The 72,089-nt window shown below is 40.4% G+C and overlaps 1 protein-coding gene across 1 annotated transcript; it reads right to left on the minus strand.

Moving 5' to 3' along the window:
* Positions 1 to 34,387: 34,387 nt before the first annotated feature.
* LOC140453912 (uncharacterized) lies at positions 34,388 to 41,109 on the minus strand. The gene is made up of 3 exons (XM_072548767.1): positions 40,920 to 41,109; positions 34,792 to 35,130; positions 34,388 to 34,701 (listed from the first exon to the last, which is right to left on the minus strand). Exons 1-3 carry the CDS (start codon positions 41,107 to 41,109, stop codon positions 34,388 to 34,390), a joined length of 843 nt encoding a protein of 280 aa, XP_072404868.1.
* Positions 41,110 to 72,089: the final 30,980 nt, after the last annotated feature.

Consider the following 72,089-nt stretch of genomic DNA (forward strand, 5'->3'; position numbering starts at 1 on the left):
GTTGACCTGAATATGGAGAGTGGTTCATTGATAAAGCAGCTGAAGATGGTTTGACATTACCCAGAGGAACAATTGCAATGGGGCCCGTGGAGCTTACATTACTGATCTCCAAGAAACACAGCCATCTTCTTGTGTGTCATGAATGACTCCAAACGCCCGTCAATGTTCTCCATAATTCCCATACATTCCAGTTTTCTTTGGTCGTCTAGAAGTGACATTTTACCAAATGCGATCTTGCTGTCAATGGTCGTCAGTCTCACGTCACCTGTGCAAAATTAATCATTTTTGTCCATGTTTTAATCAAGGCTGTAATGAGATCAGGAGCTGAGGCTTCCTGTCCAAAAGCAAACGGGCGTCAGACGGCAGGTTACTTAAAAGTAGATGCTACTTGATAGCAGGACTAATCACACATTCCATTACTTCACTGAAGATCGACAGCAGACTGATGGGGCCGTAATATATACACGAGTAAAGTTTCCCACAATGTCATATCCTTGTAAGTGTTCTTGAGCAACTTGTCTTGAGAATCTGAAAGTTCTGGTGCATAAGTCGTTGCCACTATTGCAGGACCGATAGCCTTACACCAGTTTATAGATAGATAAGATTATTTTTATAGATTTCCTATCTGTGTGGAAACAGACCCTTCGGCCCAACCAGTCCACACGACCCTTCGAAGAGTAGCCCATTTTCCGCTGACTAATCCATCTAGGATAATGGGCAATTTAGCATGGCCAATTCACCTGGCTTGCACATATTTACACTGTGGGAGGAAAGCCATGTAGACACAGGGCGAATATACAAACGCCACATAGATAGTCTGTCTAAGGTTGGACTCGAACCTGGGACGCTGGCACTGTAAGGCAGCAGCTCTAACCACTGAGCCACCGTGCCACTTCATAAGAGTGAGCACATCTGTTAATTAAACCGAACACCCATACAAGCTCACCATGCCTCGTAATCTGTTAAAATACAAGTGACAGAGAACTTGCAAATATTAATATTTAAAGAAAATGATATCAAATTATTCATTAACTTTAAAAGTGAACATTAAATGACAAATATTTACAACTGTAAGCACTCTTTACTGATTATTATCTGCCTCCAATTCTATATCAATAAAATAAAACACTGGTAGTCGTCTCTGGTATCATTTTTCTTTCAGCTTCACGCCTACCCGGGTCATCTTTTTTCTTTTTTTTACTGTGAAGATCTTTCATATGAAAAGGTACTTTTTATCGAGAGTGCTTTGCTGGCAGTTACTCTGTTGATGGCAGTTACTCTGTCTGATTTTCGAAGTACCTCTTTTTTATACCCCCAACATTGGATCGTCTCATTGTTTCGAGGTTGGAAAACAATAAATTGAAGTCCAATTAAATTTTATTATCCTGGACATAACTTCAACTGATTGGATAATTTCAAATTGTTGTCGAAACAGCAACCAACTCTGTTATCTGTTTCATAGCCAAATGTTGCATACTTCAATTTTCCAGTACAATCTGGGACTGCTTGCTCATCATATGACAGGTGCTAGTAAGCTCTCAGTGCAAAACAGCATTCCTTCTCGCCTAAAGATACAGTACACGTTCTAAATTTCATAACCATATTGCGTGAGGTGAAACAAAATTGTTGAGGTTTGGCATTTGTGATGCTGGGGATCACTGGAAAGGTGTGAGTTGGATCATCCATTTGGCATTTCCTGCAGAACATTAAGAATGCTTCAACCTTATCTTTGGCATTGATTCACGATGCCCTTCCGTCATTCAGGATGTTTTTTTTTAATGGAGCGTCCTCTTCTGGTATTGTTGTAAAAACATCCACCTTCATTCATCGCCTTTTTAAAGCAGAACTGCAGAACCTACGTCCATTGGGTGTTGGGTGGCATAGCTTTTAAGTACCGAAGCACTTTCTCCTCAAAATGAACCACCCAGTCACTTTTTGTTCATCTGTAACATTACCACTGTCGTCTCACAACATTTGGATTGCACCATTTAGTAATATGACAAACAATAATGAATCCAGTACTTATGATCATCGTGGAAAGCCACTGGGCACAGAACCTGACTCATAAGAGGAACCTTCTGTCAGTACCCTCTGTATCGTGCAACTAAGTTAATTTCAATTGAATTAGCCAAGTTACCCTGGATCTCATGAGGTTTTGCCTTCTCTGTCAGATCCCATTTGGGACTTTGTCCAAAACTTGCGGAAGTACCTGCAACCTACATTGATTACCCTACAATCAATGACACAGTTGGTCAACTCATCTAAAAATTCAAACAATTCGTTCGGCATAACCTCCCTCTGACAAAACCATGCCGACTGTTCCAGATAAAACCTTGTCTCTTTAAATAGAGAATTGAATTGCCACTCTTGCTCCTTCTTGAACCTAGTCTCTGTTATGGCAACAACATAGCAATTCCACAATTTTATCTACTTTACTCCTAATAATCAGAGTATTTAATTAATGGCAATCCAGCCTCGCCTTTTTCCCTCGAGACAACACAGAGCTGAACGTGCTTTGCTTGGTTCGTTTTCAACATCATTCTGCGTTGCTACTGAACTAATGCACCGTGTCCCTTGCCCCTTCTGACCTAATTTAACCTCGTCGCAGTTGAACGAGAAAACCCTCTCCCAAGGATATTAGTCTGTTTCAGGTAAAAATACTTTCAATCCCCAGAAATTAGCGCAGTGATCCAGAAATCTGAAATTCTCTATCCTGTACCTAACTTGAATGATGACTTCAAGTGCTCTATATTTCTATTTCTGTTACAGTTTGTTCTTCTCTATCGACTCTGTCAAGTCCCTTCAGAAACCTAAGCAATTCAATGCAATCACTGCTCATTCTGCGCATCAGTAATCAATAAAAACCTAAACTGGCTAGATATATTTGTTAGGTTAACTCCATCATTGCATAAGTCAGCGTATTGAGTGTCTTTTAAACTGTTTCCAATGCCAGTATATACATTCATTACATTCACACTTTATATTGCACTCCAGGTGCGACTTCACAGACCACTGTACTGTTGTTCTTCCTTTCTTTGACAGACTCCAAGAGTCAGTGATGAATTTCTTCCATTCCAGGGCGTGGCTTTTGTTGTGACTGAATGGTCCATCCTTTGAACTGCAAGATCTACCATAAGTAGGGCCATTGTGTTTGATGATAGGGAGGGGGATGTCCTCGATACCGTGAACTCTATCTGTTGCTTGAGCTTAGCTTTCATCTAGTCGTCTTGGTGGTCAACCCTTTGTGGATGCTTCTTATGCAGTCTGTATAATACAGAGCAAGTGATTTCCATATATCAGTAAGGATGTTGAATTTGTTTAGGGTTGCGCTTGGGGCACTCATAGCTTTTTCTCTGCCCATACAGTGATCATTTACCCTTGTGAAACTCGGAGCAGAGCTTTTTGGACTTGCAGAAAATATGCTTCAGCTGGTCGTGCACTGACGAATGCCTTGATACTAGACCAGTGGCATAGGAAATGATGCTCATGCTGTTATATATATCCTGCCAATGGATTTGCAGGGATCTAAAAAGGTTTCTCTATGGATAATTCTCCAGGTTTTTGAGATTTCTGACCGACAAGACAAATGTTTTCATGCATACAGGATGTAGGAACAATGTGTGCTCTGTAAACCATGAGCCTGGTGCTGTGTTTGATTTCTCAGACTTTGAATATTCTTCTTCAGACGTCGAAAGACTGCACTGACGCTTTGAAGGCAATGTTGGATTTCATCGCAAATGTTTGTTCACACTGAGAGGAGCCTCCCGAGGTATGGGAAATAATTAACATTATCCCCGGGCTCGCCATGAATTTTGATGGTCAGGAACACAGTGCTGTTGGCAAAAAGCTGGCTGGTAGATGTTTTCCAGATGTTTAGTCTAAGGCCCATTAACTCATATGTCTTGATGAATGCTTTGTCAATAGTTTGTAGCGTTGAGTGTGTCCACGTCAATGCTGTCTGTGTTCTGCAGCTCAATACAGAATTCTTCATGGTTTTGTTCCTGACATCTCTACATCGAAGTTCGAACCGTTCTATCCTCGTGCTGTGGAATATTCACCCCCTCCCTCCTGGTGGGGGTCGTCATGGAGTTGTGATGGAGTGCTGCGGTGTGGAAGGTGGTGAAGAACGTTGGTGTGATGACAAATTCCTTAAACCGAGTTTGCAGAAGGATCACGTCTTTGTTTGATCTCTTTATGAAGATCATGGCTTTCATGTCATTGTGGACCAGGAAGAAAACACTGACACATTTCCGCCATAAGTTGAATTTTTGTAAGATATTTCACAATGGTTTGCAGTCAAAGGTATTTGTGAGATCAAATAAGGATGTGAAAGGAGTTTGGTATTGTTACCTGCACTCTGTTTTGATCTGGTGCGCTCTTAAATGATTATCCATTGAGTCTCTTGACAGATGGAAGCTGCGTCGAGAATCAGAAAGGAACTCTTCAATCACTGGAAGGTTGTTATTGAGGGAGGATTCTCGTGGCGACCGTTAGATTACTTACAGTGTGGAAACAGGCCCTTCGGCTCAACAAGTCCACACCACCCCGCTGAAGCGTAACCCACCCATACCCCTACATCTACGCCTTACCTAACACTACGGGCAATTTAGCATGGCTAATTCACCTGACCGGCACATCTTTGGACTGTGGGAGGAAACCCACACAGACACGGGGAGAGCGTGCAAACTCCACACAGTCAGTCAGGCAGGAATTGAACCCGGGTCTCTGGCCCTGTGAGGCAGCAGAGCTAACCACTGGGCCACCGTGCCGCCCATGTCTCGGTAATTTCCTCATTCTTATCTGTATCCGTTGTTGAATATGGGCAGAACTACCACATGCATGATAACTTCCAGCATTCTTTTTGTTCCTCTTCCAAGGCAAAAGTAAAGAAGTTCGTGGATTCATGTCAAAAGTGCCTCTCCGCTGTAGTTTGGTACGTCAGCGGGGATTCCATCTGCAGCAGCGACATTACTGTTTTTCACCTTTCAGATGGTTTTTTCAACCTCACGCTAGGTTGGAGTGTGCTGAAATAGTGATGGGTAGTGTGTTGTGGGATAGCATCGAGAGCAATTACTCCAAAGGCTGTGTCTTGGTTGGGGAGATCCTTGAAGTTCTCTCTCAAATGGCTTTGTCCTGTTCGTTTTTGATCAGCCAATCTTTGCGTATAGCTGTCTGTTTGTTAGATCCCTGAGTACTTGAACGATAGATGACTGTGATTTTGCTGATGAATCAATGCACGTCTTGGTTTTGGGTTGTTGCTGAGACTCCTTCGCTCTTTCCAGTCACCGCCTATTCTTTAGATCACGGATCCCTTCATTGCATCACGGCCTCCATTGCTCATAGGCTTGATCTCTCTGGCTCTCAGAAGTGCCCCGTACTTTTGAAAGACTCTCGAAAAAGAGATCAAATTTGAATGTGACTTCTGTATTACCTGATGCACCTTAGTGAAGACTTCATCTTTAGTCATTCAACTTTGTATTCCCTGATCTGAATCATGCTGTACTCACATTCTGCATTTTGCATTTATCTCTTCTAACAATCAAGCGGACATTTATCTTGACAGGGACTGTCTTCTACCCATTCCATAAAATGCTCAATAATGACGAAAGGACACGTTCCTCCTCGAATCAGTAGGAGAGGTATTGCGAAATCTATTTTTTTTTACTTGCTCATAGAACCTTTGCTCAGGGATAATGCGACATAGGGACATTGATTCTTCTTCCTGGGTTATTTTAAACACATGGTTGATACCATTTTGCTGTCTATCATCCTATTCTTTGTCACCACAAGCATCTTTCTATTCTCCGCCAACCTGGCTTCCCTTCCATTGCATCATTTTTGAGGGTACGTTGAGGTTATGTTGCTTTCCTCTCTTCACCAGATGCTCTCAGCACATTTTAACAGTACTTGATTTCCCGATTGAGTTTTCATCCAATTCTGCATACCTGTGCAAGAATACCATGTTTAATTTCTCAAAAGTAGTAGTCAATCCTGCTGCCTGTTCAAAGGGTCTCTGTTCTTACCTGTCTCATTCAACTATTAGTTAATTTGATGCTATTTGCTCACTTCTGATGTCCATGGAAACTTATCACATCTACTTGGATGATGGTGAAACATCTTCCTCTAATTTTGTTTAACTCTGTCTCAGACAATTTATATCCTTCTCCTAAGGTTATATGCTCCCTGCATTTCCGTTAGCATATAACACTGTGAAAACCTAAAGGTTTATTAATTTGCTGTAAAGATTAAGCTTGTTTTGGCCTATTGTACGATAACTGAAGATTCATTGACTTCCCTCCATCACATCTGCAATAGTGCTCGTGTTAAAATTTGAATGGTCACTGTCTATCTGTGCTGCGATTGATATCTACAAATTAATTCGTTAAATAACACGCTCTCAGAGAAATTGTTGGTAATTCTAAATAAAAAGTTTTGACATATATTTCTATAATCATCTGAACTTCAAGGTCCATACCTTTTTTTTACATCTGCACTGGACTTGTGATATTCATTATTATTCGCATCAACATTCCTCAACTCTTAATTGCTCCAAAACTGAGTTCTCAGAGAGAGCCCTAACAGACTAGAAACATTAAGTCTGTTTCTCCTTTAACAGATGCTACGAGGCTAGTTGACCCAACATTCTCTGCTTAGGTAGATTATAGCTTATCTTCTGATCGAGGCTTCATGCTATTATCATTCGAAATTATAGATAAGCTTCAGATAAGTTTCACCATTCAATGACAAATTATTGCACGTTTTAAAAGATAAATAAAATACTTTTTCCTGATTGCAGATCTTTGCTCAATCGTTCCCTTTTGGTTTTGGACATTTCACAGATCGCACCTGTGCCAGAAACAGATCATAGAAGGGTTTCAAATTACTTTGTTCCGTACACTTTTAGGAATGTTTTGTATCCATTGAAATTACTTTTGGACCATTTCTATGCGTTGCTTGGTTTTTCCTCCCTTCATTGCCTGTCAGGAATTCTGGGTGCCTTCCAAAACTCCTGGCGACTTTTTAAGATCGCCTGATACTGCTTCATGTATTATAGGCCTACCCAAGTGGCCTTTATTTTTCTCAACTACATGGCTCCAACCTCCATGTTTCAATAATGTTTCATTCATTGTATGACTTCATTGTACAACTTTCTCTGTTCCCGCACTCACCAGCATGTATACATACGCTTGCCCTGTGTCCTCCTTCAGCCTCTTATATCTCTTTCACACATTTGACACATGGCAGTCTGTTCTGTTTTGAGGTGGAAGACTAAAATGTACTCATTCAACTGCATTATTGTTTCAGGTATGTGATACAAAATCCTGCAATTATGCCAAATGCTATCACAAAATTTGACAAATTGGTAGAGGATTTCCAAGAAACAGTTCAATGTATACACAGCGCATCAGGCTCCACTGAGAGTAAAATTGATTCTGCTGGTTTGCATTACGGTCCAAACTTTATACAAATCGGTATGGCATAACTGTTATAATTTCCATACTTCTTTGTCCAGGAACTTACGTTGTCTGCCTTTTTCTAATCGTTTTATACATGTATTGTCTGTTTTTGAACAAAAAGCAGGACCATCACGCTGCATTCATGCTATTAGTCTCGATTGTACGTGTGTTTCAGTTGTTGCTCAGTTTTAAAATATCTGTGGATGTCTTGTGCTCCCCTATGTTTAGTAGTCCTGACAATATGACGAATGATACCAGCTTTAGCCATACAAGCACGTTAATATCCTTCCTGTGTTAGAGCTATTTGTGACTACTGGTGACTGGATGATATAACTTTAGTTTATAACGTGATAAAGATCATCCCGAAACAGGTTAATTAATTCTGAGTAAAGAGATAATGAAAATATTAAGGACATAATCGCTATTGTAGATGGGAAAATACGTCATATGTTTGTTATGGCAGAAATACATTTATCTAAATATTATTTTGCATGCATCAGGGATACTTTTTCTCTCACGCGCGAGAATGCAAAATGTTGTGTCGTTAAACCATGTTTAAGAAATTGGGATAAAATTTGCATTGGAATCAAACAAGTTGATTTATGATGTCGCGAGGAAGAAGTGGTAAGCCTGACAATTGCAATCATTTAGAAATCAGCGAAGAAAGATCTAATATTTGTTCATGAAAGGGAAATGTCAAACTGTCTGAAAACAAACGAGAAACATAAATGTTGAAGTTCCAAGCAATTGTTTTGGAATCATAAGAGGAAGCGATTAACATTGGTAAACATGGGCTGTTGTATGTGCAAGTGAGAGAATTTACAATGGAAGTGGTGCAGAACGAACAGCTCACAAAGTACATGTCTTCACAGCTGACGAGTGAGAATCCTTTCTCAAGTTTTGTTGGTCAAGAGTATTATTATGTCGAGGAACTAAACGGCATTAACATTGGTGAAGAGATCACTGCAATAATGTTAACTGAACTGACAGTTGGTAAATTTCCTATATGAGACAAGTTTCATCACAGTGCTCAAGTGAAATGCTGAATGCATTTGGTGTTTGTCATTTGTAACAAATCAAAAACTACAGATAATAAATCATAATCTTATAGGGTTAGAGAATTATCGTAGGAAATGCTTAATAATCTATATTAAAGTTCGCAGTAAATTAATGTTTCAGCATAGGGTTTGAATGTTTCTGAGAGGAACATATATTCTGTCGAGATTGAATGACTTTCTCGCATCAGAAACTGACAGAAATACAGCATCAAAGAGATACATTATGATCAAATTCCTGCAGTGTGGAAGTAGACCCTTTAGCCCATCGAGTGTACCCTGACCTTACAAAGATCCTCCCCCTCTCATATAATCACATATTTCACATGGCTAACCCATCTAAACTGACCATCCCTGGCCACCATGGCCAATCCAATTAATATACACATCTTTGCACTGTGAAAGGGAACTAGACCACCAGGAGGAAACTGATCGAATGTGCAAATTCCAAACAGTCACAGAAGAGTGGAATCGAAGTTAGGTTCTTTGCACAGAGATGCAGCAGCGCTAAGCACTGAACTACTGTGCCACTCTGATAGTTTAAGCAACATACATTGTTATTATGCAACGAAAATAAGGGTAGAACCTATCACTCATATAGAGTTGCCTTCAAGCTGAAAAGATGACCTATCTCTCACAGAACTGAAATAAATTATGTCACCAGTTCATAAAAAAAGTAATCTCGTGACCATGTTCGATAATCTGCATTTGCAAAACATACAAATGTGGTTTTAACATTCGGATCATAGAAAATATTTCCAGAATATACAATCTCAGAGTCAGATAATCTTCCGATCCATTATATCTATGCCAGTTCCAAAAATAACGATCCAACTCGTCGCATTCATCAACCCTACCTGTTTAAATCCTCTAGATTCATTACTTTCAAGTACATATTAAGCTTTGTTGTGAAGTCTCATTTTGTATCCAGCTCCACCATTCGCCCACCCAACGAATTTCTAATCCTAATAACTGTCTGAGTAAAACGTTTTCCCCTCATCCCATTTGATAGGTATCTTGCTGCGCAACTGCATGCTTAGTTAAAAACAATATAACTGAGTGCTGTTCTTCAGGTGTGAACTTACCAGTACAGTTATAGTAAGAATATATATACTGCTTCCTTTATTGAAGAAGGAAAGGTTGAACCAATACTGTTGTTGAAAGAAACCTATTTCCAATATACACAACATGTTCAATGAACGACAAATAGTTTATTATTACTTCCTTTTTGAACAATTTTCAGGAGAGCTGTCTCAATAATTGAAGCTACAGCAGATACTTTTTCAACCGATTCTCTGATTGACCATAATTTGGTTATCGTAATTTCACTTTTCACTTCTGTTCAGGCGACTTTGCACCATTGTTCTTCATAATGTGTGCCACATGCTTCCAGTATAATTTATATCCTCTGTTAATTGTCCACATTCTGTCCAGGCATTTATTTTAGTTTTTCTGGAACTAATGTTTTATTTCTGATAGTTGCAAATTTATCATTATATGTTGAATTATTATGTTATTAGTACGCCTCACTTCCTCTTCTGCTGTTTGATAGCCCACACTTCCTCCAGAAATCCGACTGAATCTAATCACATCTCTAGTCCTTTGTTGACCAGATGCAGTGCAAAGTCCGAAATAAATGTACGGAAACTCCTCCCCCGCCCGCAATCACCCAGGCCACCCAGAAATTAATACGACCTTCAGATCCCTAGAAACTCTTTGTGTTCACTTAATGGAAGTCTTTGATAAATTCTGCATTCAAAGTTTGGAAACGCAAAGATCTGCTTCTGCGGTGTATAACCAATAAATTAACTTAATGAACAATGTGACTGGATATTTGCCTGCACTCTTGATTTGCTCTCTGAACTCAGATATGTCTAAACAATAAATGAGTGTATTTGTAGAACAACAATTGTTTTGGAACATAGACGGACCTTCTGCAAATATGATAAAAGAATAATAATCGAAGTGATACACAAGATCAAATGATGAACATTGTCGAGGTGCCAGATAATTTGAAGAGTAACATCAGAGATTTCTGTCTGCTTTAAGCTGCATTTCATTTTGATTTTCTCCCTTGGTCTGGTACTTGAGAGTATTGCAGACCTGACTTTCAACTAAAATATGCCTGACTGTCCGAACATTGAAGATTAGAATGAAGCCAACTGGAACCATGGGGTTAAAAAGCATGTTAAACCAGTCAAATCAAATCCATCTTTGTCTCCGTGTAAAAACTTTGTTTATCCCTCCAGCCCCATGGAACATTATCGATTATCCATTCAGGTTCAAAAATGATATCTGTCGGGATGCTTTTAACACAGAACAGAATCCTCGTTGTTACTTGGATCAAAGTTGCAATTTTTTTTGTCAGTATTGATTTTTAATGCTCTAGCAAGATATGGCAACAAATCGATCAAAAGTGAACAAAACAGTGAACCAAACAGAACAATCTCTGAATGCCCAAATCAGTGCAGCATTAACACTGTACACAAGACGATACTTAAGAAAGAATGTGGAAAATAATAATTTAATTGACGTGGTATGATCTCAGTAATAATGACTAGTAGATCCATCAGAAACATGCACATCAGATATTGGGTGGTGCTGATGGAGACGCCACATTTTCCACTGGAAAGAATTAAAATCATCACTAAATTAACTGCAAGAAAGATAAGGGAGGGCAGATTTGAAATTAAAAATGCAAGCACCCTTCATGTCTATCAGGGCTACGTGGTATATTACCGTTTATCTGGGAATATTGTTTTCACTTACAACAATGTCATTTATTTGATGTTGAAGAAAAGGAAGTTAGTCAAGAAAAGACAAGGGTTTACTCAGTGAGATCAAGGAGTGGAGCAAAACAGAAGTTGATTAAATGTATCACATGCAATATGAGTGAAATGTAGAGTTGTAGCAGAAAGTCTGAGCAACTCTTTGGCAATGGGAAGTGCAAAACTGAACTAGCAATAAAGTGGATTCACTGTTTTGATGTTATGTGAGTGGGAACAATGCATAGAAAGTAGTTACATATTAAGAAGTGCTGTAAAAAAGATAAGATCACAACTTGAATTCAGAACAGAAATTGGCCAAGTGACTTACACAGAAATATAACTTGCAAGCTTTGGAGCTCTGCTCCTTCCTCATGCATTCTATGATAGGGAGATATAAAACACAGTATGCATAAGAAAACAGTGAACAACTTCAAAACTAATCATTTAAGCAGTTAGGAGATAGACTGTTAATTAAAATATAAGATTCTGATTCCTAACAAGTCTTTGTCCCGAGAAACCTAAAGGTTTAATAAATGTACAGAAGTCATATCTCAGGTTTGACAATGCACTTTAGCTGTGAGGATCCGCATTTGAATCTGTCTATATTTTGAGCTGAAGTCCGATTTCATTTTTTTTGGCAGAAGATAATCTTGAATGAAATAATTCTCCCCAGCGTTTGTGAGTGTGATGGTATTATGATTTAGATAGAAAAGAATCATAAATGGAATGCCAAACCCCCGGGTTTGTGTTTAAGTGTGCGTGCGTGTGAATACCTGTGAGAGCGAGCGAGAGTGTGTGGGCATGTGTGAGAGATAGTATGACTCTGTGTGCGTATGTGAGAGAGGGTTTGTGTGCATTTCAGAGAGCATGTGTGTGTGTGTGTGCGTGTGTGTGTATGTGTGTTTGCGTGTAGGACGCTGTCAACCATGATTTTGGGTTCATGTCATACTACAGGTAAAACGTATACTCCTGCACACAGACTCACCCACACTCTCATATATTACACAGACCTTCTCCCACACATAGAAATTCACACATGTGCATACCACTCGCATATATACACACACATACACAAACTCACACTCATTCAAATGGATACAATCACGCTCTCTCAAATGCAAAGACACACACCATCTCTCTCAGTCAAACACACCCTCACTCTCTCACACACAAACACACACACTCTCACGCATGCATGCACGCACTCTGTCTCTCGCACAACACTCTCCCACACACTTTCTCCCTCTGTCTCTCACTCACACACACAGAAACTAGGGGGACAATACAGGAAACTATTTGATTCAACGTTCTTCTCTGTCAACACACACACACACACATGCTGGTTAGAAGTCATTTCATATTGATGCATTTAAGTAGAAAGGCGTACTACGTTATCATATTTCACTTTTTATAAACGCATTCAAAACACAAGAGGCACCTAGTTTTATCCATAAAATAAGTTGATGAAATTCGAAGGCATCACAAATGATGTTCAAGGCGAACATTCAGAATTGTTCTGCTTTGACATATTTTTAATAGTACATGATCATTACGTTCAAATATTACATTATAGCTCATGATTTCACATTAAGTGCACTTCGACAAGGACAGAAAAAAACCATCTCATACTTGGCCACTAAAGCTAAGCTTATTCTTTCACTACTGATGCATTATCAGTGCAGTTCTGCACAGAGTAATATCCCTGAAATACAATCAATAGCAAGCCAGATTATAGCCAGATTCACGAAAAACATTCAAAGTAAAGCTTAGCATGTAGAAAGCATATGCAGAATTTGACGTAAACAATTGGCACAGGTATGCTTGAACGTTTGTAACGAATAAGAAGACAGCCAATCTCATTGTAACCGTGGCCATTGATGAAGATGCAGCGAACCAAATCTCAACTTCTTGTATTTTGACTTTCAACTCTGGAGGACATGGCTCTTCAACTAAAAAATGAGCAAGTTATTTCATAAAATGCAATGAAAGGAGTGTCTCTTTCAGGCCTTGATTTGTAGAATTCTTGTACCAATAATAAAACAAATCAGTTTATCCTTTCTTTGTTCTACTGGTTCTACTAAATCACAGTTAAGTTGCTTTTCAACGTTTGTTGATCAATACAGTAAATCCCCTAACCATCTATGGAATATCATTATAATTTTATCCGAATCAATTTAGTCACCAAGAAGTCTTATTCCTTTCAAACACAAACAGCACTTGTTCAATAATTATTCATAATGAGTATACTCCAGTCATACAAATCTATCATTAATGTTCCTTTATACCCTTCTCAGTGAAATCATATACTTTGTATAATGTGATCAGAATAGTGAGCAACATACTCACTTGTGGTAACTAGTGTTGTAGAACCATCCATCAAAATCTGAATGCGCTTGAGTTTCAATGCATTGTGTGAATTTTGAGAGCATTTCATATGCTTTCCTGGTAGTTAGGTAAGTTTAAGAGATACAAATTAAAATTTATTTTCAGCTAAGCCAAAGAGAAGTTGTAACATTTCAGCCAGGTAATGATATTTTGGAACCAGTGCCTACTTAAGTATAATCACTATATCAATATACAACATTGGCAACAATGCAATAAAATCGTAGACCAGCTCATGCAAAATATAAACAACAACAATAGTTCCTGCTCCTTACTAGGATCAATGACTGCGTTAAGCATTTTGTGGAATTTTTTGATTATTTCAAACATTTTCTGTGAGAACTAATCCTCTCTTCAGACTGCAAGTAATATCGTTGCATTCAAATCCGAGAATATACATTTCAAAAGCCACTATTTATATGCTGGAACAACTCCAGTGGCATCGTGAATTTGCAAAATTGACCAAATGGCGTTTTTCTTTTCGAAAACCGGGGGATTAATAAACAGATTGCTGAATTCTAGCTACATATCTGTTGTGATTAAACTTCGAAATTTAAGACGGAAATTCCTAAAGTGGAAAGTTCAATCTGTCTATGTAATACTATGTCTTAGTCTTCTGTCAGTAAGATCCCGTGGTTTTAATAAGGTATTCTTCCATTTTACAACACTGAAATAATTATAGAGTCATAGAGTTATAGCAATGTTCATCACAGAAACAGATCATTTGGTACAACTCATCCAGGCCGATCAGTTATCAATTTGATACCACTTGGCCTATATAATTCGAAACACTTCTTATTCATATACCCATCCTGATGCCTTTTAAATATTGTACCAGCTTCCTCTGGCAGCTCATTCCATACAAGCACCACCCTTTGCGTAAAAATGTTGCCCCTTAGATGCTTTTTAAGTATTGCCCTCTCACCCTAAATCTATACCCTCTAGTTCCTGTCACCCCCATCCCAGGGAAAAATTCTATGTCTGTTTACTCTATTCCTACCCCTCATGAGTTTATAAACCTCTCCAACCCTCGCAACATCCTTGGACATCTTTTCTGAATGCTTTCAAGTTTCACAACGTCCTTTGTACAGGAAGGAGACCAGAATTGCAAACATATTCCAAAAAGTAGCCTAACCAATGTCCTGTCCATCCACAACATGACCTCCCAAATCCTATAATTAATAATCTGACCAATAAAGGAAAACATAAGAGGGAACACATGGAATGTAGGGAGAACAGTCCATTGGATGCAGAACTCACTCGCAGATTGAAGACAGACTGTGGTGGTCAAGGGTTGCTTTTCTGCCTGGAGGCCTGTGACAAGTGATGCTGGGTCCACTGCTTGTCGTCATTTACACAAATGGTTTGGATATGAACATGGAGGTTCAGTTAGTAATTTTGCAGATGAGAACAAAATTGGAAGTGTAGTGGACAGCGAAGAAGGGTACCTCAGAACACGACGGGATCTTGATCAGATGGGCCAACGGGCCAAGGAGTGAGATAGAGTTAAATTTAAACTAATGTGAGGTCCCTAATTTTCAGTTCAAGTCAAGAGTCAAGAGTACCTTGATTAGTCATTTCTATCACATACAAATTGATACAGTAAAAATGAGACAGCATTCCTCCAGGACAAACGTGCGACATGGACAGCACAAATTACAGGATCATACACAGGGCAGCTTAAAGTGCATAAGAAGTGCAAAATGCGCAAGACAGCACAGTAATCCCTGACAAATCAAGACAAATTTGGAAGGACAAATCAGAGCGGAATTTATACGCTTAATGGTAAGGTCCTGGGGAGTCTAGCTGAACAAGCAGATCTTGGAATGTATGTTCATGCTTCGTTGAAAGTAGAGTCTCGGGTAGATAGATTGGCGAAGAAGTCATTTAGTGTGTTTGAATTGCTTGCGTCACTTCCCTTATCATCTAATTACTTAAATTGACAAAGTCTGAAAATCCCAGGTGGTCTCTTTCTTCAAAGACCGCAATTTTCCCTCCGACGTGGTCGACGATGTCCTCGAGCACATCTCCTCCACTTCCCAAACCTTCACCCTTGAACCCCACCTCTGCAATTGCAACAAGGGCAGACCCTCCTTGGTCCTCACCTTCCAGTCCAGCATACTCTGGATGCATCACTTCATCCTCCGCCACTTCTTCCACCTACAAACTTACCCCACCAAGAGGGATATATTTCCCTCCTCACCCCACCTCTGTTTCAGAGAGACCATGCTTTCTGCTACTCCCTTGTCAGATCCACACCACACTCCCAACCTTTTCCCTGCCAAAGCAATATATGCAAACATTGCACCTATACCTCCCCCCCTCACCTCCGTGCAAGGCTCCAAAACATCCTTCCTCATCTAACAGAAATTTACTTGTACTTCCACACACGTCACCTACTGTATCTGTTGTAACCCGTGTGGTCTCCTCTACATTGGGGAGGAAGGACACCAACTTGTGGATTATTTCAGAGAACATTTCTGGGACGCCTACACCAACCAAACTCCCCTCCCCCCCCCCGCCACTCCATCAAGGGCATCCAGGTCCTGTGTCTCCTCCATCGACAAACGCGAACCACCAGAAGCCTGGGAGAAGAATGCCTCAGTTTCCTCCTTCGGACCCTGCAACCACACGAGATCTATCTGGATGTCACCACTTTCCTCATTTCCCCTCTCCCCACCTTATCCCAGTCCCAAGCCTCCTCGACAACGCCCCCCTCACCTGTATCACTTCCAAATACTGTGTACCTCTGTCCAAACTGAATGATGAAATAGTCTTGTGGTAATGCACTTTAATAATACGACCACAAGCCATAGGGGAAGAGGTAGACCATTCAGCCCAACGAGTCGGCTCCACCATTCAACGAGATCATCCTGCCTTTACCTTGCCACCTTAAATTCCCTCGCTAACTTAAAATCTGTCTCTCTTAGTCATAATACATTTGTTGACCTTTCCTCGTCAGCCCTCTGCAGAAAAGTATTCCACATGCTGTCTTTCTTCCTGCGTATTCACTTCACCCTCTTCTCCAGCCTATCACATTCCCCCTCCTCCACTTTCATCTACTTATCCCATTCCCAGCTACCTTCTCCCCAGTCCCACCCTTCTCCCATTTGTATCTCAGCCTCCCGGCCCACAACCCTCCTTCTGGATGAAGAGCAAATTCCCAAAATGTTTATTATCCTTCTCCTTGGATGCTGCCTGTTTTGCTGTGTTTTTCAAACACCACAATCTCGACTCTGATCTCCAGCATCTGCAGTCTTCACTTTCTCCTACATTCTGAAAATAATGCAACCACATCCATAAGAATATAGACACTAAAATTAATGTAGTCTACGAAAAAATATTTGCTCAAAGCAACAGAGTCGAAATTAATTCAATGCATCTACTGAGTACAGCTATCTCAGATTATTGTAGATCAACAAACTCATCCATTTTTCAAAGCATGGTTATACATTTAAAATAGCATTATAACGCAATGTGGTAACTCCATTTGGTATATTTACATGAGATTCTAATAACATTGAAAACAAATGAAGTGCTTGAAACAACGAAAATCCTCAATGTAGTACAACCCTATCAAACAAATATATCAACTCAATGTAACAAGCATCCCGAAGTTGAGCTGTTGGAGACTCAGGTAGATCACAGGCATACTGGATTTTTCGTGCATTATGGAAGAAGATTAAGTTAAAACATTGAAATCTGCAATTTACAGAATATGAGTTGTTTAATTAAAAATAATGTTCAATTTGAACAATAACGTCTCATGGGAAAGCATATTGTAAAAAGAGAATTAAAAAGAGTACAAAGGTAATCTATCATAGAGCCGTGAAATTTTTTGAGTAAAGGGAATCTGTAAACAATGTAAAGGGAATCTGCAAAATATGTAGCCAATTGTTCTGAATATGAAAACAGAGAGTAAGTGCAATCGAGCAGATGGGCGAAGGGTGGCTTTTAGTAAGGGAGCATGGCGTAATCCACTGACATATTTAAAGGTCACATAAAAAGAGTATTAATAATTCTGCTAGAAAGCTTTCTTGGAGGCATATGATGCATTTCAAAATTTATTTACGCAGCATCACGACAGAACGTCAAATGAGCTTATAGATTTGTTGTAGAAGCAAGTTACGTTATGTCCATTAAAATAATTGGCGTTACTGTAAAAGACAAAGTCGAAGTATTTCTCGAATGTAAAACAATAGTTGAACATACTCAGCATGTAATACAAATGAGAAACAAAAATGAAACTTGCTATTGTTCAACAAGGTTGCAGTTTGTGAAGTGGTTGCTGAAACAGACAAAGATAATTCAGTGGATGTATTTTTGCCTGGTTTTTCAACACACCTTCTGTGAAATAATCGTTCATAGGACAATGAAACATTTCGAATAAAAGGAATCTGTAAACAATTGACATAATGTGTCGCTAGTTATTCTCAATACTAAAGCAGAGTGTAAGTGTAATACAGCATTGGGCAGAGAGTGGCTTTTAATAAAGGAGTGTGGTTTACCCATTGACTTTTAATAAAATTCATATTTTAGATTGGTAGTTTGAAATGTCATAAAGCGCAATACATAACCCATTAAGGATAGGATGTACTTTGTGAGTTAATGACGTGGATTACTGCACCATGTTGAGTGAACTGATCAAAAGAAACCGGATCCAGAATTGTTAAGTAAATTGCAAAGACAGAAAACGTGAGGAATAGCTTTTGTCAAGAATGGTAAGAAGTGGAATACTATTTAAACTAAAGGTAGTTCAGTGGTGAGAGATAACAGATGCATTCATGTGAACAAACCAAAAAAGCCTTACAAGCCAAATAAAGCATGAGTTTTACCTGTGGCGATAAAATCGAAAAGTAAAACTAAGTGTATCAAAATAAATCAGTTAACAATAATGTCATTGGGAGAACATTCCTTACTTTTCGTGTGTATAGAACCCGTTTCACTGTCATAGGGGAGGATGATATGAATAGTAGCGGTGCTCTTATGAGCAGGCTAAATTAACATACGCAACAGAATGAAATGCAGATTATGTTGACAAACGTAATGAGAAGTGCCGTGATTAGTTTTACTTGGGGCATGAAAGTCAACTTAGATTGTTCAATATAAGTTGTCATTCGATGCTGTATGTAGATATGATCGTAAATGTTATGGAAATCTTTCTTAAAATATAACATTGTCAATGAAATAGTTTCAAGCTAAATTCGTGGTGATTTCTATTTAAGCTTGTTTTTCCTTCTGTGATTTTGTATGTGAGAAAAGATCAGAAACGACAAACGTAGGTCACTTACAGTCAGAAGGTATGGAAACATGATGGGAACCACCAAATTACAAATGAACTAAACAAAATAACTTTGGTTCTCTCTTCACGATATTGAGTGCAATCCTCCAGGAATGTGAACAAACTAAGGGGCTGGTGATATGACGAAATTACAAGAAATTGGTATTTACATGAAAATTATGTTGGTGACGATAATGGCATAAAGATTATCCATTCACCACAACCGGATGTTCTGCATCCCAATGCACTGAAGGAAGACGACCTAGAAATATTGGAAACATTGGTGGCAATCTTCCAAAGTTTTTTATACTATGGTGAACACCCTATGGATCAGAGGGTGGCGAATGACATACAACGACTTAAAAGGGAGGAAGAGCAAATAAAATCCTCAAAATTGCAGACCAGTTAACTAAATGTAATTAGGAGAAAGATGTAAAACGAGTATTGGAAAAGATGTGACAATGGATCACTCAGGAAACATGAATGGGGTTTGGCATAGGCAAATCAAGTTGAATAGATTCACTGGAGGTATTTTGAGAATCCACCTAGTAAATTAAACAAGGGAGAGCAGATGTGCTGCTTTTGGATTTCCAGAATTCTGGTAATTTCTAACAGAAGTGATAAATGGACAAAACGAATGCACATGGGAGAATGGATAATATATTAGAGTTAGTCAGCAAACGCATGGCAGACACAGTACAACGTGACTAAATAAAACTCACTATGAAAAATGAACCACCGGGTGTTGTTTACATTGGGATACATAAAGAAATGGGAAGTGCAGACAGATCTCATTGTGCTTGAACACAATGAAAGTAGAGAGGCACATGCAACCAATAATTCAGAAAAACCGGGGTATTTTGGCACTCACTGCAAGATAATTGTGTTCAAATGTAACAACGTCTTAATGCAGTTATGAAAAACCTTGCTGAGACCAAAATTGGAGTCTTGTGTGCAGGTTTGGCCACTCCTTAAGGAACAATATTCCTGCATGGATGGTGCATAACATTGGCTCACTAGGCTTAAACCAGAGATGGCAAGATTATCCAATGAAGACGAGTATGCCAATATTCACTCGAATTTAGAAGGATGACGGGGGAATTTGATTTAAATGCTTAAAATTCTAAATAGGCTGCACAGCTTAGGCGCAGGTTATTTTTCCGATTTGGGGATGTTATAAAACCAAAAGGCAGCATCTCAGTTAACATGGTACAGCATTTAGGAATGAGATGAGGAAATAATTGTCCACTCACAGGGTAGTGAATTGATGAATTAGATTATGGCATTGAGATTGAGGATCAGTCAGAATTATATTGAATGAAGGAGCAAATTTGAGGGACAGAATGACCTACTCCTGTTCCGAGTTGCTGTGTTTCTATTTTGCATTAAGCAGTTGACGAAGTAAGAGTTAGAACGACATTAACTATCAATGTAATTTGAGCAAAATATATCAAATACTATTCAATATCTCCCAGTCACGTCTCTTGTCCATCCCACACTGAAAAAAGTAGCTCTAAATTATGGTGCCACAATTCTGGACCTACAGGAAATAAGATGCCCTCTGCCATAGGCAGTTTCTGTCAGCTGGCGTAGCTCTTTTTCGTCCCTTAACGTTTCTTCAGCCTAAGTGTTTCCTATTGTGTTTACAATTATATCAGTATCCTTGAAGCAAAGAATGCTTTGAAATACAAACCAAACATTTTTTCAACCTAACTGACAGATTGACTGTTGGAAAAACTCAGTAGTTTATGTGGAGAGAACAGCAGAGTTGATGTTTCATCTCTGGTATTACTATCCATCACGGCAATGTTTAACACACTTTGGCTTACCAATCAAGCTGTACACAAAAAAGCTTAAACATAAACAATAAAGCAAAACGTAAGAATGATTGATTGGAAAAAGAACTTGTACTTCAAAATTTTGCTACCTATGTAACCAGTTTTCAGCAGATGCAGACAGGCAACTCAACCTTTGAAATAATATCCTGGTGGTAACTTTAAACATAGATCTTTAAAAGTGCAGGAGAAGCCTATTTACCCCTTCAAGCCTGGCCTTCTGCTGAATGTAATCATTTCTTGTGATCCAACGCAGGTTTTACAGTCCCTGCGGTGGAAGGGGAAAGTGCCAGGATGGGAGGGTGGGTTGTAGGGGGGCGTGGACCTGACCAAGTAGTCACGGAGGGAACAGTCTTTGCGGAAGGCGGAAAGGGGTGGGGAGGGAAATATATCCCTGGTGGTGGGGTCTGTTTGGAGGTGGCAGAAATGTCGGCAGATGATTTGGTTTATGCGAAGGTTGGTAGGGAGGAAGGTGAGCACCAGGGGCGTTCTGTCCTTGTTATGGTTGGAGGGGTGGGGTCTGAGGGCGGAGCTGCAGGATGTAGACGAGATGCATTGGAGGGCATCTTTAACCACGTGGAAAGGGAAATTGCGGTCTCTAAAGAAGGAGGCCATCTGGTGTGTTTTGTGGTGGAACTGGTCCTCCTGGGAGCAGATCTGGCAGAGCCGGAGGAATTGGGAATACGGGATGGCATTTTTGCAAGAGGTAGGGTGGGAAGAGGTGTAATCCAGGTAGCTGTGGGAGTCGGTGGGTTTGTAAAAAATGTCAGTGTCAAGTCGGTCGTCATTAATGGAGATGGAGAGGTCTAGGAAGGGGAGAGAGGTGTCAGAGATGGTCCAGGTAAATTTAGGGTCAGGATGGAATGTGTTGGTGAAGTTGATGAATTGCTCAACCTTCTCGTGGGAGCACGAGGTGTCGGCAATGCAGCCATCAATGTAGCAGAGGAAGAAGTGGGGAGTGGTACCGGTGTAATTACGGAGGTTCAACTGCTCTACGTAGCCAACAAAGAGACAGGCATAGCTGGGGCCCATACGTGTGCACATGGCTACCCCTTTGGTCTGGAGGAAGTGGGAGGATTCAAAGTAGAAATTGTTAAGGGTGAGGACCAGTTTGGCCAAACGAATGAGAGTGTCGGTGGAAGGATACTGTTGGGGACGTCTGGAGAGGAAAAAACTAAGGGCTTGGAGAACTCCCCCTCCCACTCTGCCAAGGACATGGAGGTCCTGGGCCTCCTTCACCGCCGCTCCCTTTCTACCAGGCGCCTGGAGGAAGAACGCCTCCTCTTCCGCCTCGGAACACTTCAACCCCAGGGCATTAATGTGGATTTCAACAGTTTCCTCATTTCCCCTTCCCCCACCTCACCCTAGTTCTAAACTTCCAGCTCAGCACTCTCCCCATGACTTCTCCGGACTTGTCCTACCTGCCTATCTCCTTTTCCGCCTATCCACTCCACCCTCTCCTCCCTGACCTATCATCTTCATCCCTTCCCCACTCTATGCTACTTTCTCCCCACCCCACCCTCCTCTAGCTTATCTCTCCACGCTTCAGGCTCACTGCCTTTATTCTTGATGAAGGGCATTTGCCTGAAACGTCGATTTCAAAGCTCCTTGGATGCTGCCTGAACTGCTGTGCTCTTCGAGCACCACTAATCCAGAATATGATGTCTATGTGGATTACAATGGATGATTGAAAGCAATCTGCCAGATCGATAAAGTGATTAAATCACCAGATGGCACTTCAATATTAAGCAAGAATTAAAAAAACAAAAAGTCCTCTTACCTATGACAGTTATGCTGCAACTTGATGTTTATGCCGAGCATTCCTTGTCATATAAAGAACTTGAGTTTGGATCATTGAATATATATGTGGTTTTTTTAGAAGGCACATTGATTAGCAATAGGTTCAAATGTCATTGGTATTAAGAAAGGAAGTGGACTCAAGGTCAGATGAGCTTTTACAAGGAAATGAAGTCGATGGGCCTTGGTGTGGGGCAGAGGAACCTTCCGTATTTGCCGGTAGGAAGACGAAAATAGATATTGCATGAAGAAACATTTCATATGCTTGTCCGCCTTGAGAGAATCGAAGGTGAATAGCTAGTTAATTGGCATGCATGCAATTATAATGTGTTGTGATGTGGTCAGTTTTATCAAAGTATTTAAAGCGCCAGAAGGGTCAAGACAGTAAGCACAAACTTCAGAATAGATAGAATGATTTGGACGGTGCAAAACTAAAGTATATCATGTGATCGTGGTAAAGACCTGGAGCTCAATTCTTGACACGCTTATCGTGACAGAAAATAAAATCACACGTAAAAATTAATTGGACGAAATGTTGAATAAAAGTATGATACAGGGCAATGGAACAAAGACATGAATTTTGGCATGGGTTTAGTAAAAGTCTTTTTTCATTCAAATATGCATACAAATACTTCCTTCTTTTTTCCATTAGAATGTCGGATCCGCTGTAAAAGCCAAATCAGCATAGACAGTCTGAGGAAGGAAAAAAGAACCATTGTGATTGTGGAAATATATGGGTTGTATTCATTCATTTAATGCTCCGAACATCTAATCAATTAGATAACAACTGATTCTTAAAACTGCATATATGCAACTGTTTCTAATGAAAAGGCAACATTGTAAAAACGAAGGTGAATTATTTTTAGATTTCCACCGCCAAACGTGCGTCATTTTGTTCATAGAATCATAAAGGCATGCAGTACAGAGAAGGCCTTTATAACCCATCAAATTTGTATCATAAAAACTGTACAAGTTCTTATTTACTCCCATTTGCCTGATAACCTCGGACGTAATGAGTTCAAGTCCTTTTCATCCAAGTACTTTTAAAACTTTAACGTTTACCTGCCTCAACATTCACTACACCCCCCCCCCCCCACTCCCTGGCACAGAATTTCAGAACTATCATGCTCGCTGGGTGTTGCTCCCCCATTCAAAATTCCTTATGAATCTCCTGTCTTTCATGTAAAGTACACCCTTTTGATATTAACCCTCCAACTCAGGAGAATGGCTGACTTCTATCCACCCTATCTATGCACCTCATAATCAGGTATACCGCTACCAGGTTCCCCTCAAGTCATCTGTTGCAAAACAGAAAATAAGTCTATTCATTCCCTAGTCATAGCTAAATGCTCAAGACGAGGGCACATCTTGGGGCATCCCAAATGCACATCTTCCACTGCAATCACATCCTTCCCATTAAAAAGAACTGCACACAATGTCCAAGCTGGGCTCTAACCAAAGTTTTCTACATCTTCAAAAATATCCCCGATCTCTCAATCTATGTCATGACTAATAAGGGCAAGAGTCTGTACAATTTCAAAACTTACTTATTAGCCTGTTGTGACAACTTCAAGGATCTGTGGAGAAGTATCGCAAGACCTTTCTTCTGCTCTGATTTCAGCATGAGTCAGTACTCCCTTGTCTGTTACTCCTACCAAAGTATATCACCTCACATTCATCAGAGTTATATTCCAGCTGCCAATGATTTGCCCTACTGACAAATGCGCTTACATCCTCCTGCACCCTAACTGATTCTGCCTCACTGTCAACCACCTGACCAATCTTTGTGTCTTCCACAAAGTTAACTTTCATTCTCTGAACCCCATTCAGATTCTCATTTACATCGTTTATGTAGACATAACAAACAAGAAGACAGTCAAACTGATGGATATGGCACACAACTGTCACGGCCCTTCAGTCACACCTACAACCTTCGATCACCAGCCTGTGTCGCTTCTTTTGCATCAATTTACAAGTTATCCTGGACTACATGTGGTTTAATCGTATTTATCAGTTACCTCAGCTCCAGAACATAAACTCCCTAAACTTGTGTGTCCCTACCAACCCTCCAAAGAGAATAGCATCCAAACCGTGCTTTTCTCATGGCTAAGTCATGTAATCTATAAGTTCCTTAACTGTGGGTAACTTATCACGGCCAATGAGACTAAATTGCGCATCTTTGCACTATGGGAGGAAAGAGTCGAAAGAGTAGAAAAGAACTGCAGATCGGGCATCAGCTGAGGAGCTGTAGAGTCAGGTTTTGCACATAATCCCTTCATCAGGAATGGTAGCGGGCTGGGAAAAAGTGGGGGATGTGAGACTGGGTTGAATGTACCTTGGAAGGTGATAGGTAGATGCAGGGGGGTGGGGGGGGGTGATGGTGATAGGTCAGAGTGGAGGGTGGAGCGGACAAGTGAAAATCTAACCCTAGTACCTGGTACAGTGAGGCAGCTCTGCTAACCACTGAGTTACCATGCCACTCGAACATTTCTGACTGAGCATTACAGTGGAGTATCCTTGGCCCACCATCTTCAGCTACTTCTTCATGACTTTGTGACCATTATGAAGTTAGAAGTTAGAATATTTGCTCATGACATAACAAGATGCAGCAAATTTGCGACTCCTAAAACACTGAGGTTGTCCATGGCCAAGTGCAACAAGTCCTTGATAAAATTGACAAGTAACATTCATGCTACAACTATCTGGCATTTATCATCTCCAGAAGGAAACATACAGTCTTGAGATTCATATCATTACTATCATTGAACACCCACTATCACCATTCTGGGGATTTATCAATGACAAGAAAATAGGCTGCACTTGTCATATATTTACTGTGGCTAAAAGATCAAATCCAAAACCTAGAATCATGCATCGACTTTTACGCGACCTTCTCAGAAAAGCCTGTGCACGATCCACGAGGCACAAATTTTTAAATGCCAAAATTCTAACAATAGACGAAGAGCTGGACACTATCAATGCCAAAACATTCCATGTCATAGGTACACGAACCATAAAGAACTGGTTCCTCTAAAACGGCTAAGAGTGCAAGACGATAAAAAAAATGAGTAGGAGTAAGCCGTTCTGCTCCTAAAATTTGCTGCACCAGTTAGTAGGATGATGGCTGATCAGACATTCTTAACTTCCACATTTCTGTGTTTTCACAATAGCATTGCATTCCCCAAGTCATTAAGAATTTGTCTTCCTCATCGTAAATTTTGCATATTCTCCCTCCACAGCTCTGAGTTCAAAAAACTCATATCACATGAGGGACGAGAATTCTCATCATTTCGTTCTTAATTCTGAGATGATTCCCTCTGGCCCTAACCTCTCCCTTGAGGTCAACGTTCCTGTCAACATTTACCCCGTCAAGCCCTCAAAGCTCAGCATAGGCAGTGCGTTCTATCTACAAGCAGGTCTGCAACAAATAATACCGAAACACTTTATGCGGAATCTTTCCAATGCACAAACTCTATCATCTACAAGAAAAAAGGTAGCAGAAATATTGGAACGCTATTACTTGCAATTTCCCCTTCATCTCACTAAATCATTCATGCTTGGATTTATATCAACGTTTCTTTTGTGTTCCTCGTGCAGAATCCTTGGAATTTCTCCCGAATGGCGTGTGGGGTTCTCGACATGACGTGAACTTCAGCATGTTGGTGTCCTTTATCTTGCATTTCTTTTTAGCTCTTGCTCTTTTTCTTTAATCTTCGTTTTCTTTTCTAAATTCTGGACAATGCGGGAGAAAGAGAGACTTTTGGCTGCAACAGCAGGGACAGTAAAACAAAGACGAGACGGACACTGTTCCAAGGCAGCCCAGAATCTCCCAGCGAGAGAGGATCACGTCCCAAGCTGCATTTCCCGCCCTAGACTCTTAAGCAAGATCGTGGCTCCAAGTCCAAAGCTAGGCTCAGGTGCCTGGAGAGGGAGAAGTGGCGTTCTTAGCACAGTGCATCTGTCTCCTGGTATGGCAGTTTTGTTCCAGCATGGTGATCTTGTCCTGGCGTGGACGTTTTGTCCCTCTGTGGAGGTCATCTTCATCTTTGGCGTCCAGATGTTCCAACAGCCTGACAGGCAGTCTCGTCCAGGAGTGGTGATCTCGTCCAGGATTTGCAGTGAAGGGCTGGCATGGCAGTCTCCTTTGGTGGAGGCTTCTAGCCCAGTATTCCAGTGGCCCATCATGGCGATCATGTTTTGGAATTTTAGTCTCCTCACGCTTGCGACTTCAGATTATTCCATTGTTCCTGAATTGGCTTCTCCCCAGCCTAGGAGTCGTTAACTAAACTGTGATGAACTTTATCATAATTTTATGCTTTTCTTATTTTGTATGACTTCTGTCAGTGACGTAAATACCATGTTGGGGATACTTACAAGCATTTTCACCATATTTTCATATAAAAGTACACATGACAATACATTTCGGTTTCATTCTATTATATTCTATTTGGTGACTAAGCAAGCGATTCTCACAACGCTTGAAGAAATTGGAAAAAAATAGCAAAACAAAGGGTGCTTTCCAGTGTTCACTTTTAATATGCCTCTAGATTTCTGGAGTCTTAACCAATAAACATTAATTGATAAAGCCAAATAAAAGACATCTCACCAGTTTGAGTGAGGTGATGGCATGATGGTATTGTCACTCGACTATTACTCTGGACACAAATGTAATGTCCTGACTGAGTTCAAATTCCAACCCCACCCCCATGGCAGATTGTAGGATGTGAATTCAGTAAAACTCTGAAATGATGACAATGTATCCAACCCAATTGTTTGACAAATAACCCCTTGGTTCACTTCAAGAAGTGGGAAACACGCCACTGTCTGTCTCAATGTTGCTCAGGTGGAGGTGTTCGAGAGATTCTAGGTACTGTGAATAACTCTCACCAGAAGTCCAGTTACATCTCTGCAGTCAAGAAAGTTTACCAAATGCTTGTATTTCCTCAGAAGGTAAGGAAACCCGGCATGTCCGCAATGACCTTTACCGACTTTTATAAATGTACCATGGAGAACATTCTAAATGCACCATGGAGAATATTCTGTCACGATGCACTAAAGCTTGGCATGTCAACTGCTCTATCCAAGAACACAATGAGTGACATAGAATTGTGAACGGAGCGAGTTCATTGTGAAAAATAGTATTCCTTCCATTGACCTCATCTGTATTCCCCGTTGCCTCGCGAAAGTAGCCAACAAAATCAAAGACACCCCCACCCCGACCATTTTACTCTTGCGCTTTTTCACATGGACAGAAATGCAAAAACGTTTTAACAGTTACCAATCGACTCAAGAACAGCCTCTTCTTCCCTATTATCAGACTTACGAACAGATGTCGCATTTATTCGAGTCGGTCTGTCTCTGCACCTTCTCTGTAGTTGAAACATTATATTTTGAATTCTGTTCTGTTATCTTAATATACTTCTGAAAAGTATGATTTGTCTTGAGAGTGTTTAAAAGAATATTTTTCACTTTATCTCGGTACAAGTGACAGTACAAAATCGAATCAAATGAAAATATAATGCCGTTTAGAATTGAAAACATCCATCGTTACCTGATCTGGTTTATATGTGACTCCAGACTTACAGCAATGTGCGTGGCTCTTAACTGGCCTCTGGATAATAAATACTGGGCTAGCCAAGCATGTTTCCAGTGAAAGAATAATAAACAAAATTAAGGTCATTAGAAAGAAGAACTTGAAGCCCTTACCTCTTGTGTTTGTCTTGGCACAGCAGTTTTCCAGTTTCCTGATATAAAGAGAAACGGAATAGTTCATAAAATATGACTTCTATCAGGTTAATTTAAGTGCAAGAATTTTATAGCACAATAACACAAAGACAAGGATATAGAGCAGAATAGATTCACAGCACCAAAAAACATTCCATACCTGAATGGCGATTCCTGTATCTCCATCCCGTGACAATAGTCAATATAGCAAGGAGGAAAATAATCGCTAATGCACTCCCATAAAGATTTAAAAGGCAATTGTTATGCGGAGCTTCTGAAGAAAAAAAAATCAAGAGTTCTTAAAAGTATATAATCTGCACCAATACGCAGTTGTAGAAAACAGATGGAGACACACCGAAACGTAGCTGGCAATGGGGAGTAATTTCGTAGCCTGCTGGAAAAGGAATAAACAAGTAGAATAGAACATAGAACATAGAACAATACAGCACAGAACAGGCCCTTCGGCTCACGATGTTGTGCCGAACTTCTATCCTAGATTAAGCACCCTCCATGTACCTATCCAAATGCCGCTTAAAGGTCGCCAATGATTCTGACTCTACCACTCCCACGGCAGCGCATTCCATACCCCCACCACTCTCTGGGTAAAGAACCCACCCCTGACATCTCCCCATACCTTCCACCCTTCACCTTAAATTTATGTCCCCTTGTAACACTCTGTTGTACACGGGGAAAAAGTTTCTGACTGTCTACTCTATCTATTCCGCTGATCATCTTATAAACCTCTATCAAGTCACCCCTCATCCTTCGCCGTTCCAACGTGAAAAGGCCGAGAACTCTCAACCTATCCTCGTACGACCTATTCTCCATTCCAGGCAACATCCTGGTAAATCTTCTCTGCAACCTCTCCAAAGCTTCCACATCTTTCCTAAAGTGAGGCGACCAGAACTGCACACAGTACTCCAAATGTGGCCTAACCAATGTCCTGTACAGCTGCAACATCACTTCACGACTCTTGAATTCAATCCCTTTACTAATGAATGATAATACACCATAGGCCTTCTTACAAACTCTATCCACCTGAGTGGCAACTTTCAAAGATCAATGTACATAGACCCCAAGATCCCTCTGTTCCTCCACCTGACTAAGAACCCTACCATTAACCCTGTATTCCGCATTCTTATTTGTTCTTCCAAAATGGACAACCTCACACTTGGCAGGGTTGAACTCCATCTGCCACTCCTCAGCCCAGCTCTGCATCATATCTAGGTCCTTTTGCAAACGACAAATGCCCTCCTCACTGTCCACAACTCCACCTATCTTCGTATCATCTGCAAATTTACTGACCCACCCTTCGACTCCCTCATCCAAGTCATTAATAAAAATTACAAACAGCAGAGGACCCAGAACGGATCCCTGCGGAACTCCACTTGTAACCGGGCTCCAGGCTGAATATTTACCATCTACCACCACTCTCTGATTTCGACTGGTTAGCCAGTTTTCTATCCAATTGGCCAGATTCCCCTCTATCCCATGCCTCCTGACTTTCCGCATACGCCTACCATGGGGAACCTTATCAAATGCCTTACTAAAATCCATGTACACTACATCCACTGCTCTACCCTCATCCACATGCTTGGTCACCTCCTCAAAGAATTCAATAAGACTTGTAAGGCAAGACCTACCCTTCACAAATCCGTGCTGGCTGTCCCTAATCAAGCAGTGTTTTTCCAGATACTCATAAATCCTATCCCTCAGTACCCTTTCCATTACTTTGCCTACCACAGAAGTAAGACTAACTGGCCTGTAATTCCCGGGGTTATCCCTATTCCCCTTTTTGAACAGGGGCACAACATTCGCTACTCTCCAATCCCCTGGTACCACCCCCGTTGACAGTGAAGACGAAAAGATCATTGCCAACGGTACTGCAATTTCCTCTCTTGCTTCCCACATAATCCTAGGATATATCACGTCAGGCCCGGGGGACTTGTCTATCCTCAAGTTGTTCAAAATGTCCAACACATCTTCCTTCCTAACAAGTATCTCTTCTAGCTTGCCAGTCCGTTTCACACTATCCTCTTCAACAATACGGTCCCTCTCGTTCGTAAATACTGAAGAGAAGTACTTGTTCAAGACCTCTCCTATCTCTTCCGACTCAATACACAATCTCCCACGACTGTCCTTGATCGGACCTACCCTCGTTCTCGTCATTCTCAGGTTTCTCACATACGCATAAAATGCCTTGGGGTTATCCTTGATCCTATCCGCCAAGGATTTTTCATGCCCTCTCTTAGCTCTCCTAATCCCTTTCTTCAGTTCCCTTCTGGCTATCCTGTATCCCTCCACTGCTCTGTCCTAACCCTGTTTCCTCAACCTTATGGATGCCTCCTTCTTCCTCTTTACTAGATATTCAACCTCCCTCGTCAACCAAGGCTCCCTCACACGACCATTTCTTTCCTGCCTGATAGGTACATACATATCAAGGACACGTCGTATCTGCTCCTTCCACCACATCCTTCCCTGACAGCCTATGCTCCCAACTCATGCTCCTCAAATCCTGTCTTCCAGCATCGTAATCTCCCTTCCCCCAATTGTAAAATCTACCTTGTAGTGCGCACCTATCTCTCTCCATAACCAAGGTGAAAGTCACAGAATTGTGGTCACCATCACCAAAATGTTCACCCACTAACAAGCCCATCACTTGTCCCGGTTCATTACCGAGTACCAAATCCAATATGGCCTCCCCTCTGGTTGGACAATCTACATACTGAGTTAGAAGAGCTTCCTGGACACACTGCACAAAGACCGCCCCATCCAATCTACTTGATCTAAAGAGCTTCCAATCAATATTTGGGAAGTTGAAGTCGCCCATGACTACGACCCTGTGGCTTCTGCACCTTTCCAAAATCTGTTTCCCAATCTGTTTCTCCACATCTCTGCTGCTATTGGGGGGCCTATAGTAAACACCCAACAAGGTGACTGCTCCTTTCCTATTTCTGACTTCAGCCCATACTACCTCCAAAGGCAGATCCCCCTCAACTTCCTTTCTGCAGCCGTTACACCATTTCTAATTAGCAATGCCACCCCCCTCCTTTTTTACCACCCTCCCTAATCTTACTGAAACATCTGTAACCAGGAACCTCCAACAGCCATTCCTGTCCCTCATCTATCCATGTTTCCGTGATGGCCACAACATCGTAGTCCCAGGTACCGATCCACGCCTTAAGTTCACCCACCTTATTTCTGATACTCCTTGCGTTGAAGAATGCTGGAAAGTGACTGTGGGATAGAAAACGCACATGAAGTGTGTGTGTGTGTGTGTGTGTGTGTGTGTGTGTGTCTGTGTGTGTTTGTGTGTGTATGTGTGTGTATTTGTGTGTGTGTGTGTTTGTATGTGTGTGTTTGTGTGTGTGCGTGTCAGAGACAACTAAATTATGCAAATATAATAAGATTAAAAAAAACACTGAAATCGTTGAAGTGTCCAGCAGCGAAGGAATTTGTAATATTCTCCATGTGTCACTGATTATTTGCTACACAAAGCCTAATTTTATTCCCTGCTCGGATTTTATCCTCAGTTACAAGCATTATTTGTGTCAAATCCAAATTCCACTTTGTCTCCTGGAGTGGATAACAGTCAACATTTCAGGGGGGAAATGCAAAACTTTTCACTTATAGTTCTATACTTTCGGCCTCACATTTTACTTCTCACAGATAATCCCTCGTGACCTTTTCAGAATATACCCCATTGTTTGTATACACTGACATGTGCAACAAGATATCATTGCAAGTTGGAAGTTCAAACACATATCACTGACTTTAAATTTTTAACTGTGCATTTGTTTTACTCGTCAATAAGGTAAAGTTTAAAGGAGATGAACGAGATGGGCAAAAAAGTTTGGTTTGACAGAGATGATGGCGAGTGCCTGGAATGCTTTGTCAGGGGAGGTGGTATAAGCAGACAACACCAAAGCTTAAGAGAAAAGTAGACAGACACATGATTCAGATGGGAATGGAGGGATATGGGCAATATACAGGTAGATGAGATTAGGTTAGAAAGGTATCATTTTTACACATATATGTTGGATCAAAGGGCTTATTATAGCGCTGTACTGTTCTACATTTCTACCATTGAAGACGGCTTCAGTTTCACAAATTGGTGCTCGTTATTGTTAAGAAGCTGCACCTCCGCAATTAATAATTCTCACAGCTACCAGGAAATTATAGGGCTGTGAGCCTCAAGTAGCTGATAGACAAATTATTGTAAAAGGTTCTCATGAGCACGATCGATAAGCATTTAGAAGCCAATCAACTTATTAGCAATAGACAGTAACGTTTTGTGCGGGGGAAGACGCGCCTTGCTAAGTTGATCGAGCTTTTTGAGCAGGTGACAAAGATGGCTGATGAGAGAACACTGGTTAATGTCTGCATGGACTTCATTGAAGCCTTCAACAAGATCCCTCATGACAGATTGGTGCATAAGGTGGGGTCGCATGTTATCGGGGTGGGCTGGCAAGATGTTACAGAACTGACATCGTATTAGAAGACAGAGTGTCGCTGTGGAAGGACGTTTTTTCGGAATGGAAGACTGTGACTCGTGCTGTTCCACAGGTTTCAGTGCTGGGACCTCTGATGTTCGTGATGTACAAAGATGATTTGGACAAAAACGTGGCTGGTATAATTAATTAGTTTGTGAACGATACAAACACTTCTGAAATTGTGGATAGTGGGGAGGATTGTCAGAGGATAGAGCAGGCTATAGAACAGTTGAAGGCATGGACAAAAATAGCAGATGGAGTTTAATTCGTACAAATACGAGTTGATGCATTTTGGAAGGTTATGTACAGGTGCAAATTATACACGGAATGGCAGTACCCTTAACTATATGTAATATGGAAGGAAATAGGCATGCTTTTCTTCATCAATCGGTGTATTGAATACAAGAGTTGGCAGGTCATGTTATAGTTGTATAAGACTTATTTCTGCCACATTTGGAATACCGCATAAATTCTGTTCACCACATTGCCAAAAGGATGTGGATGCTTTGGGGAGGGTGCAGAGGAGTTTCAAGCATGTTGCCTGGTATGGAGGGCACTGGTTGTGAAGAGAAGATCAGGATTTCTTTCACGAGAATTAAGGAGGTTGAAAGAGGCTTGATTGAGGCCTACAAAATCTTGAGAGGTGTAGACAGGGTGGATAGCAAGAAGCTTCTTCTAAGAGTGTGATCTAACTTAATGGGGTTCACGAGTTCAAGGCGAGAGGAGAAATGCTTCAGGGAGTAATGCATGGGAAGTTGTTTATGCAGAGGGTGATGGAGACAACGTATTTCCAGCGGAGGTGGTAGAGGCAGGCATGTTCGAATCATTTAAAATATATCAGAATCAGTACAGTGTGGAAACAGTCCTTTCAGGACCACAAGTACACACTAACCCTCCAAAGAGTAACCCACCCAGGCCCATTCCCTATCTTATATTTGCCCCTGACCAATTTCCCCAATTTACACATCCCTGAACATTATGGACAATTTATCATAACTAATTCACCTAACCAGCACATCTCGGATTGTGGGAGGAAACCAGAGCCCTGGAGGAAACCCATACAGACACGGGGAGAATATTCAAATTCCACTCAGGCAATCACCAAGGCTGGAATTGAGCCCAGGCCCGTGCTGCTATAAATCATTGGGCAGAGAGCAGAGCGATATAAATTCTTAGAAAATAGGCGACAAGTTGAGACAGAGGATCTAGAGGACTGAAGGGCCTGTTCCTGCACTGTAATTTTCTTTGTTCTTTGTTCCCGACTGAGCTAAATAGTATTTTTTAATGTTTTGCAAATGCCATGAAATACAGATACCATTCAAAGGCAGTAAGACTAAAGTCACAAAATGAAAGTTGCATTTCCCAACCTCAGTCGGCAAAATTTCAAATTAATTCATATCCTCCATTACAGAAGAATGTCAAACACAAACAAATGTCAATGATACAGAAAGTTAAACATCAGAAGCATTTGTGAATGAAAGTTACAAATTGTAAGATAATTAACCGTGAATACAAGGCAGCTTTTGTAATATTACATTTCGTATTCTTAATAATGCAGCTATAATTCGACCTTACAACAAAAATTGAAGTGACATTTAATCGTTACCTTTCTTTTGTGAAACACATTCAGAGATGAGAATTTCTTTTGAGTTGACTTCAGCTGAGCAACTGCAGACAGAATCATATTTCCAAGCTTCCATCGGCACTCTTATGTGGCTGATGATGCTGTATGCCCCGTCAGAGTCTATTGCCTCAGTAAGCATCGAACCCACAGCATTCCATGTGGAAGCATTCCAATGGATGGTGAGCGTTTTAGATTTGACATTTTGAACTAAACAAATCAATGGGACAACGTCCATCTGAAAAACGTCATTCCGTGGTGGGTATAACATCAGTATATTTGAGGGACCTGCTAAGATTGGGAGGAATGTTAGAATTAATATTCGATCATTATTCATAGGGTTTATGCTGTGCTATGTGAGTGGGTTTCAATTCTTACCCGCGATGTGCAATGTCGAGCCATTTCCAAAAATGAAAGCCGTTCCATATAATTTCCGAGCTGCGCAGTAATACTGACCAGAGTCATGCCTTTGAACATCTTCAATCACAAGAGAATAAATAGTTGCATCCATATTAATTTCACCCGAAAATCGTTGTTTTTGGGGGAAGTTTTTCCTCACAATATAAACAAGTTGTAGATATTCTCGCTGATGGTGTTTGTACCACAGAACAGCTCCACTTGCAAACCAACCCGTGTGGCAATGCAGTTTAATAGTACTTCCAACAGAAACACTCTGGATTGGTGGGGTCTGCAGGAAGACTGTCTCAGAGACAATAACTGAGAAAAAAAAGAACATCAACTTTGAAAAGACCAAAAAAATAAAAACCTTTAGCAGCATCTGGCTTAAAACTGAGCGAAGGATCATTGAAGTTTTAGAGCCATATTGTTTAATTCTACGACATGGTGAGACAAACAAAACGAGAATTTTAAAAAATAGAAGGAAAGAAAGAAGGAAAGAAAGAAAGAAGAAAAAGGAAGAAAGAAGAAAAGGAGGAAATGAAGACAGACAGAAAGAAAGATCAAATTTAACTGCAGAATAACCGTTGTATCTAATGAAACATCATATCAAACATAATCACTCTTGTAATCTCAGAAACGCAGCAGACAAATCTGCTGAACGGATAAGACCACAAAGGATTCTGCCATAAATTTAAGATAAATAGTTTTGATTGTTTTGGAGCAGCGATTATGGACAATGTCCATTGTCAATAAAACGACAGACCTTGTTTTCCCAATATTGGTCAGGAGTTGTGGAAATTTCTTCAATTTTGATTGATTTTTGATAATTTAGCTCTTCAACAGAATGTTGTTATTGTAAAATATTGCTACTTGATATTCTATGTGACCAAATTCTCAGCAATTTTACGACGGAAATATGAACATCTCACCTGGCAAAAGATGGAACAGTGCAAATCGAGTGAAAACATTCATTTTCAGATGCTGAGGTTGTTGCTGTCAGTTTCACAATAATTCTTTGCTTTCGTGAATATTGATCAGGAGACACCAACTTGTGAAGTGCACTGCTGTGGAAATTATTTGCTGCATTTAAAAATAGCTGCATGGAAACTAGAACACAGTGCAAATGATAGCTTTTAGTTTCCTGTTTACACGCTTTGTCCACACACAGATGCATATACAAAGGCCAACAGATAGAGAGAAAAATATAATTCTCAATATGTTGAGAGGCAGTTTCCGGTCCAACATAAGAATGAAAATGTTGCATAATGCTGAATTTAGCATTTTTAGTTCATCTTATATGTGGTCATGTTTTGATTTTGAAGTTTTCTCGCTCAAGCATGTATAGCCATTACTTGCAATAGCAAAATAGTGTTAGATTGTATAATAAAAGTTAAAAGCTTAGTCACTTCTTTCAACTAATGAATCTAATCTCATGCATGTTTTGGCTTCAGTTCATAGCATATCAACTCATACTCAATGGGTGGACATCTGGCTTCTGATACAGAAGTTTAAAGTTTCAGGCACCTTTTCAGGCACTCAAAAATCCAGAAAACATTGCTAATGCCAGCACAGGAGGAACAACATACCTTTCAGGTTACTTTATTTTTGGTGATGCATAACAAGGAGACACCATTTTATACTTATAGGTTGTTACAAAATACCATTCAACATTACTTTGGCCAAGAGCACGTGAAATTTCCCGAGTGTTTTTACGAACGTTTTCTGTCTCACAACGTTATCATGAAAATCTTGAGTTTTCACAAATTGCAGTTTGTTCGAACTTAAGCTGTAAAAACATATTGCTCAATTTATCGTATTCAGGCAGTGATGCCATTTTAATGCCACCATTGATAGTAGGATGCTTTGTGTTGACCATGATTATAAATCTTAATGTTGATTTACTACACGCCATGGTTAACACTGACCTGTTGTTGAGCATTAAACGTAAATGCTACCCGAGGTGATCATCATTTCATGGACAACTATTCTCTTTGCACACTTTTCCTTAATTACATACCAAGGCTCAGTTATCTTGGATTTGCTCAACTCTGCTCAGCTACATGTTTCGAAAATAGTCAGACATCCTTGCAGTGCATGGTTTCCAACAGGTTCCTGTCCTTTCAACTTGAATCAACAAAACTATCAGCACTGAACAAAGGAAGTTCCGATTCAATGTATATTTGCTTACATTTTGAGAGAGCTAATTGAAATATTTCAGTTGATGCATGTATGTTTTAATGAATGAGCTGGACTGTTCAAATTTGCATTTAGTTGAAATGTTCCACATTTTAAAGAGAAAGATTGTACCCTTTCAAATAAAGCTTAAATGCACTGATTAATAGATGCACCCCTTACTTTCAAAAGGAACTAGATTGCAAAAATATATGAATGTATCAAGTTCAGATTCGGAGGATTATATGAGTTTCTTTATGTTTTTATAGGATGTGAGTATCACTTGTCTGGGCAGCATCTACATCTCAGGGCAGAATCAAACACATTTCCATGGGTCTGGTGTTCACGTGCGGGCCAGCTGAGATAAGTACAGCAGACCTTCGCAAAACTTCGTCAATGTACGAGCTGGATTATCCAACAAGTGGCAATGGATTGTGTTGGCTAAATATTTATTCAGGTCAGTTCCACTACTTGCCAGTGACGGATTCAAACACGAATCTCCAGAACACCGTGGGCGGCACGGTGGCACAGTGGTTAGCACTGCTGCCTCACAGCGCCAGAGATCCGGGTTCAATTCCCGCCTCAGGCGACTAACTGTGTGGAGTTTGCACGTTCTCCCTGTGTCTGCGTGGGTTTCCTCCGGGTGCTCCGGTTTCCTCCCACAGTCCAAAGATGTGCAGGTCAGGTGAATTGGCCATGTGGAATTGCCCGTAGTGTTAGGTCAGGGGTATGGGTGGGTTGCGCTTCGGCGGGGAGGTGTGGACTTGTTGGGCCGAAGGGCCTGTTTCCACACTGTAAGTAATCTAAAAAATCCATTCATGGACTGTGAGTCTGGCGATAATATCATTAGGAAATTGTCTCTCATCCCTGAGACTTCTACATTTACACAGACACGATTAGTGCATTTTTCCCTTTGTCCCGACATGTGTATGGGGAATGCATATTTTATAAAGGGAATGAGGCAATGTCTTCGTAACCCCTCAGAATTTATTTCCTCCTGCATGGTGTGTACTTGAAATTGCTACTAATAGGCTTTTGTTAAAATTACGTGGCGATGAAAAAGTAGGATGGAGAGCATAATCGAATGGTAGAATAATCTCGCAACCTTCTTCATTTTCTATTCTATGAAAAATCCAGATTGTGTTACAGAACATTGCTTAAAAAACAAAACAATATTCAAAGCAACAAAGTTGGTAAATCACCCTATGTGGCAGAAGTCCTTAACATATTGCTTATTTGAACACCCCAGCAAAGAAAAAAAAGAACAAATTGAGAAAGGTTACCACATATTGTACTTATAAATGTGTGCATATTTTTTCATTTTGCACAGTACAAACAATACTTGTAGGAATACTTTCAGAATTAAAGAGTGAATTACATGCATCTTGATTGTGGTTTAAAAGAAACTTTAGGTGTGAAAGTATTTGTTCACGGGTACACATTTTCAATTGAAGAGAAATCAAAGACATAGTTTTGAAGCGATTGTTTTGTTTCCAACATCTTGAATTAAAGGAAAACAGTTTCAACTTTCATTTTTAATTAAGAAAAATAGTGTAACTTTTGACTTTGTTTCCTAATTTGCTGTTACATTTGATCTATTATAGGAACATCAGGACCTAGGAATCAAAAGAGGGTGTAGGAGATTCAGCCCTTCGATTATTTATATGTGAGTACCGGAATCAGCCCCAACTTCGATGCTATATCTGAGCAAGTGTTATATGAATGGGAAGAACTAACTCTGTTTTTCAGTCTATAAATGCAGTAGCATTCATTGATCAAAATACAAAAAAAAACTTCAGCACATCTCACTTAGAAATTATGCAGTTATGCTTTGTTGTGGTATCATTTCTCATAGCAATGCAGCCAATGATAAAGTTTTTTTAAAAAATTGAATTTGGTAAGGAATTCACAGATACAGAATTCATGGTCTATGTGGTGCACAGCTCAACGGTCAAAATGGAGCCATTCACCTGTAAAAATATTCCTCAAAATGAATGGAAATTGGCATTTCAAGAAATGCACCTCTGATTTTTTTGATATAAATTAAAAACAATATGACAAAAAAGTGCAGTAGTCAATGACGTTTACACTTATTTTTAATTATAACTTCATCCTAAAACGCATTGAATATAAAGTATGTATTTTTGAAGTTGCATATCAATAGCTGATAAATAAAGGAATATAGCTGATTTCAAAGCTGGTAAATTACACTAACTTACATGTGAGCACCATGTTGAAATGCTCGAATTGATGCTGTAACGTAGTTATAACGTATTCCTTATCAATTTATGAACAACATATAATATCGGAGTTTTCACATTGGATATATTTCACGGAGCACAACTGATGAATTGTTGTTCTTTCCTATTTAGCCACATAGTTAATAATGAGAGATTCAATTTATCAATGTTCATTTGTTAGATTGTAGCTAATAGTGAACGACAACAACTTTTTAAAATTGAACCTAAATGCAACATAGAACCAAAAATGCTTACAGCGTCCTTTCTTTAAAAAAAAAGTTATGCATTAATGTACTCTTAAGATAAAGTTACAGATATAATTAAATGGTATGCAACAATGATCAGAAGCATAAATATAATAATTTTTACAATAATTTCTCTATTCAAATAAATGTGACGGCTTAAAACAATTGTTTAGACCATTGCATGGATTCTATAGGTACATTAAATTATCAACTCTGGAAATATGTAATGGATTGGTTAGTTAACATTTTAGTTGATTCTAATCAAAATTCATCAGAAAGACTGATGAATCAGTAATATTCAAGTGATTCAAAATTGATATGGAAAATTATATCCTAATAGATGTAACTAACGTTAGTTAAACTCTGAAGAACAATGCTGAGAGAAGTAAAATTATTGTTAATGTTTCTAATATGCAGGTTAGTAATGTGAGTTTATTGTAAAACCGTTGAAGATGCCACACCCAGGACATACAGAGGCCAGGCTAATATTCTGGGAACACGACACAAAGCACACATTGTGGCTTATGTCATAATGCAAATCTATCATGACGGACTGGGACAGCATGCCGGAAATCAACAACAACCCCAACACGCAGTCCCGTAGTTACCACAGCAAGAAATATTTTAGAAGAAATATTCAAATCCCCAAACTGACAGATTTTCAGACCCAGGTTAAAATAATGTACCGAATGTTCTTGTACTGAATAACAGTCGCTTTTTATCACAGGTGATTCAAATCGAGGAACTGGTAAATAGTAAACGAAAATTAGGTAAACTGTACAATTTAAAAGTCAAAACACCTTTTAACAGCACCCTACCGACCACCTTCATAGAGAGAGATGCAGACAGACGAAAGCATCGAGAAAACCACACCCATGGCATGGGCAGAGAGAAAACAGACACAACACTATGCCTGTGTTCATTGCTGTGCTGGTTCTTGCTGTTCAATATCTTCTCCTTGAAGTTCATTTTCCTGTACAGTTCCACCAGTTTGGAAGTGGCACAGAGTATTTCCGTCACTTGTTAAGTGTCTGCGACATTTTCAATTTAAGGAAACATTGGTCTTCTTTTGTTTTAAAGTGGCTTACTGTAGAGATATTTCGCTTTTGGGTAAACACAAGATTACTTATTACTCTGCTGATCTGGCAAGCTAGCTTCTCTCTTGTTCAACTAAATGAGAATCAATCACTTTGCTGTTGTCAGGTAGAGGTCCTTTGTACATTTATCATTGATCTTTAGCTCACAAACAGTTCAGCTTCACTTATATCAAGCCCTTTCGAGTCCAATTCACCTGTACATGCGCTGATCCAGCGGGGGCACAAACAGACTTGAAAAATGGTAAAAAGAATCCCGTGATGTACTTCCTGTCGTACCTAATTTGCCTGATGCTGTCCTAACGTTTCAACCACTGCAGGCAACTCTCCAACCTGTGATCCCAGCACATCATTACCACAGGCAAATTGTACACCTGGAGACGAGCGTTTCAGTTGTACACCTATTACCTCTTCTACTCTTTCCACCAGACTTTCCAACCCCACGTATCCAATGACAGTTTTCTTTGTGCCATAAATTCCTCTTGTACCAATTTTCTGCCAATTGTCCTTCTGGTCTCCTCGACTCTCACCATCAAAAATTGACATTGTTATGTACCAGGCCAGAACCCCGCAACATATTTTCAAAAGTTAGCCGAGCGTAATAACTGTTTCTTATTTTAAAGGCAGATGTGAAGTACATATTCCAGTTGGGATGCAGTTGGTCAAACCTCTTGGCTTATTTGAAGACTGCAATTGAAACAGGAACAGAAGGGAATGGAAGTTAGTGTAACATAACTGTTGGAAAACTTAACTGATCAGACACAGGAACTACCCACTTAACTAAGGAACTACCCACTCCCGTAACAGACACGTTGGCAAAAATTAAATTTAGGCACGGGCAACTAGTGGCAGAAAAGATTTCAGAGACACATCAGTCAATAATCTGCTGAAGCTTGAAATCTTTAACTGGACTGCAGCATCTTCTGTGCAACAGCTAATCTAGCAGTTTCTCACTGTTACAACTAGAAGAAATCCGAACTGGGAGTACTGGCCACTACTCTGCCATTGTAAATTAGACATTTTGACACCTCTGTTGAAAAAAAATCAAGGACAAAATAACCTTGTTAAAGTGACAGCATGGTCAAAACATGCTCCTGTATCTCTGAAAACTTTATATTTGTTCACCTGTTCCTTCTGACGTATTTGAGCAAACCTTAGTCGTGCAGGTAAATGTTTGAAGGAGATGTTGCAGTTTCCTCTCAACCAATCCCTTATTCGATAGTACATTCCGTTCCAACGTTTTGGCTTCCATTGTGTTTTCCGTTACCACTTTAACAGAATACTGACTTAAACTGTTTTCCCACATCCATCTTCCCAGTGTTTTTTTGATTATGCCACCACTGCAACTAGTTTATTGCAGTGAAAACACCTAAGCTTTGTTACTTCTGTTTCCCCCACATGCGTTTCCTTGTTAACCTGTGACAAGTGTTTTTAATATTTTCAATGAGGTCTTGTTTCCCCTTACCAAATGAGGATTTCTCCTTTTCCGAATTTCTATCTCTCACAGACTGATGTTGATGACGGAAGCTAGATTATGATTTATTAACCAACTCATAATCCTGGGCCATTTCCACTGCTAATCTTCCCGTTTTATCTCTCTGCTCTTCCAAATGAGTTCTCACCACATTAGGAAGTGAATTCTTGAAGTCCTCCAAAATATTCGTTTCTCTCGGGCGTCGTATGCTTGATTTATTTACAGTTCCATTTTGAGTCGACTTTCCTCTTTATTTGCTAAAATCTTATTTCCTCCTCCCTCTGTTTCTGCTTTTCTTCTGTCTCTGATTTTCTTCTGCGACAGCCATCCGTTATTTTTCTTTTTCATCTGCTGGTGATATTATTTTCCCTCTGAAAAAAACTTAATTCAAAGTATGTCATTTCTTTTTCATGTTCAAGCTTCTTCATCTGCAATTGCATTCGAACCATTTGTAAAGATTCAAATGGTAATTCCAGCAATCATATGTGCCGAGCTATTGCTGCGATTCCTTGACATTTTCACGTGGACAAAGCTCGCCCCAACTCCAGGTGGTCTGCTCATTTTCACAGTTTTCACTTGTTCACCCTCATCCATCTATTTAGTCACCTTCTCAAAGAACTTAATAATGGTTGTGGGGCATGACCTTCACTTCACAAAAACGTGTTGACTATCTCTAATCAACTTTTTCATCTCTCTGTTCATCTGCACTACCAAGAATCTTGCCATTCACCCAAAGTTCTGCATTCCTGTTACTCCTTCCAAAGTGAACCACCTCAAACGTTTCTGCATCAAATTCCATTTTCCACCTCTCATCCCAGATCTGCATCTTATCTATGTCTTTATGAGCCTACAGCATCCTTTGTGACTATTCGCAACTCTACCGACCTGAGTGTCATTCGCAAATTTACTAAGCTATCCTTCTATGCCCACATCAAGGTCCTTTATATAAATGATACACAGTAGTGGACCCAAAACAGATCCCTGTTTTACCCCACCAGTAAATGAACTTCAGGAAGAATATTTCCTATCAACGGCCACCCTCTGTCTTCTGGCATCTAGCCAATCTCTGATCCAAACAGCTAAATTACCCTCACTCCCATGCCTCTGTATTTTGTGCAATAACATTATCAAACGCCTTCCTGAAATCCATATACACCACATCAACCACTTTACCCTCATCCATCTATTTAGTCACCTTCTCAAAGAACTTAATAATGGTTGTGGGGCATGACCTTCACTTCACAAAAACGTGTTGACTATCTCTAATCAACTTTTTCATCTCTCAATGAATATAAATCCGATCTCATACAACACTTTACAACATTTTACCCCCAGTCAAATTAAGGTTGACAGGTGTATAATTTCTAGGTTTGTCTCTACCCCCTTTGAACAAGAAAACAACATTTGCTATTCCCCAGTATCCTGGCACAATCCCTATCGGCATTGACGACAGAAATATCAAAGCCAAATACTTGGCAATCTCCTCCCTGGCTTCAGAGAGAATTTCACGATAAAGCCCATCTGCACCAGGCGGTTTACCTATGTTTACACTTTCCAGAATTGCTAACATCTCCTCCTTATGCACCTCAATCCTATCTAGCCTAGTAGCCTGTATCTCAGTATTCTCCTCTCATCACATTCTCTTTTTCTCATGTGAATATTGACGAAAAGTACTCATTTAGTGCTTCCCTATCTCCCCTGACTCTACATTCAACTTCCCACTAATACTCTTGATTGGCCGTAACCTTACTCTTTGTCATTGTTTTTTTCCTGATATACCTACAGAATGCCTTTGGGTTTTCCTTGATCCCATCCGCCAATGAATTCTCCCGTCCCCTCCTGGCTCTTCTTAGCGGTCTGCCCTGGCTAACTTGTAATTCTCAAGCGCCCTAACTGAACCTTTACATGTCATCCTAACGTAAGCCTTCTTCGTCCTCTTGACAAGAGATTCAACTTCCTTAGTAAACCACGGCTCCCATGCTCGACAACTTCCTTCCTTCCTGACAAGTACATACTTATCAACGACCCGCAATGATCCTTGAACAAGCTCCACATTTCGATTACCTCCAAGTCCGTTTCCTTAACCTCTTCTTTCCTGTTTTTAATCTCATCCCAGGAGAAAGTGAGGACTGCAGATACTGGAGATCAGAGCTGAAAATGTGTTGCTGGAAAAGTGCAGAAGATCAGGCAGCATCCAAGGAGCAGGAGAATCAGCCGGAACTTCGATTCTCCTGCTCCTTGGATGCTGCCTGACCTGCTCCGCTTTTCCAGCAACACATTTTCAGCTTTAATCTCAGCCCATACCACTTCAGTACAGGTGTCCTCGCACGTCCATTCTGCAACCAGAATTCTGTCCAAGACTAACAGTGCTACACCATCTCCTCTTTTACCATTTTCTCTGTTCTTACTGACACATAAAAATCCATGAAACTCCAATAACCATTCCTTTCCCTGCTCTCCCCATGTAGAAATGGCCACAGTATCTAAATCCCAGGTACCAAACCATGCTGCAGCTCACCCACCTTATTCCAGATGCTCCTGGCATTGCAGTATGCACACTCCAAACCAACTTCTTTCCTGCCGCTGTCTTGTTGCGGTCTTGAAATCTTAATTCTGACTTCACTACTCTTATCCTCCCGGAAGTCGAACTATAATTTCGGTTCCCATCCCCTTGCTGAATTAGTTTAAACCCAAATGAAGAGCATGAGCAAATTCCGCTCCCTCCCCCTAAGAACTTTGCTACCCCTCTGGTTCAAGTGAAAGCCTCCTATTTGTAGAGGTCCCATCAACCCAGAAAGAACACCAATTATCCAGGAATCCAGTTGTCCCCATTTCCTCGCTTTACTAGCGAGTGGCATGGGCAATAAATCCAAGGTAACAACTCTGTTTTTTTTTCTAGCGCTAAGCTTCCACCCTAGTCCCTTAAATGTTTGCTTTAAATTCCCATCTCTCTTCCTACCTATGTCATTGGTGCCTATGTGGACCACAACTTGAGGCGACTCCTGCTCCCCCGCAAAGATGACAAAAACATTATCAGAGACATCTTGAAGCATGTCTCCTGGGAGGCAACACGCCAAACGTGACTCTGTCTCGTTCCCACAGAACCTCCTGTCTGTCCCCCTAACTTTGGAGCCCCCAATGACCAACGTTCTGCTCCTCTTTCTCCTTCTCTTCTGAGCAACGGGGACAGACTCTGTGCCAGAGACCTGTGCCCAATTGCTTACCCTTGGTATGTCTTCTCCCCCAACAATATTCAAAACAGTATACTTGTTGTTGAGGGGAACGACCGCAAGTGATCCCTGCACTGCATATCTGTTCTCCTTCTTTCGCCTGATGGCAACCCATCTACCTTCTTCTATTACTTGAGTTGTGCCTACCTCAATGTAAGTCCTCTCAATAACCCCTCCGCCTCCCGAATGATCCAAAGTTCAACCAGCTACACCTCCATTTCCCTATCTCGGTTTTCGAGAAGCTGGAGTTGGGTGCACCTCACACAGATGCAGTCAGCAGAGACACTACTGGTGACCCATACCTCCCACATTTCTCAATAGGGACATTCAACTGCCCTAATCTCCATTCCCACAATTCTTAATTTCCAATGAGACAACTGAAAAATTAATAAAAAAAATTAAAGAAACCTGTCACCTTACCAATTGGTGCATAGAACCTTTTTTTGGTTAGAGGAGGAGGACGGGTGGGGGACACTACACGAGTAGTGTTTTGGGCAAAGCAGCCATTCAAATTTCAAGACTCACTTGCCCAGATCCTTTGTGCATGTACTTGAAGTTGCTGTTCAGACATCCAGTTTTACCCTAAGCACCGAAACATATCTTTAAAAGCAAACAAGTGACCATATCCCTAATTTTACAATTTTGTACACAGCAACTTCGCAACACCAGCTATTACACCCATTGAGGACCTACACTTTAACCTCTTGCCTAATTTCCTCTTTCTCTTCTCAGAACGTTGTCATTGTCTCTCTGTTCCTACATCCGTAGTACCTACGTGTACAACAACCTCCTGCTGGTCACTATCCTCTTTGAGAATAATCTGTACCTTCTCTAAGACATCCTTGACGCTGACAGCGGGGAGGCAACATGCTATGCTGATGTCTCGCTGTCGGTTAAAGAAACGTCTCTGTGTGCCTCTGACTGCAGAGTATCCTACCACAACTGATCGCTTTGAATCTTACGTGCCCCACGATGCAGTAGAGCCAGTTACTATCAGATACCAGGCCATTCATGCTGCGCTCTCCTGAGGGTCCATCATCACCTACATTTTCCAAAACAACATACTTGTTTGAGATGCGGAGAGTCACAGGAGACTCCTGCACTACTCACCTAACACTCCAAGCTTTCCTAGAGATAGGACGTCTACCCGACTGTATCTGCAGTTTTTATTACCTTCTTGAAACAGCCATCCATCACATCCCGTGGCTCCTGTACATTCCTCATTGCCTCTAACTGCCACTTCAACTGATCCACACAATCCGATAGGATTCTCAAACAAACTGCTACGACACAGAGGTAAACCCCTGTGTCAATTAAGCCAAAGGGTCAGAACATCTTACACTGCATCCCGCATTTAAAGAAAATAAAATGTATTTTTTAACTCTAAAGTGAACATTAATCAACAAGTATTCACAGCTTTAAGGCCCCCGTTCTCTTAGGTGCTTACTGTCTGTCCCCAACTCTAGAACAATATGGTGTTCCAGTGAAACACTTATTAATATTACATCAACTTAATTTCAAAACCATACAATAGCTGTCGTCTTCTATGACTTTCTTCTTGAGACTGAAATTCTCCCTGGGCCGTCTTCTTTCTCTTTACTGCTTACATGAAAAGATACCTTTGATTGAGAGCGTTTCCTAATTTATTGGAGAGAAGAAAGCTGGCTCTCCATAAATTTCTGTCTCGAAGGCAGTTTCAACAAGCAATTCACCTGAGAGATTGGGGACGTGCTGGTTTTTTTTTCGGTTATTAAGAGCCTAACATTCCCTGAGGCACCAGTCATTAAAACCTACAGCCTTTCACATTCTTTTCACCCTCTTGGGCTTCTTTATTCACTTGTGGTAAACTATTACCAGTGTGCTCTACTGTTGCTTTTGTATTGAAGGATCTCCTCTTCTTCCAATTTCTATTGTTCCCAAGGGTGAAATTCTTGTCGGAAGCTAAATTTCACCGTATGCACTAATGCATATTCATCTGCCATCTTTGCTGCTCTTCTCACTTACTGAAATTTCTGTTCATCCGCATGAAATCTTGTCATCTCTGGAAGTGAGTTTTTAAACTCCTCCAGCAGAATAATCTCTCTTAGACATTCGTACGCCTTATCTATTTTTAAGTAGACAAGCAGGAGTCTAGAAGAGGCAGCATAGGAGGCGGAGAAGTCGATGATTCTGATGCAACCCTTTTCGGGAATGGATATGAATGTAGGGCAAGCTGCAGATAAAAGGCTTGACGGGTGGAAGGTGGTGAAGTGGGTATATGTGAAACCAAATAGAGGGTGCAACCAGGTTGGTTGGTGGGAGGAATGCATCTGATTGGTAAAAGGAGGGGTGCAAGATGCTGGAGGGGCTGAGAAGTAAGTGTGGGGATGGGAAGGGAGGTTAATTGAAATTGGAGATCTCAATGAGGTGCTGTTTCTTCAGTTTGCAGTTTGGTTCATTGTGGCAATGGAGGAGGCCAAGGATGGTCATGTCAGAAACGGAATGAGAAGGGGAATTAAAATGGACAGTGACTGGGAGTTATGGTCAGCCCCTGCGGCCCTGGCTGAAATGCTCAGTGAACCATTCCTTATGTTTATGTTTGGTCTCCTTAATGTAGAAAATACCACATCGCGATCACAGTGATACCTCGGATGCTTGGAAGTGGAATGTCTCCACTTCCAAGTAGATGGTGCAGAGGCAGATGCATTGGGAGAACAGAGAAGAACAACATGCTGAGCGTTTTAATCAATTAACAGAGCGGTTCACCTCTGTGGGGTAGCAGATTGGAAGAGATGCAGGTGAACTTTTGTCTCACCATGTAGGAGTATTTGGGGCCTGAATGGAGGCGTACCAACAGATTTTGCATCTTTTCTGCTTGCAAGGGAAAGTACCTGGTGTTTCGGTGGGGGGGGGGGGGTGAATGTGGTTGGTGGGGAGAATGGGGAAAACCAAGGACTGTCAAAGGGAACGGTCCTTCTGAAGGCAATAAGGGGTGGGGAGGGGAAGATGTTCTTGGTGGTTAAGTCTAGTTGGAGTTCGTGAAGTGTTTATGCATGATGCATTGGATGTAGAGACCAGTGGGGTGGTAGGTGAGGAGCAGGGTGACTCTTTCTTTATTGCATTTGGGGTGGTTTAGAGCAGTGGAATCGGGAGTGGAAGTGGTGCGATGTACGGCTGTCTGCATGCCAGAGGGAGGAAAAACACATTGTTTCACTATGTTCTCCCAATTCCTCGGCCTCTGCCGTATTTCTCCGTCGAGGAGACATTCCACCCCCAACTATCCGAGGTGTCCACCTATTTGAACAACGTGTTTGACCTCCCTCTGTCATCCAGACAGCCCTCCACCGCATCCCCTCCGTTCCCCATTCGACTGCTCTATACCCCCTCCCAAACGCAAAAAAGAGAGAGTCCCTTTCTCATCACCTACCATCCCATCAGTCTCCGTCAATTCCAACTCGACTCCACCATTATTTTCGTTTGGTAGAAGTTTTTATGGATGATACGCTAGAGACTGGTGGGGTGGTGGGTGACAACAAGGGGTTTCTGTTTTTGTTGCGTTTGGTGGGGGTGGAGTTTAGAAGAGAGGAAGGGAGAATGGATGTGATGCAGTGGAGGGCTGCTTGGACTACAGGGGGAGGAAAAGCAGGGTTTTTCGAAAAAGGTGGACATCTGGGATGCTTGGAAGTGGAATGTCTCCACTTCCATGCAGATGGTGCAGAGGCAGATGCATTGGGAGAACAGAGAAGAACAACATGCTGAGCGTTTGAATCAATTAACAGAGCGGTTCACCTCTGTGGGGTAGCAGGTTGGGCGCACGGGTCCGACATTTGAACAATTTTAAGCAGATCCATTCAGGATTTAGGGCAGATCTGAACCGATGTGGTGGATGAAAGATCCTAGCATACATAAACATTGCCAAGTAGACTCCGAGAGCTTTAATTAAGACTTAGGTGAGAACTTTTGTTTAATTTTAGCTACCTGTGTTTTTTTCAAATTAAATGTGAGGGAAATGACTCTTAACATTGAGAAAGTTTTAAGACTTAAGAGTTCTTCGGAAACACTAACTCTGATTTCTCTCATAGATGTTGCTAGACTTTCTCAGGTTTTCCAACAATTTCTTTGTTTCTGATTATGGCATCGACCGTTCTTTCAGTTTTCGCATTCAGATCTATGTTCTTAAAGCTTAAAAAAAATCAACTGATCCCCAACTGCGATTAGTTCTGATAACGAGGTCTCTTCAAGGTCAGCCGTGATGTTTCACTTTTTGATTATTTTTCGTGGTCCGAATTCTGTTGTTCATAAATGCTGTGAGGTGCAGCATTTTGGAAAGGAAAATCAGGGCAGGGCTTATGGACATGATGGCGAGGTCTTGGCGAGTGCGCTGAACGAAAAGACCTTGGAGTGCAAGTTCATTGCTTTTGATAGTGGAGTCGCAGGAAGATTGGTTCTGAATAGCCCTGTCTGCACTGAATGAATCTATAAATCAGATCTGTCCCCACAACTAAAAAGGGGAATTTGCAGTTTACCTTGTGCTCAACAGAATGAAAAGTATCCAATAGTGAGGACTTCGTATAAATAACTCTGAAGCATTCTGGCACAAGCTGAGTTGCTCAGCACAACTAAGGAGGGGTTCGGAGTGGATACAATGCTTAACACGAATTGAAAGTCAACCAACAGATTGAGGTAGAAGTGACTGAGGTAGTTTTGTGAAGAAATCGGCACTATAAATACCTCTGAAGAGGGGACCGTGGAAGCACCCAAGCTCGCCAAATGCAATGTAATACATAGCATCCCACAACGTGCAGTTGTAAGATGTCTTCATACTCTTAGAGTATTCTTGGACATGCCGGTTCTCTCACAACAAGACTGGCGCATGGAGAACATGGTGATCAAACGGAAGAAGTTCTTCCTGTAGATGTCAGTAGTGAAGACAGGCTGAGAAGGTATTCATGCGAAGTCGAGACGGTCATCACAAGTGAGCAGATGATTGGTGAGGACCTTCTGCTTTTGATCAGGAAGGGCATCCAACATACGGTGACATTGAAAGATTAATGAGTATGATTCTTGGAGAAGTCAGCTCTATCATCACAATTGAGGTGGGGACCGTAGAGGACTGGTGCTCAACAGGAAGAAAAGCATTGAACAGAAGCAGCAATGAAAAATGCCTCTGGCTGATTCTGGGCGAAGTCGATTCGATCACCACAACGAAGGAAGGGTTCTGCGAAGGACCTGATGCTCAGTAGGAGGAAGTGTGTTCGGCAGACGATGATATTGAGAAGTTTGTTATTAGGATTCTTGGACAAGACCGGTTGGTCATCATAATTAAGTAGCTGATCGCAGAATTCCAGTGCTCAACAGGAGGACACGCAGAAAACAGAAAGTGATAGGCAAAACAGATTGTGGCGGATTTCATTGCAACTGATCGGGGAATTGCAGACAACCCTGTGCACAACAGGTAGATTAACATGCTACATCAGACGAGTGACTGAGTAGGTTTCAAAGAGATGTTGCTTCATGCAATCCATTTGTGGAGGCGATCACGATGGACTGTGCTCAACCGGAGGAACTGCTCTTAAATGTGGCAACAGTAATGAAAAGACCATGATGTCGATTATGGGAGAATTCACTATAATTGAAGAGGAGATCACGGAGAAGGCTTTGGTTAAAAGAATATTCTACAGAAGAGGATCGTGAAAGTGGCTAGATTAGATTACTTACAGTGTGGTAATACGCCATTTGACCCAACAAGTCTACTCCGAAGGGTATCCCACTCAGATTCACTTCCTTCTGAATAATGCAACTAACACTATGGGCAATTTAGAATGACTGCTTCTCCTAACCTGAACATCTTTGAAAGGAATCCCACACAAGCACATGGAGAATATGGAAACTCCACACAGTCACCAAAGACGGGCTTTGAACATTAGTCCCTGGTGATTTGAGGCAGCAGTGCAAACCACTGAGCCAGTATTCGACCCTTGCAGGAGAATGCTGGAAGCAGTCATATCGTTAACCAAAGCTAAGTAAGGTATTATGGTAGACATGTGGCTGAATTGGAGAAAGGCCACCATAAAATATTGTTAACCAGAAAAGTTTCGTGATTAAGGGCTTATTCCCGAAACGTCCACTCTCCTGCTCCTCAGATGTTGTCTGACTTGCTGTGCTTTTTCAGCACCACACATCTTGTGTGAGAAGATATTGGCGAGAATTCTTGGAGAAGTCATCTCAGTCACTGGAACTGCAGATGGAATCACAGAGGACCAAGTGCTTAATATCGCTCTTTCTGCTATAACGCCTGTATCATCAGAGGGAATTAGCCATAATGCATTTGACGAATTTTGCGCACTGTTTGGATCATACAAATTTTCTGCAGAATGTTTATATCGACTTTCTATAGCGATTTTCCATTGTGCAAGGCGCAAAGGGGCACAACTGTCATAGCATAGCAGAAATTTCTGAAGGGTATTCAGGGAGAAGTCAGCTTGCACATTACAAAAGAAGGGATTGCTAAGGAAATAGTGCTCAATGGCTGCTACTGTAGCCAAAAGTGGCAGGAGAGAAAATTGATCGAGAAAGATTCATCGAGAAATCATCTTATCTCATTAATATGGGTAATGGAAAAGGATCCATTATTTAACTGTGGAACACCACTTCGCAGAGGGCGACAATTATAAATGACGGAGGACGATTCTTGGAGAAGGCAATTGAAGATGATCACAGAGGACACGGTTGTCAAAAAGAGTAAGAATGTAAAACAGAGTGTGGAGGTGAAAACAGACGAAGGCGGATTCTGAGTGACCCACACTTGGTCAGCACAACTGAGACTGGATCGCATACGGTCAGATTTTGAACAGGAGAAAATGCATCCACCAGGGTGGCGTCTGGGAGATGTCTGCTCATTCACTACAAATAGGAATGGAATCACAGAGAAGCTGCTCGTCGACAGAAGGAAATGCATGCAATGGAGGAGAATAGTAACGGAGGAGAATTCTGAGAGAAGGCAGATCTGTAATTGCAAATGAATAAGGAGTCGTAGAAGAGCTCGTACTCAACAGAATTAAGGGCTCAGATATATGGTGGTGCTGAGAACTGACTGAGAGGAATTCTGGGTGAAAGAGGAAGCGTTTTCAACACGGGGCAATGTTGAAAGCAGACGGAGAAGAATGCTTGCAGATAACAGCAGTGAAAAATGATGGACGAGAATCTCCAGACATGCTATTCCACTCACAGCCGAGGGCATGGTGAAGGAACAGTATCCAATAGATGATCGTAGTCAGGCAGATTCTTGGCGATGTTGGCACGCTCACCACAACTGAGCAAGGGATCACGAGGGACTCGACGTTTAACAGAAGGATGAGCATCCAAGAGTGTGATATCGAGAAGTAACTCAGGAGAATACTTGGAGATGGCAGCTCGATCACCGTAGTGAGCAGAGAGTTGTTGAGAACTCGATGCTTAAAAGGTGGAAAAACATCCAGCAGACAGCGGCATGGAAAAGTGATTCAGGTGAACTTTTGGAGAAGGTCGCTCACTCACTACAACTGAGCAGGGAATCGCAAAGAGTCCAGTACTGACTGTAACCTCACTTATAGGTGGTGCACGTTAATTCTGTGGTTGTGTAATATTCGGCATCAAAACTGTGCACAAAGTGCTTACAGATTAAAATTAAGTTTTGTTCAAACAACAAACTCAACACATTACAAGGTATGCTGCATAATATTTGTCAATCGTCCATTGGATTATTGTAAAAAGCATATGAATTATATAATCCTCACTGGCGAAAGCAAAACAACAACAAAAAAAATCTAAACGGGTAAGCAGCAAATTAACTTAGACACATAAACATATTGAGTAGAGTTTTATATGTGTTTATTTATGAGAAGATATTTATAGAGCTGGAATGTACTACCCATCTACAACTTATCTGAACAATTTCTAACTGTATAAATTCCAGCTGTTGTGAATCTGTTGTCACTAAAGTACAGTTTGCGATGGTTCTGCTGACTCTTCATGAATGATAACCAAGCACCTCAGCACACTAACAGGATTATTCGACTAATTAAACGCCATTTTTTTTCAAATTCAATTTCGGACATAAAAATCAAATTAATTCTGGAATAATGCTTATAACAATTCATCTACGCAGGCATGCAACAACCTGAGAGAACGTACATAGATATAATATGGAAAGATCTTTTCCTTACCTTCATTAAACGTAATGAAGAACTGGAAATTTGCTATATGATCCGACTATGTTGTCAGAACAAATTTTAACAAGACTTCTCGGCAAGTTCTCAGCAGTAATGCGATCAAAGGCAAAACTTCCGTTGCAATTCAGAGATGGTGCAAGTTTGGACCCACATTTAATTAGTTTCAGAAGAAATTTTCATCAATCACTAAGTTGCTGTGTAACTTCGAGCTTGATTTGAATGGTCTCGGAGAGAACACCACTTGTCATTAGAAATGTTTATTAATGTTCTAAAATCGAATGAGAGATAAGAAGGATCAGTCTTCAAGCTGGAATGGAGCTCCAAGTTTGATAGTAGCAAATAATAAAATCAACAGGAAGATATAAAGTGTATGTTTCTTGTGGTAAAGAAAACAAATGGGAAATGGAATTAAATGTAAAAACTTTGCAAATTATTTCTAGGAAGTAGAGCAAGGTATGCAGAATAGTATGTAATTTCAATACAGGGATGGAATCTAAGGCGTGTTGAGGAACAGAAGTCCACGTGGCGCACAACAGATGATTTAGACAGGTGTGGGGAACTGGAGTTTATCTTTTCTCCTTTCCGCATATTACAAGGAGAGGAGATCGTTTGCTCTGGATATGGTATGGTGGAGCTTTCAGAATTTGAAGTTAGGCAAGGGAATATAACAATGATTGTGTATTTGATAGGTTAGGTGTGTTCCCCTTGGAACAACGGAGGCTGAATAATTGCATACAAGAAAGTACAGAGCAGGAATAGAGGAATAGGCCCTTTGGTCCACCATGTCTGCGCCGAGCATGTTGCCACTCTAAACTAATCCCACCTGCACGCTAATCTCTTCTAGATCAATAGCCCATCCTAATGCCTTTTAAACGTTGCTGTCATATCTGCTTCCTCCACCTTCACTAGCAAGGGTGTAGTGGTAGCCGAGAGGACAGCCTAGCGATATTCTCACTTGGCTGTTAGTCCTGATAACAGGAAATGCTTTGAGGGCAGGAACTCAAATTCTGCCGCAAATGATGGTGGAATTTGAATGCAACAAAAGTCTGCAATTAAGAATGTTATCGTGGTCGTGAATCCATTCTCTATTATTGAAAAATAACCCATCAGGTTCACATATTGCAGTGAGAAGAAATCTGCTATCCTTTCGTGGCCTGGCTTAAATGTGACATCAGACCAGCAGAAATGTGGTTGACTCGCAACTGCCCTCTCGGCAATTAGGGATAGGCAACAAATACTGGCCCAACCACCTAAGCTATCATTCTGTGATTGAATAAGGAAAAAGTATTTACTAATCTGTGTATTAAAATAAAAACTCAGCTGGTTTGTCATAATTATGCCATGTTATTGTGAAGTAAATCTGAATAAGTTACAAAATGTGTTGTAGAGATTAGGATTCAATGAGCAACATCTTAAACAGAACTGAATGATATGATACCTGCAAAGGTAATATATTCCACAGGAAAATTGTAGCAACTTGGTCCTCAATTCCTCATAAGCTGCTGAAGGCTCAAATTGAAATCCTATTTAAAATGTATTCAGATGACATCTTGAATAAACATACCATGCAGGAAATTTTCTGATTGAATACAGAAAATTTGACTCAGACTTAGAAACATTTCACCAATCGACATATGAATATGAATACTTTCCTCACTTTTCCATCAGAATGTTCGTTTTGCACTGAAGGCCAAGTAAGTATCGACAGTCTGCAGAAGAAAACAGGGACCATAATGACCATAAAAACAAAATGACCTTTTTTGTCCATTCAGCCCTTTATCTTCCATTCATTTGATCATAGTTGATCATTGTAGCTGTATATACATAGTTGTCTTCAATGGTAAGACGATATTTGAGGGAGGGCTTCAGATATTTGGACAATTGGACTGCATTCTGGGGAAGGTGGGACCTGTATAAACAGGACGGGTTGCACCTGAACCAGAAGGGCACCAATATCCTGGGGGGTAGGTTTGCTAGCACTCTTCGGGGGGGTTTAAACTAATTTGGCAGGGGGATGGGATCCGGACTTGTAGTCCAGCAAGTAAGCTAGCTGTGTGTCAGGATGTCCAAGACTGTAGGGAGGCTGTGGAGAAGGTAGCACTGACAGGGACTACTTACGGACACAGAGATGGGCTCAAGTGCGTATACTTCAATGCAAGGAGTATCAGAAATAAGGTGGGTGAACTTAAGGCATGGATCGGTACCTGGGACTACGATGTTGTAGCCATCACGGAAACATGGATAGATGAGGGACAGGAATGGCTGTTGGAGGTTCCTGGTTACAGATGTTTCAGTAAGATTAGGGAGGGTGGTAAAAAAGGAGGGGGGGTGGCATTGCTAATTAGAAATGGTATAACGGCTGCAGAAAGGAAGTTTGAGGGAGATCTGCCTCTGGAGGTAGTATGGGCTGAAGTCAGAAATAGGAAAGGTGCAGTCACCTTGTTGGGTGTTTATTATAGGCCCCCCAATAGCAGCAAAGATGTGGAGAAACAGATTGGGAAACAGATTTTGGAAAGGTGCAGAAGCCACAGGGTCGTAGTCATGGGCGACTTCAACTTCCCAAATATTGATTGGAAGCTCTTTAGATCAAGTAGATTGGATGGGGCGGTGTTTGTGCAGTGTGTCCAGGAAGCTTTTCTAACGCAGTATGTAGATTGTCCAACCAGAGGGGAGGCCATATTGGATTTGGTACTCGGTAACGAACCGGGACAAGTGGTGGGCTTGTTAGTGGGTGAACATTTTGGTGATGGCGACCACAATTCTGTCACTTTCACCTTGGTTATGGAGAGGGATAGGTGCACACAACAAGGAAGTTTTTACAATTGGGGGAAGGGAAATTACGATGCTGTAAGACAGGATTTGAGGAGCATACGTTGGGAGCATAGGCTGTCAGGGAAGGATGTGGTGGAAATGTGGGACTTTTTCAAGGAGCAGATACGACGTGTCCTTGATATGTATGTACCGATCAGGCAGGAAAGAAATGGTCGTGTGAGGGAGCCTTGGTTGACGAGGGAGGTTGAATGTCTAGTAAAGAGGAAGAAGGAGGCTTACATAAGGTTGAGGAAACAAGGTTCAGACAGAGCAGTGGAGGGATACAGGATAGCCAGAAGGGACCTGAAGAAAGGGATTAGGAGAGCTAAGAGAGGGCATGAAAAATCCCTGGCGGATAGGATCAAGGATAACCCCAAGGCATTCTATGCGTATGTGAGAAACCTGAGAATGACGAGAACGAGGGTAGGTCCGATCAAGGACAGTGGTGGGAGACTGTGTATTGAGTCGGAAGAGATAGGAGAGGTCTTGAACAAGTACTTCTCTTCAGTATTTACGAACGAGAGGGACTGTATTGTTGAAGAGGAGAGTGTGAAACGGACTGATAAGCTAGAAGAGATATCTGTTAGGAAGGAAGATGTGTTGGACATTTTGAACAACTTGAGGATAGACAAGTCCCCCGGGCCTGACGGGATATATCCTAGGATTATGTGGGAAGCAAGAGAGGAAATTGCAGTACCGTTGGCAATGATCTTCTCGTCTTCACTGGCAACGGGGGTGGTACCAGGGGACTGGAGAGTAGCGAATGTTGTGCCCCTGTTCAAAAAAGGGAATAGGGATAACCCCGGGAATTACAGGCCAGTTAGTCTTACTTCTGTGGTAGGCAAAGTAATGGAAAGGGTACTGAGGGATAGGATTTACGAGTATCTGGAACGGCACTGCTTGATTAGGGACAGCCAGCACGGATTTGTGAAGGGTAGGTCTTGCCTTACAAGTCTTATTGAATTCTTCGAGGAGGTGACCAAGCATGTGGATGAGGGTAGAGCAGTGGATGTAGTGTACATGGATTTTAGTAAGGCATTTGATAAGGTTCCCCATGGTAGGCTTATGCGGAAAGTCAGGAGGCATGGGATAGAGGGAAATTTGGCCAATTGGATAGAAAACTGGCTAACCGGTCGAAGTCAGAGAGTGGTGGTAGATGGTAAATATTCAGCATGGAGTCCAGTTACAAGTGGAGTTCCGCAGGGATCAGTTCTGGGCCCTCTGCTGTTTGTAATTTTTATTAATGACTTAGATGAGGGAGTCGAAGGGTGGGTCAGTAAATTTGCAGATGATACAAAGATAGGTGGAGTTGTGGACAGTGAGGAGGGCTGTTGTCGGCTGCAGAGGGACTTAGATATGATGCAGAGCTGGGCTGAGGAGTGGCAGATGGAGTTCAACCCTGCCAAGTGTGAAGTTGTCCATTTTGGAAGAACAAATAAGAATGCGGAATACAGGGTTAATGGTAGGGTTCTTGGTCAGGTGGAGGAACAGAGGGATCTTGGGGTCTATGTACATAGATCTTTGAAGGTTGCCACTCAGGTGGATAGAGTTTGTAAGAAGGCCTATGGAGTATTATCGTTCATTAGCAGAGGGATTGAATTCAAGAGTCGTGAGGTGATGTTGCAGCTGTACAGGACTTTGGTTAGGCCACATTTGGAGTACTGTGTGCAGTTCTGGTCGCCTCACTTTAGGAAAGATGTGGAAGCTTTGGAGAGGGTGCAGAGAAGATTTACCAGGATGTTGCCTGGAATGGAGAGTAGGTCATACGAGGATAGGTTGAGAGTTCTCGGCCTTTTCTCGTTGGAACGGCGAAGGATGAGGGGTGACTTGATAGAGGTTTATAAGATGATCAGTGGAATAGATAGAGTAGACAGTCAGAAACTTTTTCCACGGGTACAACAGAGTGTTACAAGGGGACATAAATTTAAGGTGAAGGGTGGAAGGTATAGGGGAGATGTCAGGGGTGGGTTCTTCACCCAGAGAGTGGTGGGGGCATGGAATGCGCTGCCCGTGGGAGTGGTAGAGTCAGATTCATTGGCGACCTTTAAGCGGCATTTGGATAGGTACATGGATGGGTGCTTAATCTAGGATAGAAGTTCGGCACAACATCGTGGGCCGAAGGGCCTGTTCTGTGCTGTATTGTTCTATGTTCTATGTTCTATGATATTAAAAAAAAGAAGCAAAATGTTTCCTGGTGCAGGTTGGAAATGCCCTTCAACTAATCGTAGTCTTTACTGCCTAAAGTCAGTTGAATCTACATGAGCATCACTTTCCAACAGTTGGCCCATAGTTTTCAAAATAATGGTTTTTTTTTCAAGCGCTCATCCGAGTACTTTTTAAATGTTGTGTGATTACTACACAATTCCAGCATACATAGAACTCTGTCACAGTCTCTATGATTTTCTTCCCTCAAATGGCTTCTAAACCTCCTGAGTGACACGTATAAATTCTCTCCCCTGTCTTTTTTAAATTGAGTTGTCAATTCAATGGAACAGCTGCTCACTCTCCACCCTGTCCATGTCCCTCATAATCATATAGACCAGTGGCAGGACCCCCTTCAATTATATCTGATTCCACGCAATAGCCCGTGCTAATATATACTCCCATAACAGCTAAAGCTCACCATCACAGGCAACGCCGTCGGAAATTTCTGCTCCACCCTCTCCAATGCAATGACATCTTTATTATAGTGTGGTGAGCAGAACAATACAAAATGCTCCTAGCTGTGGCCTAACCAAAGTAGTATTCAGCACGAAAATAATGTCCTTGTTCTTATAATCTCTGCCTCGCCTAATAAAGTCAAGCACGTCGTATGTCTTAGTAAATGCCCTGTTAATCTGTGCTGCTACCTTCAGAGATCGGTGGTGAAGGATCCAAGATTTCTCTTTACCTTTCATTTTCAGAGTTCTGCTATTTATTGACCACTCAAACTCTATTTCTTATTGACCAACCCTTCTGATCAATCTTTATATATTTATCAGTGACCTAAGATTTTCTTCCTCACTGTCTATCACTCTGCCAATCTTTGTGTCATCCAAGAACGTACTTAACAGCCATCCATTGAAGATCGAGATCCCAGGAGGGACCGCTTGGTTTCACGATTGGTCAAAAGAATCTACAGGAATGCGATTTTCATAAAGTAAAGTTAACAGTTGAATTAAATAAGGCAGACTGGTGCAGTTTTATTCACCAACACAGAGGTTAAAGCTTCTGTGTTCCATGGTGAAATTGCGCAATTGCATTCGAAAATTAAACATTATTTATAGGTTTGTTTTAAGAGACAGCATAGCCTTAGTTACAAGAAGAGATCAATCAAATGTAATAAGGTGACAAGATTGACAGCAGGCTAATCCAATGATATTTCCTGGGAAATTGTTCTTATCTTACGTAAATCATCATCTAATACTTGCAGTTCAAGGTTAATTCGAGTGGTCAGTTAATGTCTTATAATTCGTTTTATGAAGACTCCATTGTCTGCTTTGTCTTCTATTTCAGCTAACTCAGCAAAGCAGAAATGCAGGTTCAAGTTGACAAATCATAACTTGAATCCATTTTGTTGTGTTATTTTAAAATGAAAACTCATTTTGTGGTTAATAAAAGCCCACATATACTCGTTGCTCCTGACAACAGCCTAAATTTAAATTTGAAATACTCACCATTATTGTATTTTTATTCATATTGTTTACGTAAACATCACCAACAAGAGTGAACCGAACACTGGTAACTGAGGTTCTCTAGCTCCACGTAAAGATTATTTTCTTGGTCTCTCCATTGACCTACTCTTTTGTTTCTTCTTTTTCGTTTTACATATTAGTAAAATATCTTGAAATCCACCAAAATCTGGATTGTCAGGTTTATTTTTATAAAAGCCTTCTGTATTCTTTGGTGATGACGTGCCTTAATGGATAGTACTGCAACCACTCAGCGTCACGGAGTTTGTACATTCTCCCCATGTCCGAGTGGGTTTGCTCCGGGTGCTCTGATTTCCTCCCACATAACAAAGGTGTGTAGATGAGGTGGTTTGGTGATGTTAAATTGCCCATAGTGTCCACTAACGTTCATGCTCTATTTGTTAACAATGGGAAATGCAAGGTTACAGGGAGAATTTAGGGGTTGGTGTTGGATTACATGCTTATTCGCAGGGGCAGTATGAACTCGACAGAAATTCTAGAGTTTTCTCCTAATTGCTTTCCTGACGTCCCCTGCAGTTTCTATACTTGTGTGGGGCACCACTGACTTACTCCTTTTGGTAGCTTTCACATAATTCTTCTTTGCTTTCTGTCCAGTCCCAATTCGTTCGAGACATGCACGAATTTCTGGGCATATGTTTGCGACATTTCACTCTAACGCTTTTTGTTAAACCGCTTCTTCTTGATGTAACCTCTAAAATTCTTGCTTCAAATATAAGTTTGTACATCATTGTACCAAAAACTGCAAAGGTGCAATCAGTTTGTCCCTTTGTAAATCCAACAATAATTTTTTCTTTTAATCATCACAACTAGGTCATGACTTTCTTTACTTTATACAAATAATTAAAAAATCATGTCAACTGTTCGAGTATCATTATCCCGGTTATCATTGCATGAAAGCATTATTCTGCAGTTTCGCTTTGTTCGGCATGGGGTGAGGCCCTTCAGACCAACTTGTTCAATGTGTCCAGTTTTCACAATTCATCTAGCCACATCTGCTTGCATTTAATCCATTTCCCTCCATACTTATTCCATCCATATATCTGCCCAAATGTTTCTTAAATGATGACATTGTATTCACTTGTACCTCAACATCTGGCAGCCCGTTTCAGGCACTCAACACCCTCTGTGAATTAATTAACCCTCTGGACTCTCTTCCCTCTCACGGTAAATCGATGCCATCTAGTTTGAACCTCACCTATTATGGGGAAATACTGTTGGTTATATAACTTATCGATACCTCTCATGATTTTATCGACCTCTATTTGATCACCCTTCATTGTTCCATGCTGCAGTGAGAAAAGTACCAAACGATCCAACTTCTCCTTATAACTCAATGCTTCCTGTCCAGATAGCATCCTAGTAAATCTTTTTCTGCAGTATTCTGAGTTTAATGATTTCCTTTCTAAAGTAGGGCGAACAGAATTGCACACAGTCCTCCAAATGTGATCTCAATAAAGTCATGTGCAGCTGCAATGACACTACACAACTCCTATACTCAGTTCTCTGGCGGATGAAAGCTAGCGTGCCTAAAGCCTTCTTCACCGCCCTGTCGACTTATGACCCAATTTTCAAGAAGCTATGAACCTGTATACCTGGATCTGTCTGTTCTATATCACGCCCCAGGGCTCTAACATTGACTGTGTATGTCCTTCCCTGGGTTGCCTTACAAAAATGCAACACTTAATCGTCCTCAGCACACTGGCCAAGTTGATCATGTTCTCTCTGCATTCCTGATACCCTTCATCACTCTCCATTATACCACTAATCTTGGTGTCATTCAGAAAAACTACTAACCATATCCCCTAAATTCTCTTTTAAATCATATATATTTCGAATAATAGTGGACCCAGCACGATCCTTATGGAAGAACGCTGATCACAGGCCTCCAGTCCGAAAACAACCCTCTACCACGACCCTCTGTCTTCTACCATCAAGCCAATTTTGTATTCATTTGGTTAGCTCTCCCTGGATTCTATGAGTTTTAAACTTACTCAAAAACCTATGTGTAGTACCTTGTCAAAGGCCTTGCTAAAATCCCTGTAGACAACACCTATCGCACTGCCCTCATTTACTTTCTTCATCACTTCTTCACAAAAAAATCAAATTCGTGAGACACAATTTCGCACGTACAAAGCCACAATGACTATCCCAAATGTGTTTTTACTTCTCCAAATGCTTGTAGATCCTGCCTATAAAGAATCCTCTCGAACAACATATCCACAACAAGCATTTGGCTGATACATCTGTAGTTCCCAGCCATTTCCCTGCAGCCTTCCTTAAATATTGGCACAGCATTAAGCACCCTTCAATCTTCAGGTGCTTAATCTGTCGCTGCCAATGATGCAAATATCTCTTCCAGGAGTTCTCTAGTTTCCTCCCTCGCTTGTCACAAGGTCCTGGCGTACATTTCATCAGGTCTGGGGGTTTTGTCTACTTTATGTGTATTAAGACGTCAAGCACCTTCTCTTCTGTAATGTAGACACTATTCAAAACATCATTACTTACCGATAGAAAGGGATGAATTCCCCATGTGGTGTAACTGACAGTCCGTGAAATGAAGCCCACATTTGACAGTACCTGGCAAGCAAGAGCACACCGACCCCTTCCTCCACCACCCCACAAAAAAAGAAACTGAGTCAATAGAATCAGTGGAGGAATTTCTCCACAATTTGGTGTCCTACCTTGCACAAGGGCAGTGATTGTGGTGCCTGGAAGTCGTTCATCTCAGCTGAAGGATATCTTTGAAGAAATTATTTAGAGTGTTCCTCTTGGCCAAACCACTTCAAGCTAGGGTTCATCATTTATTTTCTGGCCATCATGAAATCAGAAGTGGGAATATTTGCTGATTACTAAACAGTATTCAACAACATTTGAGACTTCTCAGATATACGGGAATCCATTCACAAATTCAGCAGGTCCATGGTGTTTTTGTTTGGTTTGAAAGGTGTCAAGTAACTTATGTGCCGCATAAACATCGGGCATAAATGATCTCTCGACAGAACGAATCTAACCATTCCTCCTTGAAATTTCACCCAACTTTCAGCATGCCGGGGTTTACCAATGCTAAGAACAGAAACTGTACGTATTGGGAACCTAGAGGTCTTCCATCGAGTAACTCACTTTCCACTTGCAAAATCCTGTCTATTGTCTACAAGACACAATTAAACAACGTGATATGGAATACTCCACTCTTGACAAAATTAGTTCCAACAATTTTTTCCATGGTTGACACCGTCCAAGCACAAAGCTGCCCGTGTTGTAAGCACCTGAACAACCGCTATTCAGTTCTTCCACTACTGATGCTCAGTAACAGAAATGTGTACGACCTACAAGGACCACTGCAAGAGTTCACCAAAGGCCTACAAGCAGCACCTTCCAAATCCAAATCAGCTAACATCTGGATAAACATAAGAAACACAGAAATGGAATCATGGCTACTAGCAATTTTCATTTCCAAGTCAAAATTGAATGTCGCTCGGTCAACATCTTGGAACAATCTCTATAATAGCATTGTGGAATTTTATAAACTAAATGGAATTCATCAGCTCAAGAAACGCAGTTTATTGCGGAATTTTCAAAGGTAATTACTCATGGGAAATAAATGCTTACAGAGCCAGAGACACTCACTTGAATGAATTGGAAAAAGAAAGTGGTTAACAATGCATTTTTGCATTTTGCTCTTTTAACAAGTCAGTACTTTGCTGTAATCATAAACAGTAAACGGTCAATTATAAAACCACTGAAAAGAAATCACAAATATTGACAACATTAAAAAAAATCAAGTGTATACTGCTTGTTTCTTTTCATGTGATCTGGCATCAGATTTCCAATTCCCTGTTATAAAGAGAAAGCTAATTGTTTATCGAATTTCACTATCACCAGATTAATTAACATCTAAAAAGTAAGCAGCACAGTAACTCAGACACAGTGATGCAGATGCCAATGGATTCAAAGCACCTGAATACATTCTATATCTGAATGTTGATTCCTGTAGTTCTCTCCTGTTGTAACACTTAAAGTAATGAGAAAAATCAGCAACAGCGAACTCCCATAAAAGTTTAAAATACATAAGCCAATGTCCTATTAAAGAAAACTAATGGAAACTCACACAAAAAAAAGTAGCTCGCAATGTTTAGTAATTTAGCAGGGTCACCTACAACTAGAGTAAATAAACAACAAGAGACTGTTAGAACGACAGAAAGGTAGATTGAGCCAGAAAATAAGAACGAGAAAGAGAGGGAGAAACATGCGCACATGCGCGCATACACATAAACACACACACTCTCTCTCACACATTCTCTCTCTCGCACACACACACACTCATACACTCTGTGGAGAGAAACCTGAAATAATAATCTGAGAGAGATTTACTCATGAAAATATTTAACGATTGCAGAATAACATGACCTTGAAATAATGGAATAATGGAACGGGAAGTAGATATCTGATGTATTGTTTGATTCCTTGCTTTTGAATGTTAATTCAATTGTCTAACGAGGATAACTTTTCAGGTGTATATTGGAATCTAATCCAAATTCAACCTGGCCTTCGTGAATGAACGGAACAAGATGTAATTGTACCATCTCTGTGTTTTGACCTGATATTTAGCTTCTCATCTGTCATGCCTCAAGTCCTTTTCTGAATATGACTCATAGCGACAGAAAAAATAGCTGCAATACATCCATTTGGGCTTTTTTCATCCATTTCTGGTGAACCTGACGTCGTGCCAAGCAAAAAGGGCATCACTATCTCAAAAATGGTCAGAGGTGTGTTCTGTTTTGGGAGGTTTGTGGTTGAAGGAATTCAATGCAAACATTCTTTCAGCAAATATAGATTTACTGATCGTAAGAAGTTTCATAAGCTTTGGAGCAAATTTGCATGGAACAAGAAAGACTACACTGGCTAAACAATGTATTTCTGAGATTTAATTCGCATGAAATGCAGACTGCTTTCTGAGACAAAAGAAAGTCGCAAAAAATACATTTTACAAACTTAGGCGACAAAGTTTCAAATTTCTACATCTTTTTCCATATAGAGGTATACCCAAGTGCAAAAGGAGCAGAAAAATCTAAACAGTACCTTTGTGAGCGACATAGAAGAAATAAACTAGCAGATAATTAGACCTAGTGATGAAGCAAAGAAGCATTTGAAATATCTGATCTCGTTTCATGAACCAGAAAGGAGAAAGTGAGGACTGCAGATGCTGGAGATCAGAGCTGAAAATGTGTTGCTGGAAAAGCGCAGCAGGTCAGGCAGCATCCAAGGAGCAGGAGAATCGACGTTTCGGGCATAAGCCCTGCTTAGATTCCTGAAGAAGGGTTCATGCCCGAAAAGTCGATTCTCCTGCTCCTTGGATGCTGCCTGACCTGCTGCGCTTTTCCAGCAACACATTTTCAACTTACGAACAAGAAACCCCACACCAGTATCTGAACTATGAATAAAGTGATATCAATAATTACCTCTCTTATGTGAAACTTTATCATTGATAAGAATATTTCTCAATTACACATGGACCAAAGACGTACATGCAGCACATTGATTCCAAGCTTCTTTTGGGCTCTAATAAGGCTGACAATGCTATATGCTTCAGTTTAGTCCATTATCGCAGTAGCCGTCCAGCTACGGCATTCCATGTGGCAACATTCGAACCAACAATAGGTGTATTTGATTTGGCATTTTCTCAAAGCAAACCAATTGGCCGGCTTCCAACGGTAAGAAAATCTTTCAATGGTTGTGACATATTATTATGATTGAGGAACCCGAAGAGAGTTGGGGGATCTGCAATTTATAATCACTGATTGTTCGTGGGTTTAGTGTCGATGAACTAAATGATTTCCAAGTCTTACCTGGTATGAACAATTTCGAATCATTTCCGAATATGAAAGGAGGTGCATAAAATTTCCGAGCTGCACACTAATATTGACCCGAATCATTTCTCTGCACACCTTGAATTACAAGTGAACAAACAGACGATTCAATGTTAATTTTTGCTGAGAATCTTTGATGTGGAGGAACGCTTCTTCTGACAATGTAAATGAGTTTCATATATTGTCACAGTTGCTGTTTGTATCAATGAACAACTGCCCTTTGAAGCCAACCCGTGTGGCAACCCAAATTCATGGTACTTCATACCAAAACAGTTTGGATAGATGGCGTTTGCGGGAAAACTTTTCCAGAGGCACCGACTGGGAAAACGCTTGACAGATTAAAGAAGTGGTGCAAAGTCGGAGGAAAAGAAAATAGGTAACTCCTGCCTGGAAAACAAGGAAGGATTATGGCGATTGTCAATTATAAGGTGGAATGCTGCAAAAGACAGAAAATTAGACAACGAAAATGTGAATGAAAAAAGTGAAAAAGTGAAATAATACTTCTTTGTGGTTTTTTAAGTATCATGTCAAACTTTGACGCTCTGGTAATCTAGGTACCAAGACAAATATACTTGCATGCAGAATAATTCCAAATATAGCATTGCTGTCAAATTAAGATTTTAAAAAACGCTTTTCGTTGTTCTACTACAGTGATGAAAAATATAACATGACAAGCCTCTGGTTTTCTCAAAGTCGACCAGGGATAATGAAAATCTTCCATTTTATCTGTGCTTTGAGAATTTGCTTCTTCAGCACAAAACTGATATTTCAGAACACAGCAGCTTAACATCCCACTTCAACATACTTCTCCACAATTTTATTGTGGAACTACCACCCCAATTAGCAGTTTAAAAAAAACATGTCAAAAGATGGAACAGTACAAATAGATGGAAAATGTTAATTGTCGGAGGTTGAGGCTGCCACTGTCAGTTTCACACTAACTATTTGTTTTTATGAAGCTCAGTCAGGAGACAAAAACTGGTAAGTGTGCAACTGTCAAAAATAAACAATAAAGGATGCATGGAAAAAATTCAGCAAAGTGCAACATATCGCTTTGGGTTTCCTGTTTACATAATAATCGTCCACACAGAGATATACCTGTAAAGGTCAACAGAGTAAAGAATATAATTCTCAATATATTCAGGAGGCTCTTTTTCGGTCCAACATAATAATGAAAATGCTGCATAATGCCCAGTTCTTACCGAGTTGATTTTTTTGTATGCGCGAAAATGGTTTGATTCTGAGGTTTGCTTTGTCTAGAATGGACAGATATTAATTGTAACTTGGAAAAAAGTGTACCCGATTCTATTGAAAATGCTCAAACTTCTGTATCTTGTTTCGATGATTGCTATAATCAGCATCCATCATGCTTTTTTTAAGCTTAGATTAATGAGCTATCAACTGGCCTTCAGAGAGCGATTATCTGGCTTGTATGAGGAAGCTCATACGTTCATGCGAATTTTCGAATATTTAATATTCAGCACTATCAGAGTCAAAACTGCATGAATCATATAAGTTCCATTTTATATTGTTTTAGACGAGACATTATAATGTGATTCATGTTGCTCTTTCAGTTTATTGCAAAACACTATCATTTGTCTCACGAAGAATAGGTGAAGTTTCCTACTTGCTTGAATAAAATGCTACCCTCTCACAGCATTTTCGAAAAACACTTGATATATTTAACAAATTACTGATTGTTAAAAATTGTTATGAATAAATGTTCTGTTCAATTAATCGCATTCAGATTGTGATGTCATTTCTAAACGTGCATCTTTCCAGCATTGGGTGACTGTCCCTGTGGAGTTTGAACATTTTGGTATTTCTGCGTGGTTTTCTGCCAGGTGCTTCCGTTTCCTCCCACAGTTCAAAGAAATGGAGGTTACATAAGATGGGGGACTGTATCTCGATAGGATGCTGGTGGAGAGTTGGCCATTACTCGATGTGCCGATTAGCCCCTTTCCGCACCCTCATGATTCTTTGAAATTGTTTGCACGATTCTCTGTGACATTCTTGATTCTAAAATCCATTCCCAATTTACTATATCCGAAAAGTGCATTAAATCTAAATATTATCTGCTGATTGTCATCACTTGATGTGCAACAATTCTTGCTGTACTTCTTGCATTATCTATATGCTTATTTATATTGATGTTAAGTTTGCTCATCTCTCTGCTCAGTCACAGTGCTAGAAAATGATTACATATTATTGTACTGATTGTTTTGCAACGATGCCCTTTCCTGTCAACAGCATTCAACAATAACTGCAGCTCTGAACAAAGCAAAAATTTTCAAATCTATTTATTTATATTTCGATGGGAATCTCTGAAGAGTTACGATGCTTATATAGTACATTAAAATGCATGAGACTGGATTGGTCATGCATTGGTTTTCCATCTTGAATTTGCACTTATCAGTAATGCTTCACATTTTAAAAGAAAAACTGCAACATTTTGAATAAAACCCAAATACGTTGTGCAATAGGCATTTCCTTAGTTCGAAAATGAACTAATTATTAAACGTATTTTAAACATTGAAGTTTCCTATGAATAGAATTATTTTTGATTTGCTTACGCATTCATTCACCAAATATCGGCATGATTTCCCCGGCCAGCGCAAAGGCAATGCACAATATTACTGTCTGGACTCAAATGTTGGCTGACCAGGTAACAATGGCAGATTTCGTGTCTCTAAGCGGTGTGCGCGAAGCTGCCATGGTGTTATTTAACAATGGAGACTCCAGAACATTAACTAATCAAAAGTCTCATGATAGAATTACTCAGCCATCGTCTCGTCACAAGGTAGCTTTCATTGCTATCAATTTCAATGCATGCACCACATATCGTTAGTGCTTTTTTCTGTTGATTCAACTGATTATGATAAATGAATATTTAATTATGTAAATTAAACATTGTCATCGAGATCCTCTCAGATAGCATTATCACCTGCTTGAAATTATCATCGAAAATCTTTTGGTAAAATTGTAGAATTAGAAAAGAAAGGCTGTCATCAAATGGAAGATATCCTAGTCTTTTTCTAAGCTGTGAAACCTCTAGATTATATTAATGAGCATCGTTAAAAAAAGGACAGAGCAACATTCTTAATTGTAAATGCGGTAAAACACCACATGAGGCACATATATTCAATATATTCTTTCTCTGAAAACTAAGGAAAAGCAACATATTCATTAACCTGTTATAATGCAAAATAAATAAAACAAGTAGAGAATACTGAACAACTGTTCAAATCATAAATGGTTGCATTTTCTCCAAACTATCGTTGGAATTAATGTTTACAGAGTTACCTTAAGAATTAAAAGGAGAATTTCGTGTATCCTGAATTGTTTAAAGGAAGAAAGTTTACGTATAAAAATCTACTTGCATTTGGTACCGTCGATTTGATGGAATATACAAGCATGAACAAAAAAAATTTGTTTTCATTTTTGGAGGCCAATTACACAATTAAGCACATTACTGGCGACGTTACATTTGCAATACTAATTCATGGAAGGACATTATACACCGGGGAAATATGCCAATCACACCATATTTCAAATTATTTGCTGAATGGTCAGCACAGCTACCTCACAGTGCCCTCAAGTGACTGAGTGCGTGGAATTTGCATGTTCTCCCCATCTTAAAATGGATTTGCTCTTTATTGTCCAGTTTCCTAGCACTGTCCAAAAGTCCTTAGGTGCTATGCTAATTTGTCCAAACGATCCAGAGTTTTGGAGGTAAAGTGGGTTAGCCAATGGTGGTGCGGTGTTTAAGGGACAGTGTACTCTGATCGGTGTGGCTGGGCTGTGATTCAGAGAGCCAGTGTTGAATCAATGGTCCGAATGGCCGCTGTAGAGATTCGACAATTAGTATAAACTTTGTTACCAGCAAAAAAAACATGAGCAGATAATTATTCAGATATGCATTTTTTGGGGGTTTATGTTTGCACCTTTGTATAAAAGACCAGTCAATATTTGGATTTGGTTGTGATTAGTTTCAAATATATTTCATTACTATTACATTTAAGTTGCTTGCAAATTCACAATTAAATAAGCACACAGTTAATGGTACACTTTCAATTAAAAATAAATCTGATGAATTGCTTTGAAATAAGATTTTTTGTCTTCCTTAAACCTACAAAATAGAATATATATTAATGAACTCGTTGCATTGTTGTTTTTCCTTACTTTTGAAAATACACGGGGTGCCTTGTGCTTTCTACATATTCACCTTCTGGAAAACTATGCCATGCTTCATAGGTTTGATTAATTGATAGAAAAATAGAGCAGTGCTTAACTCTGTTTGCTAATTATCTATTAAATTTTAGCTATTACGCAGACGTAGTGCTGAATTTAGCAATGCCTAAAAGGTTGTGTCTAAGAAAATATCATTGGACTGAAAGATTTATTTCTGCTTCTCAGGCCATGGATGCTTCAAAATATGCTATCACAATACAGGAAAACAAAATCCCGCAGATATATTCCAAACACAAGTGATAAAGTTTTAGTTAGTTGTGGTATGAATCCTCAGTATCAACAGAAAATGAAAAATTTCTTTGCTTTGGTTTGAAGTTGGAAAGTCGGTTAAAGATAGTCAATTTATCATCTATGAGGCGTAGTGTTCTCCCAAGTGGTTAAATCAGAATAAATAACGTATGCAGAGGTTGACGTGTTACTCAAGATTATTGAAATTAACATTTCAAGAATGGCACTTAAAAATAAACTTGTAATCAAAACGGATCCTCATAGAAAGTACACCAGCTGATGATTTTTAAAATCGATTTTTAATGCGTGGTTTCACAACATAAACACACTGACTGAATTTTGCATCTTTCAATTGTATTTGACAACATGTGAGCAAAGAAATAATATTGATACCAAAATTGAAACTGGACATTAGTTCACAAGTGAGCGTTCTGTTGTTTTGCGAGAATGCATGTTGCAATATTAATGCAGTCATTATTGCTAACGGATTTATGAACCGTGCGTGGAAAAATATGAATAACATATATCAAAAAAAAACATAATATGCAATGCATGATCAAAAAATAGCATTAACTTGCTCAACTAAACTAAACCTAATGGTTAAAAACGATATTGTCATATAATAAGGTTATATGTTAGACTTTAAATAGTAAATAACAAATAGAAATAAACATATTTCTTTCATTGAATATGAGTAAAATACAGGACCTTATACGCTAGTGATATCTTTTTCTGTCAAAATTAGTCTGGCCAAGAAGAAACAATAATAGAAATTTACAAACATTATTAACATGGTGAAAAAATGATTGGAAGCAGAAATTTAATAGGTTGGGTGATAGTCCATTACACAATAAATGTGACAGGTTTTGTTCATAAGTTCTATTACATGTATTCCACAGGTATGAGAAATTATTAACCCTGTTAATTCGAATAGCACAGTTGGGTTAGTAGTATTGAAAATTATTTAATTAAAAAAGAGAAAGATTTAGGAATAATTATCATTTAATTAATTCAAAGTCTTTCTGACAGGTTGCATGTAATTGGATGATAATTCAGGTAATTAAGCTTGGAAAAGAAAGTAGTGTGAGGAATGAAATCACCGTTAATATCCCTGTTATGTACGTAAAACGAGCTTATTGCTGGACTGGTAACCCACTTTCAGGTAACCCAGAGGCACAGGCAAATATTATGCAAACAAGATTCAAATATTATCTTCGCCTTTTGTGTGGTTCAGATCTTTCATGACCCACCAGAGTAGTGCACTGGAAAACATGGCCCTCCCCGCTACCCCCTCCCCCCCAGCCCAAACCACATTCCTGGAGTCATCATAAAAAATGCATGCATTTAAAATAAATTTCCAGCAGTCCCCAATCTACACGGCTCTCAGAGACCTAATTGAAACATAGAAGGTCCCTGCACCTAACGAGGATCAATATTTATTATGAGTGATACAATTTCAGCAATTTAGAAACAGTTCAATAGAATAATTAAAATGTACAGTTTGAACCTTTAGCTACCGATTAGAGTTTCGGATGCATATGGACAGACAGACTAATAATACCAGCAGAAAAAAAAGAAATAAATGTTACAGACAGAGAGAAAACCGGAAAGGAAGTCTCCAGTTTTTCAAAGTTAGCACAGCAACGTCAAAGTGCCAGCGACTTGGTTCAATTCCAGCTTTGTGTGAATATGTAATTGGAGTTTGTCTTCTCCCCATGTCTGTGTGGATTACGGCTGGTTGATCCAATTTCTTCCCATGGTCCAAAGATGTGCAGTGCAACTGG

The sequence above is a fragment of the Chiloscyllium punctatum genome, chromosome 28 (genome assembly GCF_047496795.1).
Source record: "Chiloscyllium punctatum isolate Juve2018m chromosome 28, sChiPun1.3, whole genome shotgun sequence".
NCBI lineage: Eukaryota > Metazoa > Chordata > Chondrichthyes > Orectolobiformes > Hemiscylliidae > Chiloscyllium > Chiloscyllium punctatum.

Bases quoted from the DNA above. Each gene is read 5' to 3' on its own strand.
- LOC140453912 (XM_072548767.1), bottom strand. From the start codon at position 41,109: ATGTCAATTTTTGATGGTGAGAGTCGAGGAGACCAGAAGGACAATTGG. The intron at 35,131-40,919 runs GTAATGATGTGC...TTTTTTTCTCAG, and splicing joins AGGTGTACAATTTGCCTGTG to TTATTGTCTCTGAGACAGTC. The intron at 34,702-34,791 runs GTAAGAATTGAA...CAATCTTAGCAG, and splicing joins CTCGACATTGCACATCGCGG to GTCCCTCAAATATACTGATG.